Below are 72,089 nucleotides of genomic sequence, written 5' to 3'. Positions count from 1 at the left end.
CAAGTCGTAGGTTACGTTTTGATTTCGTAGGCTACGGTATAAAAGAAAGGGCATCACATCATCTAGAAGCTACGCTGACTATTGAGAGGATATTATTGGAAGCAAAGTCAAAAACAAGAGGGGAACAATATCATCATTAGCAGCCGACATCTTGGGGGGCGATATTTTGGTGGATACAAGTTTGTTTATGGTGGCACCAAAAGTCATCACCATCACGCGACTTTGGTTTTGTTTAGAAATCAAATCAAATCATCATCATAATTCACGCAGACTACACATGGCAAGGAAATCAATTTCACAATCACTTTTCATCATGATTATCTACAAATATAGGGGAAGGCACGTGCACAAGGAGCCAAGCATTAAAAAAAACCCACGCTGACTTTTGAGGGGTAGACTTTGGACTTCTCTTGTTGGGCCGCCATATTCAGCCGATAGAGGAGACATTTGGTCTTTGTTTTTTTGGATTGGGCCTGCCACACGAAAGAGTGGACTTCATCAATCTGGACGGCACATGTGAAGAACTGGAGTTGTGGACTTTTTCAACAACATAATCATCATCTCGATGGCAGCTAAGGGAGGCCCAAAAAGTCAAGTTACAATAACATCATCATTTTTCTTGGAGTGTCACGTGGAGGGCACGAGGGGACTTTAATTATCACACGTGGACTAGGGTTGGATATTAAAAAGAAGAATCATCAATCTTGGCAAAGGAGGTGAACAGCCGTCGCATAGTCGGCCACTTCTCAAGCACGCGAAGATCATCCTATCAACATGAGCGGCTAGTTGTTTTATGGTTTCCTCCGGATGGAGGGTTTTGTAAGTTGAATAATTTTATGTGTTAGTGACAATCGTATAACTCGGTGATCTAAGCATTCGATGCTTTTCACCTTGATTTGATTTATTGGTTGTAAACAATTGCATTTATTTAAACCTTAATTTCTAAGCATTCAGTTCCCGAGAGTTCTAGTAATTGGGATATATTTGACATGGGGTTAGGGTTTGTAATTGTAATTGATAATCATTTGATAACCTCCCATTATGTATTGACCGGAGTACTTAGTTGTTGGTTATCACAATTGATGAATTAAGTTAAACACTTATGTCTATGTGAGTCTTTCGATTAAACACAGAATTGAATCTAGCTGTAAAACCTGAAACCTGGAGGAACCATCGTTCTTCCTATTGATTTAAATCACATTTTTTTACTCGTTAATTTAGTTATTTCACATAATCAAACAACCCGATTTCTCAATTCAGTAACAGTTAATCAATACTTAACATAAAAACGCTTTCCACAGTCCTCCCTTGGTTCGATACCCTGCTTATTCTATACTAATAGTTTAAATAGGTTTTTGCATGTCCATAACGACAGACATCAATCAATAGATATTGAATCTTTTGGTTACGCGTGTTCTTCTTTTACACTTTGTTTGGTTTGCACCGTCACGGGGATTCCGCACCCGTTATCGTGTTTGTGATAAACAAGGTTAGGTTTACGTTATCCATCCACCGGAAAAACGGGACCTACAATTGGTTGTTTGCTTAAGAGTTTTAAAATCAAACATAGTTCGGTTGTTTTATCAAGTGTTTGTGTGTTTCTCAGAAAATTGTTCTTAAAACTCATATTTTCCAGAAAAGTTCTTCAAAACTCTGTTGAAATATGGTTGTTTGCTAAAGAGTTTTATCAAAAACCCCGTTAGATTGTTTGTTTGTGTGATAAACCGGGTTTTTAGTGAAAGTCTTGTGCATTTTAGTGTTTCGGAACATTTATTGGTGACCGGAAAGTCTAAAGTTTCTGGGTTTATTCTTCTTTTGTTTAAAGTTTCTGGGTTTTGTTCTTCTTTTATTCAAAGAATATTCAAGTTGTTCTTGAATATTCAATGGATATAGAATTAAGTTTTAAAACTAAAAGGATTAATCTATTGTGCACCATACCTTGGTTGGTAATCGGAGCATGGGGTGAAGTGAGAAAGCTGGTGTGAGTTGACAGTTTAAGGATAAGATTTGACCTACCTTACCAACTTTCTGGTTACTTTTTCAACGAAACAGACCCTCGACGAAACGGACAATCGACGAAACTGAATTGTGACGAATCAAAAAGTGTTTCGCCAAAGGTCCCTTCGACGAATCAAAAAGTGTTTCGCCAAAGGTCCCTTCGACGAATCAAAAAGTGTTTCGCCATAATACTTCGACGAAACACACTCTGTTTCGTCATAAGTGAGTTCGACGAATCAAATTTGTTTCGTGGAAAAGTGTTTCGTCGTGTGCGGTACCACTTTTATACAGAAGGTTTGCAAAACTATCTTAACATTGTGTTTTCAAGTATTTGATCAGGTATTCCTCTTGTATACATTGAAGATGAGTTGTACAAGCCCGTGGGACTGGAGTACGGACCCACGACCAGTTCAAATCAAACATCTATGGCTTCATAGTTAGCAAACTCCATACCTCAACAACAACCTTCCATAAGTGCAAGCCAATGGGCCTTGGTTTCAAATCAAAACCAAAGCATTCAAAATCTCTTGCTAAGCGAAAGTGAGATGGGTAGCAACAATCGCCCGCCCAAGTTAAATCAGATGAATGATTATCCATCATGGAAGGGACGTTTCCATACTTATATTCAAGGGCAAAGCACCAAACTTTGGACGTGTTTCATTAATGCAGTCAACCCTGCCCTCGAATTAGCAGCATCAACTTCAGTAGGTTATGCTAATATGTTTGAAGATGATAAGAAAGCCTATGACTTGGAGAAAAAGGCATTTGCTATTCTTACACAAGCGCTTCACAAAGAAACCTACCATCAATTTGGATATTGTAAGACCACGAAAAGCCTATGGGATGCATTGGTGGCGAGAGGAGAAGGGAATGCAGCTTCTAGGAAGACTCGCCATGATTTGTTAAAGAAAGAATTTGAATCATTTCAGTTCTTGGAAAATGAAACACAAATGATATGACTTCTCGTTTCTATCATTTGATTAGTGAAATGAGTTCTTACAATGTTAATGCTACCCATCAAGAAATGATTGCTCGGTTTGCTGATGCTCTACCTCCTAAGTGGAGTCCATTCATTGAGCTTCTGAAACATACGGGTGCACTGGATGCAGCCAATGCCAGTCTCTATGAATTCATTCAGAAGTTGGAGCACAAGAATGAAGAAGAAATTAGGAAGGCTAAAAGAATTGCAGCTGCACCTCCTCAAAATACAGAAATGTATTTGCCTGGTTTTGGTCCTTCAGCTAGTTCTAGTTCCGTTCAGCAACCAAAGCTTCAAACGGCGTTTGTATCCAATACAAACTCTTCTCCGTTTTCACAGTTCAATCAAGCACAACCACAGTGGGATCAAAGTGCTTATCTTTCACAATCCATTCCTACACCTCAAGTTACCACTGCGCAACCACAATTTGATCAAAGTGCCTATCTTTCACAATCAATACCCACACCTCAAGCACAACCACAACAACAAGCTCATTATGCCAACAATCCACCACCCCTAAACCTTAACACGGTCAGAGTTGATACTTCAAACCTCTCACAAGTTAGTATTGAAATAGCAAAGGAGCATATGGAACTCATTAATACAATGGTTAGTGCTTACTGCGGGTTGGTAGTAGGTCAAATTGGAAACATCAATATGACCAATGAAGATTATCAACAGTTCGACAGGGATTAAATGGAGTTAATGGATATTAAATGGGCTTTTGCTAGTGCAGTTAGAAGGGCAAAAGACTTCATGGCTCGAACTAGAAGAACTTCGTTGGAAGGCAAAAAGGATACGAAGTACGGGTTTGATATAAATGCTGTCACATGTTTCAATTGTGGCGAGAAGGGGCATTTCAAATGTGAGTGCACCCGACCAACCAAACAAGGCAATCATAACCCATTCAGAAACCAGACGAGTACTTCAAATGTCAATGCCCAGCAAGAGAATCGTGAAAGGAGGATTGTAGCAGTGAATAACAATCAGAACCAGTCTGGACCATCAAATCCCAATCGAGCATTGACAGTTCACGCTGACGAAGGGTGTGACTGGTCTGTACAGTTTGGGGAAGGTGATCAAGGAGGAGGAACAGCTTGTTATGCAAAGATCATCAATCACATCAAGCACGTTCATAAGGAGGAATTTTCTGAAAGTGACGACAGTTCGGGTTATACCGGGAGTTCTGATGAAGAAAGTTCTATTTCGGGAGATGATCATTCTGATTCTGATGTGAAGGAAGAAGCAAGTTCTGATGTTGAAGACTTGTTAAATGAAGCTGAGGAGTTAAAATCTCAGAAATCAGTTCTGATCAAGAAGGCTGCTGTTGCATCTAAGGAAATGGAGAAGTTCTTCTTTGAAGACGAATCTTTTTCTTTTCATACTGCCTTTATGGCAAATGTCTCAGCCTCTACGAGTCAGGTAAATTCTGAAACTCCTGCTCCTAGTGTTTGTAAATCTTGTGCGGATATGAAGCTTGAATCAGAAAAGCTTCATAGTCATAGTCAAAGTTTGGTTATTGAACTATCTAAGTGCAAAGAGGCGAATATGGCTTTAGTTCGAAACGAAAAAGAATTTAAATATGTAATTGAAACCCTAAAGAAAAGCGTTTCCGAAGTTAACAAAGTGGTTTATCATAAACAAGTTAGCATAAACGATTACATAAACATTGTTGAGGAAACCAAAAAGGAACTAGCCATAGCCAAATGCGAGCATGACGCTATCAAGCAAAAGTTGGAAAGTTATTCTAACTCCCGATTTGTGCTTGATCACATCATTGATGTTCAACAACTGAAGGGAAACAAGAAAGGCGTAGGGTATGAGAAATATCCGCCCCCTTGAGACATAACTATACCAAAATGCCTGATGAAGAGGATATGCCACGGTATGAACCCAGTGTGCCTCTTGATTATGAGGAATTTTCTACTCGCCTAGGATTCAAACCGGACAGTTTTTCAAACACATCATCTGAGCAACCAGAAACCTCAACATGTATGAAACAAAGTCCTCCAATCATTGAGGACTATGAGTCGTCAGATGATGAATCAGAATCAGATATTAGTGATCAGGATAAATCACTTAACAAGATGAAAGGAGTAGAAATTCCACTTGAAAATCATATTCTTTGTAATCCTGATACTCCTGTGGTCAAACAAGTGATAGATCCTGTCAAGAATGACAAGACATCTGTGTCATCCATTAAGAGCAGTAATGTGTTATACACTTTGGTTGGTGATTCCAGAATCTATTCAGATCATGATTTTCCAATTAAAAAAGTCAATCCATCTTCGATTGATAAAGTTTTTGAAGATAACACAAACAAGTTTTTGGGAAAAACACTTCCAGGAGTCGTTGTAACTCAATGTGATCCAGTTCCTAAGGCTGAGATTAGAAAACAATTTGGAAATAAAAAACCACCAACAAAACAACAACCTATTGCTTCTAAGGGTAAACAACCAGAAAGGCGAGCTCAAAAGCCTAATGTTTCTCAATCAAAATCTGAAACAAAAGGGGCTCGTTATCACAAGAAAGCAAAAGATGTCAAATTCGTAGCATCAAAGGGTACGGATAAAATTGAGACTTTTGAAAACAAATCAAATACCGATTTTGTACAACAAGTCACGATTTTAAAACGTAACAGTGAAAACAATTACACTCAACATACAAATGGGTGTGATGAAAAGGCAAGTACCTCAGGCTCTACGGGTTCGACATCTGTTGGTCAATCAAATTCTCCTAAGTTTGTGGAAAGGAGAACATGTTTTAAATGCGGGGAGTTTGGGCATATCATTAAGAATTGCACAAACACTCCAAAAGATAAATTTGTTGAGAAAGCACCACCTGAAAAGGTTCACCCTCAACGTCGTCCAGTTTCACCAAAACATGATAAACGAACTGTTAAAGAACAAGAAACGAAACAACGACGTAAGAACATCAAAGCTGTTGAAAAGGCTTTAAAATCTGAAGTCAAAACAGTAAAAAGGGAACCAAGTGTTTCACAACCTTTAAAACCAGAAGCTTCAAAATCTGTTTACAACACTCAATCTGGTAAACAAAAACAAACTTGGAAACCTAAGACGGGTGATAGTTCAGGGGGAGCTACTATTTTTGAGAATCATCAAGAAATTGAGATCACTTTTCGTGATGCTCAGGGACGACCCAAGACCACTAAGGCTTGGGTCCCCATCCTCAACTGATCCTTCAATGATATGTGCAGGATGTTCCAGGAGGAACTATTAGTAGTCATTGGATTGTTGATAGTGGAGCATCCAGGCACATGACAGGCGACTTATGACTTCTATATGATGTGAGAAATATTAGAGGAGGCTATGTCACATTTGCGGGAGACAAAGGCGGATACATTACTGGAGAGGGAAGTATCTTCTCAGTGTGTCGCAAATCTGCGATAAAAAGTTCACCGTGCATTTTGATGATGCCGGTTGTTATGTGCTTAAACCTGGTTTCAAGATTCCTAAAGAATGGATTCTCTTATCGGCTCCAAGAGTTAATGATCTCTATATTCTTGATATGAGCCAAGCGATTACAACATCTGCACAAGTCACTTGCTTTGTCTCAAAAGCCATAGAAAAGGAGTCTATATCTTGGCACAGAAGAATGGGGCACATTCACTTGAGGAAGATGAACCATTTGGTGAAAAACAATCTTGTGAATGGTGTGCCTGTGAGAAGTTTTCATTTACAAGATATCTGTGTTTCGTGCCAGAAAGGGAAGCAAACAAAGAAGTCTCACCCTTTGAAGAAAATCAATACTATTGGCATGCCTCTAGAACGTCTTCATATGGACTTGTTTGGACCTATGAAGCACAAGACAACTTTCGGGGATGCTTACTGTCTGGTGGTCACTGACGATTACTCTAGATTTTCTTGGGTATCTTTTATGGCACACAAGAGTGATACTCCTGGCATCCTCAAAGATCTTCTTACGATGTTGGAGAATCTCTACACATTGAAAGTTAAGAGGATCAGAAGCGACAATGGAACGGAGTTCAAGAATCATGTGATGGATGAGTTCTGTACTTCAAAGGGCATTCTGCATGAATACAGTTCTCGTTACACTCCACAACAAAACGGCGTCGCTGAGAGGAAGAATCGGACGATAATTGAAACTGCAAGAACAATGCTGGTAGAGTCGGAACTCCCTGTTCAATTCTGGGGGGAGGCTGTGTCGACTGCGTGCTACACATTAAACCGAGTTCTTACAGTTAAGAGACATGGCAAAACTTGTTTCGAACTTCTACAGAAAAGGAAACCGGATCTTTCTTACTTAGAACTGTTTGGCGCTCCATATACTATGATTGAGCCGGATGGAAAGTTTGGCGCGAAAGCTATCGATGTTTTCTTCCTTGGATATGCAACTCCAAATTTTCGTGTATGGAATCTGGTAACCAAAAAGATTGAACTATGGAGTGAAGTAAGGGTTCAAAGGTACACAAGTCCTGTTAGGGCTCCGGGTGATCCTTGGATGTTCGATTACGATGGACTGTTTGACTCCTTTAATCTGCCAACCTTTGACGAAGAATCAGCAACTGCTAGAATGTTATTTGACAGTGACAACGCTGCTGACTCGCCATTGGTTAGACCTGTTATCGTTAACCCTCAGGGCTCTTCTTCGGTTAACAATACGATACAAAATGAGGTATTTGAAGATGCTACTGATTACAATGAGTCATCGGAAGATGATGAATATCATGATGCAGCAGAAGGATCTTCAGCTCTAGTTGCTCCTGTTCAAGGTGCTTCTTTGGAAACTCTTCTTGTGCAGAATGTAGATACTGCTGAAGGAAATGCATCCACTTCTACACACATTCCAGGTGTGGAATTGGTTGTTGATCTTAATCTTAACAATATGGGTATCAATGCTCGTGTTCCTGAAAATCCTGAAATGAGGATTCATGATACCCATCCCCAGCGGAATATTATCAGAGATGTCCATCGCGGTGTGCAGATGCGTAATCAGCTGAGAAACAACCAGAATGCTGGTTTATATTCAGCCATCAGAGAATCTGGTCTTCATAATGATTGGTCCTTCGCGTGTTATGTTTCACAGGAAGAACCGAAATCTTGGAAAGAAGCCTTAAAAAATAATGCTTGGGTTGAAGCCATGCAGGACGAACTGCAGCAATTTCAAAAGCTTGGTGTTTGGAAGCTTGTTGAAAGGCCGGAGAATTACAAGAAAATTGGCACTCGCTGGGTTTTTAAATGCAAGAAGGACGATCGTGGAGTAGTTATTCGTAACAAGGCGAGACTGGTTGTACAAGGTTTTCGCCAGATTGAGGGGATTGACTACAATGAAGTTTATGCACCAGTTGCACGTCTGGAAGCAATTCGGATCTTTCTTGCTTATGCTTCTTTTAAAGGATTCAAAGTCTACCAGATGGATGTCAAAAGTGCTTTTCTTCATGGGATAGTTCAAGAAGAGGTGTATGTCGAATAGCCTCCAGGCTTTGAAGATCCAATTCACCCCGATCGGGTCTGGTTGCTCAACAAAGCTCTTTATGGTTTACATCAAGCACCTAGAGCTTGGTACGCAACCTTATCCAACTATCTTCTGGAGAATGGATTTCGACGAGGTCTTATCGATTGCACTCTCTTTATCAAGGAACAAGATGGAGATCTTCTGTTGGTACAAGTATACGTTGATGATATCATATTTGGTTCTACTAATGATTCTTTGTGCAGGCAATTCGAACGTATTATGCAGGAAAAGTTCGAGATGAGCGCTATGGGGGAGATGACTTTCTTTTTGGGCCTACAAGTTCAACAAACCGAGTCTGGGATATTCATCCATCAGACTAAATATGTTGGTGACATCTTGAGCCGGTTCCAGATGTCAGATGCAACGCCCATTGGTACCCCACTTCCGCAGAATCACGGGATTACTCCGGATTTGAAGGGTGAAAGCATCAACTCTTCATACTATCGCGCCATGATCGGATCTCTCATGTATCTCACTGCTTTGAGGCCTGACATTATGTATCCAACGTGCCTGCTTGCAAGATATCAAGCCAATCCGAAGGCCTCTCATCTGTCAGCTGTTAAAAGGATTTTTTGCTATTTGAAGGGATGCCCAGATACCGGTCTTTGGTACCCTAGGGATGATAGCTTTGACTTGACTGCATACAGTGATTCTGATTTCGGTGGTTGCAAAATGGATGGCAAATCAACAACAGTAGGATGTCAATTCTTAGGAAATCGCCTAGTTACGTGGCAGTGCAAGAAGCAAACGTGTGTTGCTACATCAACTTGTGAAGCAAAATACATTGCTGCCTCCAATTGTTGCTCCCAAGTCTTGTGGATACAACAACAAATGCGCGACTACGGTTTTGAATTCCTATCTACTCCTATTTTTGTTGATAACATTGCTGCCTTACAGATCACTAGAAATCCTGTGCAGCATTCCAAGACCAAACACATCGAAATTAAATATCACTTCATACGTGATTGTTTTGACAAAAAAGATTAATCGATGTCGTTCATATCCCCACCGATCATCAACGTGCCGACCTGTTTACAAAAGCATTTGATAAATCACGGTTTGATTATCTACTTTTGGTCAATGGCATTAAGGTGATACCCGAGTAAACTTCTTTGGCTAATCATTTTTGTAAATATTTTCTTTCAAAATTCTAAAAATACAAAAAGATTTTCACTTTCGTAACCTTTTAGCATTTTAGGGGGAGAAAATTTCAAGAAAATACAAAAACATTTTAAAAATTCAAAAATCCAAAAAGATGTCTTTATGTTCTGTCTTTTCGTTTGAAAAATTCAAAAATTAAAAAAATCTAAAAAATTCAAAAATTCAAAAAAAAATGAAAAACCCAAAATGAGTTTCTTGGAAAAAGGAAGATGATGATATTCACTGGCGGGGTCGGTCAACATGGTAAAAAAAATGTTAAACAAATGATAAGTATCTCTAATAACGATGTATCGGTAGGCTCACAATCAAACTAAAATGTGTAGGATGATACAAACCTAACAGACTTCAAGTCAGGTGGGAACCATTCATTGGCATATGGTCTTGGTACCAAAATTTCGTTTGATAGATTGCCGAGGTTCTGAGATATTCGGTCTTTATGCTGCTTATCATCTGGGTATCATGGTTGTATCTTTTACCGAAAAATAACGGGGACGCAAGTCTAGATCTTCCATGATACCATACATACGTGTACATATTGCATTCGACCTCAATAAGTGATAAACAATCACATGTCCAAACAAATAAGTGATAAAATATCACATTTATCCGGGAGTCAAGTTCGTCTCTCTGCTGTACGAAAGTACTGACCTGTTCACGGACTTGCTCCTGTGCCCTCATGCATCGAAAATCAAGTTCCTCATCAATAAGTGATTCTATCACATATAAGCTTTTTTTCAAAACAAGTAATTGAGTATCTCACATCTTTATACGGTCAAACAGATGATAATCGGTATACTCACCGGTAAGATGAATCCTCGTGCATACCTTGATACAGGAATGTGTCGTGAGTGGATTCACATCGACTTGTAAGTATAATCCTTACCGTAAATCGTATCTCCTAATTGTGATTACGTTTGATTAGCTTGAGTTTATGTGGACAACAATACCGATAATCGAGGTAGTATACTTATCAAGAACTTTAAACAGAAATCAAAAACATGTTGACCAAGACCGTAAGCTGGTATGATTCCTTATCCTTGAAACTCGCAAAAAGTTACACTTGTACAGTTGTTTGTCTCTTTCAATTGCTGTTGGTTTAGTTTTCCGTGCTTTAATTTTTTTTTTGTGTAGTGTGTAAGTTCGTTTTTGATTAAGCCAAAGTTGTTGCTTAGTGTTTGTGCCGGAAGCCTGAAACCTACTTCATAAAACATTCTTGCATTTGAAAACTCAAACAAAGTGGCAAAATGGTAAATTGTTCAAAACCTGTTCATTGTACAAAATTGTCATGCCTTGGTACTTTTGAAAATGATGTCAACGAATCAAAGCATGGTCGACGAAACAGATCCTTATCGACGAAACAAAGAATGGTCAAAGTCAAAGTGTCAACATTTGGTCAAACCAGTTTGGTTTTCGACGAAACAGGCCGTTTCATCGAGGTGATGACGAAACGGAAGTAGCCCAATTTCTGTTTCGTCATGGGCTAAGCTTACAGGCCCAAGTCCAGCCCAGGTTTCTGTTTTGTCGAAGCCCCCAATCAGTTTCGTCGAGATGTCTGTTTTGCCGAAGGTGAGTCGGTGTATAAAGGGTCCCAGTGGTCAGAAGGTGGTTACATTTTTCAAACCACAACTGTTCATCTTCTCCAAACACACCCAAACACCCATACCTTCGGTCACCCACTAAATCACTCAAATCATCCATTTTACCTTCAAAACTCACAAAATTCAAAGGTAAGAAATTATCATGTTCATGCTTCGATCATTATGAACCGTATGTTTTTGTTTGAAACATCCGAAACCCTTGTTTTTCTTGATGATTTCTTGTATTAAGCTTGTTTTTAGTATGGAATCGTATGAAATCAGATAGATTTAGGGTTCTTGTATGTTTGTTTGATTTGATTCGGGTTTGGGTTTATGTAACAAAAACAGGGGATTGATGTTTGTGGTGGGTTTACCGTCCTAAACGGATTTTTGACCGGAAATCTCATCCCCATTGGATTTTGGGTATGCTTCCAACTTGGGTTGGGTTAAACAAGTAACAGTTTGTAAGTTGTGATGATCTGTTCTTCGTTTAAACCTCATACGGTGAAACGCCCAATTTCCAAAACCCTAACTCCGGCGAATTAGACAGTCGGCAAAACAGAAAAGTCAACGAAACAAATCCGTTTCGTCGTGTAACTGGTCAACGAAACAAAGTGAGTCCGTTTTGTCGAAGACTTGATCGCTGAAACGCAATGGTCAATGAAACAGATTTGGTCAACTGGCAAATTCTGTTTCGTTGAACCTAAGTCTGTTTCGTCAAAGTGTTTCTGTTTCGTCGTCCATGCCTTAGTAAAATTTTGTGTGTGGTGCTTGTTCACAGAAAGTGTATAAGTATGTGATTAATGTTCATTTGATGTTCAAACATGATTGTGTATGACTCTAATACACTTATTATGACATAGTGACTTATTGTGGACGTTTCACATATACAGATGGCACCGAAAGATAGCACACGGAAACGCGCAACAAAGAAGGAGAACAAAACGGAAGAGGAAATTATGTCTGAAAAGTGCCATAATCAGATCGCCTATTTGGATCCGGAAGAAAAACTTGCTGAGCTGAAAGATATCACGAGGTGGATCAGGGAGTCACGGATAAACTATGCTGTCACTTTTTCGACGCCGGTTTACAAGTCACTTATCAAGGCTTTCTGGGATTCCGCAAACGTTGTGCAAGTGGATGGAAAGGATGTTATCAGAGGCCGTGTGAACAACTTGGATGTGATTGTATCTCCGGATATTCTGAACAAAATGCTACAACTACAAGACCATCCGGACGCTCCAGATTCTATTCCAATTATGTGTACGTGAGGTTGCTTATTACGGATGAAGTGTACCGGAGACATCTTCAGCACTCAAATCAACAAGGGTGATCTGCCGTTACGTTACAAGTTCTTGCTACACGTTCTCATTCAGTGCCTTAGCAATAGACGTGCCGGATATGACATGGCTGGCAACGCTCTAGTTGGATTTATGGTGGCGTTGGTGCTAAACAAACCATTTAGCATCTCAAGGTACATCTTCGGAAACATGAAAGAGAACATGACGAGAACTGGGAGTAGAACAACCGGGAACAAGTTTTGGATGTATCCGCGGTTTCTTCAAATGATTATGAATATTCAACATCCTGGTCTTCCTAAAGCCGACAACAATGTTCTGAAGATCAAGGCGATGAACTTCAACTCTTTAAGGATTATCAAGAATCTTGCGCACAAAAGATACAAAGAAAGTGATCCTCCAAGAAAGATGTTCGGTGCGCTAGGAAACACTGCCTACGTTGCTCCTGAAGAAAACAAATGGCGTCACAATGATATTGAATCAGATGATGAAGAACCGGAGTTGAAAAGGAGAATGAGTGAAAAGTTTGGTCCAGATCCGATTGATTTGGATAGTTCGGGGAGTGATAGTGATGATGAAGGTGGTGATGGTGGCGATACTGGTGCCGTTAGTGCATCTAGTGTTGGAACTACTGGTGGTACATCGGCTGGTGGTACATCAGCGGGTGGTACATCAGCAGGTGGAGTGTCAGCGGGTGATACGTCAGCCGGTGGTGATGACGAGGCTGATTCAGATTCTGATGATGATCATTTGATCAAACCTGGATACGAGATGTATCTCGACAAACACGGTGTAAAGAGATTCAGGAGGATTCGACAAGAAGATGATCCAGAATACGTTCCTTCTGATTCTGAAGCGGAACGTCTAAGGAAAAGGAAAGCAGAAAAATCTGCAGAACATCAGAAAAAGAAGAAAGCTCGCAGATACTTGAGTACCTCTACTAGAGAATCTGTCCCTCATGCACCAGTTCAAGAACCACCGGTAGTCTCTTCAGCTCCTGAAACTCAAACTGTATCTCCTCAGGCTATTCCTCAAAGATCCATGGCTGAAGCAATTAGAGCAACAACTTCTCAGCCGAGTGGTGAACGTCAGAGGATCTTCTTGGGAATGACTCAAGAGGAGAAGAATAACTTTCTATTCTCTCATCTTGAAGCAGTGGCGGATCGTATCCAAAGGCAATCAGACTTCATCAGGATCACGAAAAACGATCAAATCACTCATCAGTTGGACATTGAGAGGTTGAAGTCCACGGTTGGCGAACAACAAGCTGTAATACAACGCCAACAAGCTGAGATTGATCAACTTAAAGCCGAAAATGTCCGTTTAAGAGCTGCAGACGAGGAAAGACAAAGAAGTAGTTCTGTACTTCAAAAGCTGGCGGAAGATCTGAGAAGTAGATGCGATGTCATGAAAGAGTGGTACGACTCGAGAAATACCACAATACTTGAAGGGGCTAAGAAGTTAAACGCTGGCTACGAGTTTCTATGATCTCGGGTTGCTACACTGTGGGAGGATAGATGTAAGCAGCAAGAAATACTGAAGAAAAGTGATGATGATCCCAAGGATCAAGGGAATCCAGATCCCTCTGCTACCTCACAGCAACCGACAGCAGCTACATCTTCCGCAATTATTGTTGCTCAACCACAAACAGTTGAATCTACACAAGGAACTTCTTCTGGAGCAGCTGAAGAAGTACAACAAATTGAAGGTACATCTCATATTCCTAGCAGTGCTGATCTCGCATTGCAGGTTATTCATCCATTCACCGGTGAATTGCTAGAAGAAGGGGAAATTGTTGAAGATCTCTCAAAACAACAACTGATTACCCTAAATGCAATGAGAGATATAGATGATGATGAGAATGAAAAGATGCCTAGTGAGCCGGAATCTTCAAATGCTGAAAACATCGAAGAGATTATCTTCAAGGGAAATATGAAGAAGTCTTCGTATGTTAGACAAGATGGAACTGAGTTTGCCCCATTTGATGAAGACTGGTTAAAAGACAATGTAGAAGACATTGACGAGCATCTAAAGAACCGTGATTCATCAGAAAATGCCACCGATGCGTTCTCCGCGTGGCGTCAACGGTTCTTGTCAAAGGCTTCCAAACACGTGCCTGACGCTGCTCAAGTTGACTACTTACGGTTTGAGAAAGTGAAGCCTAGCGGGAGAATTCTATGTTGGATGTTTGTGAAGGAGATACATTGTGTTGCAATTAAGCGGGAGTTTGGGATCCAATACTTTCGATCTTTACTGAGCATTCTATCTTTGCCATTTTATGATGTGGCCGCATTGACAAAGATAGATCTCATAAATCGTTCAAAATATGATGGTGCGACATTATTCGAGCGATTGATTAGAAAGAACAAGAAGTCTGGGTGGAAGGACAAGTCTTACAAACCTCAGTTCCCCATCTGCCAACAAATCAAGTTTACGCTTGATCCGGCAACCAACACTGGCAGATACAAACTTATTTACGAGCTAGCGAAAGTGGTAGACAAGATTCCCTTGATTCCAATGAGGCAAGACTTTCTGGGTGAAATGCTTTTATGGTGTTATGATTCCGACACACATGAGGCGGTGATCGTTTTCAATAGCGATCAAGAGAATTTTATGTAACATTTGTACTTGTAATCATTGTGAACAGTTCAATTATCAATAAAACAATGTTATTTGATCCCAATGTTTGTTTGGTTGTGTTTTACATTTTTCATGTTTTGACTTTTGTTCAATTTCAAACTCTACATCGCTTTCTGGAGAATTATACGCAAACTGGTGCGTAAACGTACTCAGTTTAATGCGACAAATACTCCGGAAAATCAACATATACTCAACATACCTTAAATAACCTTTACATAACTTAGAAACAAGTTTCGAAGGCTTTGGTATGGCAAAAACAAGTTAATTCGCTTAAAGGGACTAAACTTGACAAACTGCGAAAGTATGCCAATTTGAACTGTAACAAACATTCCGGAACATTTCCATAAGTTAAACATACCTTAAATATCCTTTACATTGCTTAGAAATAGGCTTTGAGGGGTTTGGTATGCTAAAACAAACTTTTGGATCATTCAGGGACTAAAAGTGTCAAAATGTGCACAAGTTTGCACTTTCGCGCATAACTTACGTTCTGAATACATCCGGACATCCAAAAATCTATGTAAGCATCCTAATATTATGCCTTAGTGTTTGGCATGAGAAAAATCCATTCGTCGCGTCATTTGGATCATTTTTCGCGCTTATGCGCATTCCGTCATAATTAACCGAACATCGCGATTGTACGGCCAAACGAACCAACATCCGACATATTTCTGAGCATGTTTCATGTCCACAATGTTTAGGAATCATTTTCGGGCCCTAAAGTTGGCTTTACGGGCCTTAGAAGTGTCGGAAATGGCTTAAATACATAACAGGGACTAAAACTGTAATTGCTGAAAGTTTGGGCGGATCAGACAGGGCCAGGCGGCCCGCCTGAGCCTTGTGTGAATCCTGACGCGGGCCGCGTGGGACATGCAGATCAGATAAGATCGATTAGTCAGCAAATCTCAGCTGATTAAACCACAACCACATGATTTCACTTGCCCTTTCAGCTCACTAAGGGTCATTTTCAGTAACCACAACTTTTTGACAAGTGTACGCACGAGATTCGATCACGTTTTTCAAGAAACGATCCTAACGGTTCGGGAAATACTATAAATACCCCACCCCCATTCTTGTAAAAACTCACAAAAATCTGATCTAAACTCTAAGTTGGAACCTTTGTTTCATACCTGAGCTATTTTGATCTAGATTAGCATTCGGGGACCCTCCGTAAGTATTCTTTCGTTCTTTTATTCGCTTTTCGAGTCCGAAAGTCAACGTTTTGTTGACCTTCTGCATTGACCAGCCTATGGTCAACACGAAGTTCATGGAACTTCATAACGTGAGCGTGATCACGATGGTTATAGTCCGTAGTGACTATACCTACTGATTACCACGTTATCTAGGCTCAGTGACGAGTCGTAGTTTCGGCCAAAATGCGCATTCTTGCGTATTTTGTAACCAAACTACTCATGAGCATCAAAGCCGTTTGTTTTGATGCCAAACCTGTTTTCTAAACTTAGTTAAGTATGTTCTAACATGCTTAGCTCGTCACTTTTAGTATAGTGCTTATGTAGGGTCGTAAGGTAAGCGATCTAAACCATCGCTTATACTTTCGAACCCGACCCATTTGGTCGATCCTTAGGATCCGACCAAACACATTAGGTGACCATAGCTGTAACCTTCCGAGGTTATACCTTGTGGTCACGATGTTAGGCGTTCCAAACACGTTCTACGCGAACGACGCGTTAAAGTAGCATAAGCTACCTAAACGGGTCGTAATGGATCGTAAGCACTTAGGTTAGGTTTCATTTTAGTATGTAGGCTTTCTTAAACCATATTTCACGAGTCTCCATACTCGTTTGGTTTACGAACCCGCATACTATCCGATCCTTCCGATTTTGGTCCGGTATATTAATATAGCTACCTATTAGGTGCCGTTTGATATCCCGTGATCTCTAACATTGTGTGATTATTGCACAAGGAAATTCAAAGCAATCTCAGGTGAGTACATAGAACCCCATCTTTTACTGTTTTCCAAACTGTTTTGGGGTGAAACACATGTGCCTACTTGTTACTTTCATGCTTTCCATGTTTTCACAACAAATACCTGCTATGTTCGTTAGTACATTATAGTACATGATTTCATTACATTTCATGCTATGTATGCCCATTGTGTGCGTACTTAGTACATTGCTTTACATTACATTTCATGCTATGTATGCCCATTGTGTGCGTACTTAGTACATTGTTTTACATTACATTACATGCTATGTATGCCCATTGTGTGCTTGTTTTACATTACATTACATGCTATGTATGCCCATTGTGTGCGTACTTAGTACATTGGTTCACATTACATTACATGCTATGTATGCCCATTGTGTGCGTACTTAGTACATTGGTTCACATTACATTTCATGCTATTTATGCCCATTGTGTGCATACTTAGTACAATTGTTTACATCACATGCCTTCATTTTTGGTATAACATTTGGTTTGTTTAACATGGAACAATACATTTATTAACATTGATCACGCCATTCGTTAGTAGGTAGTGGTACCATAGGAATTGACAACTCCCGTTCCGGAAATCCTGGGTTTGTTTGGATTGGATGGAATGACCGAATTCGATATACATAACTTAGATAAACCATTAATTTGCTTAAGGGTTTATCGCCACAGTCTCAAGGCTTGAATGTATGCATTTTCACAATACCGCATAGATGTTTATATCAGTAGAGCATGCATTGTTCCACAAAACATAACGTTGATTTAAACCATGTTTTACTTCAACACCTTGTTTTGTGCATTTTACATATGGTTGAGTTGATACATCTCGTTTACCATACAAGATATATTTTGGGTACACATTACATTACCTACATTAAACATAAACATTTTGACATTGATATACATACTTGGTGGTTTACATTGAACATAGACATTTCGACATGGTTTACACAATAACACTTGACAACTGATTTATACATGAACAATTTACATGGTGGTTGGTTTGGGTAAATGGTTGGAGTAACGTGGCGTATGTAATATGATACAAACATGGTGGATACGCCGCTAGTACTTCCTATATATAAATGTTTGTATAATATTATATATCGTAGCGTTATCTAAGTCATTTCAGTTTAGACACATTACATTTTACACAAATAACATACTCTTCACAAGACATTATTTTTACAAACAACTTATCTTATTCAACTCACTTTACTTGGTTACACGTTTAACCTTACACTTATCTATACATATCATCTGATATTATCGTTTTTCAAATGGTTTACAAGGCAAGATAAATTACAAGGTTCATGACTGACTGTTATTAAACATTTCTTTAAACTCAAGTCATGAACATTTTCACAAAACCTATGTATCTCACAGGCATTTTTATGCTGACGTACCTACTTTCATATGTGTTTTCAGGAGCTATCGTATAGGATGATGATCATGACACTAGGGCGGACCTGTGCCTTAGAGAGTAAAAACGAAGATAGACTAGTTTAATTATGTTATGAACCCTTTGTTTCCTGTTTAAGACAATGTAACACTTCTGTTTGATAAATAAAAATGTAACTTTAATTTCCATGGTTATGAAACAATTAATTCTGTCCACAACACTCCCCGGCGTTTCCGCCGCGGTTGCACGTTACACGCGGCCGGGGTGTGACAGAAGAGTTGGTATGAGAGCCATTGGTTATAGGGAATTAGGTTATTAGTAATGCTTTGACCTAGACTATAACTTTCTAGGACCCTAACACAAGTTATCTTGTGTTTAGATTTTAAAACATGCACATCACCTATCCTTAGGTGATAACCACAACGAGAATTTCGATTCCGAATCCGCTTTGAAAATTAATCATCTGTTCTAGGATGATTGATTACTAGGTTTTGAACCCTCTGTTATAAGGTTTTGAACCCCTTTGAATTTTCAAAAGTCTCGTCAAGGTTTTTTGGGTTTTAATAGTGTGAACACGTGCGAACTGGAAGAGTGAATGCCTTTACCCTGAGTTTTCTGTCTAAGGCTAGAGTGTTCGTACACACCCACATAATCGGACCAGTCACTCTTACCTGGGAACTCTTGGGGTGAGTGTTCACTTATAGGCGAACATGTCTTCGCGATACATTATTTTGACCCACTTACTTTGACTAGACATTTCGTGTCGCTTGTTTGCTTTGCGATGCGTAACCACCATCTTTGCTTTTGTTGATTCTGTTTCATCTCATTCTCTTCATCCAATCATCTCACTCGTTTCCTTTCATGTTTTCCTCTTTTAGAATGCCTCCTCGACACAAACACCAGATAGCAACTGCCGAGCTGGCAGAAATTATTGCGCAGCAGATGGCTGCTCAATTCCCAAATCTCTTTGCTCAATGGAACTAGGCCAACAACAACAACAATGGTACATGCAATTTCAAGAACTTTAACTCGGCTAAACCACTCAAGTTTAGTGGTTCTGAGGGAGCAACTGGGCTTCTTCAATGGTTCGAGAGCATCGAGAATACTTTTCGCCACGTGCAGTGTCCGGATAATCGCAAGGTCGAGTTCTCTTCGAGCGTGTTTCAAAAGAGAGCTCTTACATGGTGGAATGGGGTAATGAGAGACCGTGGTGCAGACGTTGCTCTAGCACAGACGTGGGCTGAACTCAGAGCTCTTATGATGAGGGAATTTTGTCCTCGTCATGAGCAACGAGCGTTGGAGAAAGAGTTTGATGATTTGAAGCAAGATAGTGGCGAACACAGGGCATATACTGATAGGTTTGAGGAGTTGAGTCTACTTTGCCCGACTATGGTCGCCCCACTCGACAAGGCTATCGAAAGGTACATCGACGGCCTGCCTGACTCGGTACAAGACATTATTACTGGTAGCAACCCTACCACACTCCGTCAGGTAATCGAGTTATCAGCGACACTAACTGAGTCGCAGATTCGAAAGAATAAATTACATAGGAAGGGTGACAAGGGCAAGAAACAGTCGTCTGACAAGGAAGATAGCAAGAAAGGTCAAAACAAGAATGGAAAGGAGTCTGGTTCATCAAAAAGGGCAAGGAAGCGTAAGGCTTCCCAAAATTTTGCTGTCACTGCCCAAGCTAACCAGGCAGCTCCCAACCAAGCCGCACAGCCTCCAGCAAAGAAGCCCTATTCAGGAAGTGCACCTTTGTGCAATCGTTGCAACAGTCACCATCAGCCGCAACATCAGTGCCGTTTCTGTACTAACTATGGGAAGTCAGGTCATCTTGCCGATGTTTGTCGGTTTGCTCAAAATCGCGCAGTTCAGAACCCTGCTCAACAAATTGCTCAGCCTCCTGCTCAGCAACAGGGTCAGGCTGCACGACCAAACTACCTACCAGGTGCTTGTTATAACTGTGGGGATCTGACCCACTACAGAAACCGGTGCCCAAGGCTAGCAAACCGAAACCAGAATCAGAATCAGGCTCAGGCTCGAGGGCGAGTCTTCAACATGAATGCTCAAGAGGCACAAGCAGACAATGAAGTGGTGAACGGTACGTTCTTTATTAATAATCAGCCTGCATCTGTTCTTTTTTATTCGGGTGCCGACAAGAGTTTTGTGTCATTATCTTTTGAGCCAATGCTTCACATGTCTAGAACGAAACTAGGAAAACCATTGACAGTAGAGGTTGCCAGTGGTGAACCCATTGTTCTTGATTCTGTTCTACGCAACTGCCAGTTGAACCTTAACGACCATATTTTTCCTATTGACCTCACGCCAATGCAACTTGGAAGCTTCGACGTTATAGTGGGTGTGGATTGGTTATCTAAGCATCGCGCAGAGATAGTTTGTTCTGAGAAGATTGTTCGTGTGCCGCTGTCGACAGGCGAGATCCTACAGGTTCGTGGTGAGAAGCCTGCCGGTGGTCTCAAACTCATGTCTTGTTTTAAAGCACGGAAGTATCTACGGAAGAAATATGTGGCTTTCTTAGCACATGTTACAGCAGATAAAGGCAAGGGTAAGTCTATTTCAGATATTCCTGTCGTTCGGGATTATTCTGAAGTTTTTCCTAAAGAGTTACCTGGTCTACCCCCAGCACGCCAAGTCAAGTTCCGTATTGATCTCGTACCTGGTGCAAATCCCATTGCCAGAGCTCAATACCGTCTTGCACCGTCTGAGATGCAAGAATTATCTAAACAGCTTCAGGAGCTCTCTGACAAAGGTTTTATCCGTCCTAGCTTTTTACCTTGGGGTGCTCCCGTTCTTTTTGTCAAGAAGAAAGATGGATCTTTTAGGATGTGTATCGATTATCGTGAGCTTAACAAGCTTACCATCAAAAATCGATATCCCTACCTCGCATTGATGATCTCTTTGATCAATTGCAAGGCGCTTCTTATTTTTCAAAGATTGATCTACGATCTGGATATCATTAGCTTCGGGTGCATGAGGAAGACATTCCCAAGACAGCGTTCCGTACTCGTTATGGACATTATGAGTTCACAGTCATGCCATTCAGTTTGACTAATGCTCCTGCTGTTTTCATGGACTTGATGAATAGGGTCTGCAAGCCTTATTTGGATAAGTTCATCATCGTTTTCATTGATGACATCTTGATATATTCTAAGACGCGAGCCGACCATCAGCAACATCTTCGTCTTACTTTGGAACTCCTAAAGAAAGAACAACTTTTCGCCAAGTTCTCCAAGTGTGAATTCTGGCTTAAAGAAGTTCAATTCTTAGGACACATTGTCAACGAACAAGGTATTCATGTAGATCCCTCCAAGATCAGTGCGATTAAGGATTGGGATACGCCTACTACTCCCACTGAAGTTCGTTCTTTTCTTGGTCTTGCGGGTTATTATCGCCGCTTCATAGAGAATTTCTCGAAGATTGCAGTTCCTCTAACTGCTCTAACTCAGAAGAACAAGCCATTTGATTGGGGATTTAAACAAGAGGAAGCTTTTCAACACTTGAAGCAGAAACTTTGTGACGCGCCTGTCGTAACTTTGCCCGAGGGCAATGATGATTTCGTCGTTTATTGCGACGCATCTAAATTAGGTCTTGGCTGCGTCCTGATGCAAAGAAACAAAGTCATAGCATACGCATCGAGGCAGTTGAAGATTCATGAGAAGAACTACACCACTCATGATCTTGAGTTAGGTGCAGTTGTCTTCGCTCATAAGATTTGGAGACACTATTTGTACGGTACAAAATGTGTGGTTTTCACAGACCACAAAAGTCTTCAACATATCTTCAATCAAAAAGAGCTCAACATGAGGCAACGACGTTGGGTTGAACTTCTAAATGACTATGACTACGAAATTCGCCACCATCCTGGTAAGGCGAATGTCGTAGCCAATGCTTTGAGTCGCAAGTAACGTACTAAGCTTCATTGTGTTCGTGTCCAATCTGTTATTCAAGCTCAATCTGATATACAAGCCCGAATTTCTCAGGCTCAACAATCTTGTGTTTCACAAGGTTTGATGGATAAGGAATTTCCCTATCACATCACACCTGCTCTTGAACTGAAGGACAATGGATTGTATTACTTCATGGACCGTTTGTGGGTCCCGAGCCAGGATAATCTTCGTACCTTGCTTATGGATGAAGCCCATAAGTCTCGTTATTCAATTCATCCTGGCTCAGATAAGATGTATAAGGATCTTCGTATTCAGTATTGGTGACCTGGTATGAAGAAAGACATTGCCTTATACGTATCCAAATGCCTTACTTGTCTTAAAGTTAAGGCTGAACATCAGCGTCCTTCCGGATTATTGGAGCAACTGGAGATCCCAGTTTGGAAATGGGAAAACATTACTATGGATCTCATTACTAAACTCCCGCGCACAAAGAAAGGTCACGATGCCATCTGGGTAGTTGTTGATCGTCTTACTAAACCAGCGCATTTCTTGCCAATCCGTGAGGATTTTTCGGCTGACAAACTTGCTCAAATATATGTAGATGAAATTGTAGCTCGACATGGTGTTCCTTTGAACATCATTTCTGACAGAGATGCTCGTTTCACTTCTCATTTTTGGAGAACCATGCAATCTGCTATGGGGTCCCAACTTAATCTGAGCACAGCTTATCATCCGCAAACGGATGGTCAATCTGAAAGAACAATCCAGACACTGGAGGATATGCTTAGAGCTTGTGTGATCGATTTTGGTGGTAGTTGGGATTCACATCTTCCATTGATTGAATTCTCCTACAACAACAGTTATCACTCCAGCATCAACATGGCTCCTTTCGAGGCTCTCTATGGTCGAAAATGTCGTTCACCAGTCTGCTGGAATGAGATCGGTGAGGCTCAGCTTACTGGACCTGCCCTCATTTTAGAGACAACAGATAAGGTTAAGAAAGTTCGTGATAACCTTCAGACAGCTAGAAGCCGTCAAAAGAGTTACGCGGACCTAAAACGCAAGCCCTTGGATTTTCAATTCGGTGATCGTGTATTACTTAAGGTCTCACCTTGGAAAGGTGTGATCAGATTTGGAAAGAAAGGAAAACTTGCACCTAGATACGTTGGACCATTCAAGATCGTCGAAAGAATCGGTAAGGTAGCCTACAGACTTGAGTTACCTCCTGAACTTGGAAATGTTCATCCAACCTTTCACGTGTCCAATCTCAAGAGGTGTTTAGCCGATGAGAACCTCCACATACTGCTTGACGAACTTCGTGTTGACAAAACACTAAAATTTGTTGAGAAACCGGTGGAAATCATGGAACGTGAAGTCAAGTGGCTTAAACGCAAGCGCATTCCTTTGGTCAATGTTCGCTGGGAATCTAAACGTGGACCCGAGTTTACTTGGGAACGTGAAGATCAAATGAAGGCGAAATATCCGCATCTTTTTCCACGAGTTTCCTCTAAATAAATTTCGGGACGAAATTTCCACAAGTAGGGGAGACTGTAACATTTGTGCTTGTAATCATTGTGAACAGTTCAATTATCAATAAAACAATGTTATTTGATCCCAATGTTTGTTTGGTTGTGTTTTACATTTTTCATGTTTTGACTTTTGTTCAATTTCAAACTCTACATCGCTTTCTTGAGAATTATACGCAAACTGGTGCGTAAACGTACTCAGTTTAATGCAACAAATACTCCAGAACATCAACATATACTCAACATACCTTAAATAACCTTTACATAACTTAGAAATAAGTTTCGAAGGCTTTGGTATGGCAAAAACAAGTTAATTCGCTTACAGGGACTAAACTTGACAAACTGCGAAAGTATGCCAATTTGAACTGTAACAAACATTCCGGAACATGTCCATAAGTTAAACATACCATAAATATCCTTTACATAGCTTAGAAATAGGCTTTGAGGGGTTTGGTATGCTAAAACAAACTTTTGGATCATTCAGGGACTAAAAGTGTCAAAAAGTGCACAAGTTTGCACTTTCGCGCATAACTTACGTTCTGAATATATCCGGACATCCAAAAATTTACGTAAGCATCCTAATATTATGCCTTAGTGTTTGGCATGAGAAAAATCCATTCGTCGCGTCATTTGGATCATTTTTCGCGCTTATGCGCATTCCGTCGTAATTAACTGAACATCGCGATCGTACGGCCAAAGGAACCAACATCTGACATATTTCTGAGCATGTTTCATGTCCACAATGTTTAGGCATCATTTTAGGGCCCTAAAGTTGGCTTTACGGGCCTTAGAAGAGTCGGAAATGGCTTAAATACATAATAGGGACTAAAACTGTAATTGCTGAAAGTTTGGGCGGATCAGATAGGGCCAGGCGGCCCGCCTGAGCCTTGTGTGAATCCTGGGCGCACATCAGGCGTTAAAATTTCAGCGCGTCGCTTGCTTCTGTTACTACAGGGGAATACATTCGGGCAGTTCGTGGTCCGAACGACACTAAAGAAGGAAGATATAAAGACCGAAGACCAGTAACAGACAACGGGGAGTTTGTTGATGCATTTTTGTGTCTGTCACTAGTCTTGTACTTTATGATGTATTTTGTGCGGTCTTTTATAGTTTATCGAGTCTGTATTCACAGTCAACCAAGTCGGATATCCTCCTATCCGCTTGTGTACGACTTATTCGTCTCGTTGGTTATGTAATAGTCTTTGAACAATGCATGTTGCATGTTAAGGGTATTTCTGTCATTTGTTTATGCTTATAGGTGCCTGCTGTTTGCAGCAAACAGATTACAATTTGCAGCCTTTGACGAAACAGAAGTGTTTCGTCGTCAGCAACAAAACAGATGTGTTTCGTCGTCTGATGGGCTTAGGGTTGGGCCCAGTTCCGTTTCGTCGGCCCAATCTTTGTTTCGTCGAACTCTAATGGCCCAGCTGCTATATAAAGGCACAGATTATCTCAGTTACAACTTAGAGATGAGAGTATACCCTGAAGGTCACTTTGTCTAGACTGTGTTTGTATCAGTTGCTTTCTCATCCAGTTTAATCAAACAATTGTGTTTCTTTGGTTAAACCACTGTTCTTACTTTGTTCTATGTTTGTTAGTTAAGTGGATTCCGCACACTTAACTTTGTTTGTTATAAACAAGGGTTTGATTGTGTAAATCGATCCTCCGATTTCGGGACCTACAAAACCGGTTTGGAACCGATTCTCGTAGTTTTTTTTTTAATTATTTTTATACTTTATAAGTTAAACCTACTTAATTAGTGTTTATTGTAAAATTTTTTAGGAACCAAATAATAACTTGTAATATACTCAAACACAGATGTGCATCAACAACAGTGATATTGATCATGCATTTTAGCAAATCCAAATCCGATCTGCCATAATATATACACCGTTTGATGCATGTTGAATTACTATTAATTATTAATCTATTTATCGAAGTCATAAAGCATGTTTTAGCGTGTTCCATTTGGTGCCCCCCATGTATATTAATTATATTATAAGGTTTTTGTAGGTCCCTTTCACGGAGGATGACAAACCTAAACCTTGTTATACAAACCCACTAGCGAGTGCGGAATCCAAGCTAGTAAGCAAACCGGGATGAAGCAAGTAGAAAGACAAACACACAAGGGTTCACCGATTAACACCACTGTATTAATACGTATGAAGGTTTCGGTTACAAGCACAATGTTTACAAATCTAACTTGCAAACTCTCACTATGTGTGTGTGTGTTTCGGACAGAATGCTCTCAAAGAAACTCTCTATCTTTCTGTGTGCATCTATCTTCTCACATACACTGCATGGGTATATATATACCCAGCCCAGGTTGACATGTCCGAAGGATTTGATAGATGGTCGAAGAATCGTCTATCGATTACAAACCTGTCGAAGGATCAGCATTCATCTCGAAGGATGATCTGTCGAACATCCATTGAAGGTTCATCTTTCGAGGAGATCGAAGGATCCACATCATCCTTCGATCTCTTATCCTTCGAGACAGACAACCAGTTTACTAACTGTTGGCCAAGTCAAGCCAGGAGGACGGTTGACTTGGTCAACTTACAGGACTGACAAGGACATCGTTTACATATAGACCGAATACAGACAAAGTACAGACACAAGTGCACCAACAAACTCCCCCTTGGCTGTAGCTTTGTCTCGAACTTCGATGGTCTTTGGTCTTTGAGTTCTCAAAACTCTGATGTCCTTTCAGGTCTTCAATGTCGGAGGATCTTCAAAGTCTTCACGTCTTGAAAGCAGAGAGTGTATCTACAAACTACCCGTATCATGTAGGAAGTGTGTTGACAAACTCCCCCTTAACATAAGCTCCCCCTTGAGTTATGCTCGTGAATGACTTGATCTTTATGAAGTGAGATCCTTGTGGTGTTGATGATGGCCAGCGGCAACTCGATCATCTTCATATTTTGAGCGCCTTCTCGTCGTGTCTTCATTCCAAAGCTTGTCATCGACCATGTTCTCCTAGCCTTTAGAATCTGCACATGCAAGAAATCTAAACGCGTAATGAGAACAACTGCTTGGAATAGTTAGTATAACCAAGTGACACACGAATGACCATGTCATAATCAAACACCGTCCGACAGTTTGAAAGTTTAATAAATTTCTCAATTTTAGACTTAACTTTCAAAACTTGCAAATTTCGACCGTTTATGAAGATTTAGTCAATTCGGTTTTCGTTCAGGTTTCAGGTAACGAAGACTCGAGCTCCAACATCGTACGATCGAAAATAAAGTGGAAGAAAAATATTTTTGGTTTTTATAAAGTTTATATTAAAACTTAGATTTTAGGTGAGTTTTTGAAATTAAAAGACAACAATTTTAATATCCTTTGAGTGTTATCAAACGACATCACCGCTAATGTCGTGCTGATATGCACCAAACGACGAAACTTTTTAAAAATAAGGCAATAAAAGTTAAGCAGTAAATAAATATATACAGACATTCTTTTTGCGAGTTTCGAGGGTAAGAGAATCATATCAGTGTACGGTCATGCCAAAACACTCTTGTTGTTCAGTTAGTTAACATTAAGATAAGCATCCTATAACAATTATCGGTATTGTTATCCACTTAAGCTCAACTTATCAGATGTAATCATGGCGAGGGGATACGTTAAGGTATGATTTATACTTACCGACCGGTGTTCATCCACATCACGACACATTCCCGTATCAAGGTATGCACGAGAATTCATCTTACCGGTGAGTATACTGATTATCATCTGATTGACCGTATAAAATGTGAGATACTCACTTATTTTGATTTGAAAACAAGCCCTATGTGATATAATCACTTATTTATGAGGAACTTGATTTTCATATGCATGAGGGCACAGGTGCAAGTCCGTGAACAGGTCAGTACTTCCGTACAGCAGAGAGACGAACTTGACACCCGGATAAATGTGATATTTTATCACTTATTTGTTTGGACATGTGATTGTTTATCACTTATTGAGGTCGAATGCAGTATGTAATATGTACACGTATGTATAGTATCATGGAAGATCTAGACTTGCGTCCCCGTTATTTTCCGGTAAAAGATACAACCATGATACCCAGATGATAAGCAGCATAAAGACCGAATATCTCAGAACCTCGGCAATCTATCAAACGAAATTTCGGTACTAAGACCATATGCCAATGAATGGTTCCCACCTGATCTTCAGTCGATTTAAGATTTATATCACCCTGCACACTTTAAAATGATTGTGAGCCTACCGATACATCTTATATAGAGCTGCTTATCGTTTTTCATTTAAGGTTTAAAGAGGTTTGGATAGACCACTGATGTACTATCATTTTCTCTTTTGCTCGCCAGGAAACTCATTTTTGTTTTTCTATTGTTTTTGTGTTTTTGAAATTTTTCGATGTTTTTGGATTTTCCGATATTTAGATTTACTCCCCCTAAAATCAATAAACTAAGACAAATTTAAAACACACAAAGATATTTACAAAAATGATTTTCCGATGTTGGTTTACTCTTGCTTGACCTTAATGCCGTTTACCAATAATAAGAAGTCAAATCTAGATTTGTCAAAAGCTTTGGTAAATAAGTCGGCACGTTGGTCATCGGTGTGGACCTTAACAACATCGATTAGCCTTTTCTCAAAGCAATCACGTATGAAGTGATATTTGATTTCGATGTGTTTGGTCTTTGAATGCTGCACAGGATTTTTAGTGATATCTAAAGCAGCAGAATTATCAACGTAAATAGGAGTAGTTAGGAATTCAAAACCGTAGTCCCGCAATTGTTGTTGAATCCAAAGAACTTGGGAGCAACAACTTGAGGCAGCAATGTATTCAGCTTCGCATGTTGATGTAGTGACGCATGTCTGCTTCTTGCACTGCCATGTGACTAGGCGATTTCCTAAAAACTGACATCCAGCCGTTGTGGATTTGCCGTCGATTTTGCATCCGCCAAAATCAGAATCACTGAAAGCTACCAATTCAAAGTTATTATCCCTAGGGTACCACAGACCGGTGTCAGGGTACGCCTTCAAATAACGAAAAATCCTTTTGACAGCTGCAAGATGTGAGGCCTTCGGGTTAACTTGATATCTGGCAAGCAGGCACGTTGGGTACATTATATCTGGCCTTGATGCTGTGAGGTACATAAGGGATCCGATCATTGCGCGGTAGTATGAAGGACTAACAGCTTCACCCTTCAAGTCAGGAGTAATTCCGTGATTAGTTGGCAGTGGGGTACCAATGGGCGTTGCATCAGACATCTGGAACCGACTCAAGATGTCACCAACATATTTAGTCTGATGGATGAATATCCCAGACTCAGTTTGTTGCACTTGTAGGCCCAAGAAGAAAGTCATTTCCCCCATAGCACTCATCTCGAATTTATCCTGCATAATGCGCTCGAAATTCCTACACAAGACATCATTAGTAGAACCAAAAATAATATCATCAACGTATACCTGAACCAGAAGAAGATCTCCATCTTGTTCTTTGATGAAGAGAGTACAATCGATAAGACCTCTTCGAAAACCATTCTCCAGCAGATAGGTAGATAAGGTTGCATACCAAGCTCGTGGCGCTTGATGAAGACCATAGAGAGCTTTGTTGAGCAACCAAACCCGATCGGGATGGACAGGATCTTCAAAACCTGGAGGCTGTTCGACATATACCTCTTCCTCAACCACACCATGTAAAAATGCACTTTTGACGTCCATCTGGTAAACCTTGAATCCTTTGAATGAGGCATAAGCCAGAAAGATCCGAATAGCTTCCAGACGTGCAACTGGTGCATAGACTTCGTTGTAGTCGATCCCTTCAATCTGACGAAAACCTTGAACGACTAAACGAGCTTTGTTCCTAATAACCACTCCACGGTCGTCTTTCTTGCATTTGAAGACCCATCGAGTGCCAATCTTCTTGTAGTTCTCAGGTTTTTCAACAAGCTTCCAAACACCAAGCTTTTGAAATTGCTGTAATTCTTCCTGCATGGCTTCAACCCAAGCACTGTCTTTCAATGCTTCTTTCCACGATTTTGGTTCTTCTTGTGACACGTAACACGCGAAGGACCAGTCATTTTGTTGACCAGATTCTCTTATAGCTGAATACAAACCAGCATTCCGGTTGTTTCTCAGCTGATTACGCGTCTGCACACCGCGATGGACATCTCCTATAATATTCTGCTGGAGGTGGGTATCATGAATCCGCATTTCAGGATTTTCTGGCACACGTGCATTGATACCCAAATTGGTAAGATTAAGATCAACAACCAACTCCACACCAGGAATGTGGGTAGAGGTGGATGCATTCCCTTCAGCAGTGTCTACATTCTGCGTATGAGGTGTATCACCAGAGGCACCTTGAACAGGAGCAGCTGGAGCCGAAGATCCTTCAGCTGCATCATGATATTCATCATCTTCAGAAGAGTCATTATAATCAGCAGCATCTTCATAAACCTCATTTTGAACCATATTGTTGACAGACGAAGAAGCTTGAGGGTCAACAACAATAGGTCTAACCAAAGGCGAGACAGCAGCGTTGTCACTTTCCAACAACATCCTAGCCGCTGCTGATTCTTCGTCAAAGGTTGGCAGATTGAAGGAGTCAAATAGCCCATCATAATCGAACATCCACGGATCACCCGGAGCCCTAACATGACTCGTGTACCTTTGAACCCTAACTTCACTCCATAGCTCAATCTTTTTGGTAGCTAGATTCCAAACACGAAAATTCGGAGTAGCATATCCAAGGAAGAAACCCTCGATAGCTCTTGCACCAAACTTTCCATCCGGCTCAATCATAGTACATGGAGCACCAAACGGTTCAAGGTAAGAAAGATCCGGTTTCCTTTTCCGAAGGAGTTCGAAGCAAGTCTTGCCATGTCTCTTTACTGTAAGAACTCTGTTTAACGTGTAGCATGCAGCCGATACAGCTTCCCCCCAGAATTGAATAGGGAGTTCCGACTCTACTAACATTGTTCTTGCAGTTTCTATTATCGTTCGATTCTTCCTCTCCGCGACACCATTTTGTTGTGGAGTATAACGAGAACTGTACTCATGAAGAATTCCTTTAGAAGTACAATACTCATCCATAACTTGATTCTTGAATTCGGTTCCATTGTCGCTTCGGATCCTCTTCACTTTCAATGAATAGAGATTCTCCAACATTGTAAGAAGATCCTTGAGGATGCCAGGAGTTGCACTCTTGTGTGCCATGAAGGATACCCAAGAAAATCTAGAATAATCATCAGTAACAACTAGACAATAAGCATCACCGAACGTTGTCTTGTGCTTCATAGGTCCAAAAAGATCCATATAAAGACGTTCGAGAGGCATGCTGACAGTGTTGATTTTCTTCAGAGGGTGAGACTTCTTTGTTTGCTTCCCTTTTTGGCACGAGACACAGATATCTTGCAAATGAAAACTTCTCACAGGCACACCATTCACAAGATTATTTTTCACCAAATGGTTCATCTTCCTCAAGTGAATGTGTCCCATTCTTCTGTGCCAAGATATAGACTCCTTTTCCGTGGCTTTTGAGACAAAGCACGTGACTTGTGCAGATGTTGTAATCGCTTGGCTCATGTCGAGAATATAAAGATCATTAACTCTCGGAGCCGATAAGAGAATCCATTCTTGTGGAATTTTGAATCCAGGTTTCAGCACATAGCAGCCGGCATCATCAAAATGCACGGTGAATTTCTTATCGCAGATTTGCGACACACTGAGAAGATTATGATCAATTTGCTTAACATAATTGATCTTATCGAAGCACACGATGCCGTTGGAGATACTTCCCTCTCCAGTGATAAATCCGCCTTTGTCACCCGCAAAAGCAACATACCCTCCTCTAATGTTTCTCACGTCGTATAGGAGCCGTAAGTCGCCGGTCATGTGCCTGGATGCTCCACTATCAACAATCCAATGACTATTAATAGTTCCTCCTAGAACATCCTGCACATGTCATGTAAAAACATCAGTTGAGAATTGGGACCCAAGCCTTAGTGGTCTTGGGTCGTCCCTTAGCATCACAAAACGTGAGCTCGATCTGTTGATGGTTTTCAAACACATTAACTCCCCCTGAACTATCACTCCTTTTAGATCTCCAAGTTTGTCTTTGTTTACCAGATTGTGTATTATGTACAGTTTCTGACTTTAATGGTTGTGACAAACTAGGTTTTCTTTTAACCGTTTTGACTTCAGATTTTAAAGCCTTTTCAACATCTTTGATGTTATGACGTCGTTGTTTCGTTTCTTGTTCCTTAACAGTTCTTTTATCATGTTTTGGAGAAACAGGACGACGTTGTGAGTGACCTTGTTCAGAAGGGGTTCTTTCAACAAAATTTGGTTTAGGCAAGTTTGTGCAGTCTTTAATGATGTGCCCAAACTTCCCACATTTGAAACAAGTTCTCCTTTCAACAAACTTAGGAGAGCTTGATCGACTAGCAGATGTCGAACCTGTAGAACCTGAGGTACTTGCTCTTTCATCACACCCGTTTGTGTGTTGGGTGTAATTGTTATCGCTGTTACGTTTCAAAATCTTGACTTGTTGTACAAAATCAGTGTTTGATTTGTTTTCAAAAGTCTCAATTTTATCCGTACCTTTTGATGCTACAAATTTAACATCTTTTTCTTTCTTCTTGTAACGAGCTCCTTTTGATTCAACCTTAGCCTTTGGCTTTGGAGCTCGTTGTTGTTGTTTACCCTTAACGGCAATTGGTTGTTGCTTTGTCGGTGACTTTTGGTTTCCAAATTGTTTTCTAATTTCTGATTTTGGAACAGGATCACATTGTGTTACCACAACTCCTGGAATGGTCTTTCCCAAAAATTTATTCGTAGTATCTTCAAACACTTTGTCAATTAAAGATTGATTGACATTTTTGATTGGAAAAACTTTGTTTGAATAAATTTTACTATCACCGACCAAAGTATACAACAGATTATCACCTTTAACAGCAGACATACTTTCCTTGTCATTCCTGACATCTTTAACAGCTTTGACAGGATCTATCACTTGCTTGACAAAAGATTGCACGACAGGAGTAGGAGGATCACAAAGAATATGATTCTCAATTGGAATTTCTACTCCTTTTGTTTCATCAAGTGATTCATCCTTGTCATTCACATCTGATTCATCATCTGAAGAATCATAGTCCTCAATGATTGGAGGACTTTGCTTCACGGATGATGACGTTTCTGGTTGCTTAGAGAATGAATTTTCCGGTTTGAACCCTAGGCCAGTAGCAAATTCCTCAACATCTAGAGGCACACTGGGTTCATACCGAGGCATTTCCTCCTCATCAGGCATCTTGGTATAATTGTTCATCAAAGGGGGCGGACATTTCTTGTACCCTATGCCTTTCTGATTTCCCTTCGGTTGTTGAACATCGATGATGTGATCAAGCACAAATTGGGAGTTAGAATAACTATCCAATTTCTGTTTGATCGCATCATGCTCACACTGGGCAATGGCTAATTGCTTTTTAGTTTCTTCCACAATGTTAATATATTCATTTATACTTACTTGCTTGTGGTAAACTACTTTGTTAACCTCGGACACATTTTTCTTTAATGTTTCTATTACAGATTTAAATTCTTTTTCATTCCGAGTTAAAGCCATGTTCGCCTCTTTGCATTTCGACAGTTCAATAACCAAATTCTGATTATGACTATGAAGCTTTTCTGATTCAAGCTTCATATCAGCACATGATTTACAAACACTAGGAGCAGGAGGTTCAGAATATACCTGACTAGAAGAGGCTGAACCGTTTGCCATAAAGGCAGTTTGAAAAGAAAAAGCTCCATCGTCAGAAAATAACTTCTCCAATTCCTTTGATGCAGTAGCCGCCTTCCTAATCAGAATTGATTTCTGACATTTAAGCTCATCAGCTTCATTCAGTAGATCCTGAATATCATCATCTCCTTCCTCCTTCACATCAGGCTCTGAGTGATTATCCCCAGAAACAGAGCCTTCTTCATCAGAACTTCCAGAATATCCAGAACTGTCATCACTTCCAGAAGACTCTTCTTTATGAGCATGTTCGATGATCTTTGCATAACAAGCTGTTCCACTTCTCTGATCATCATCACCAAACTGTACAGACCAGTCACATCCCTCATCTGCTTGAACAGCCAGAGCCCGATTGGGATTTGAAGTTCCAGGCTGGCCCTGATTATTATTAACTGCCACCATCCTCCTCTCACGGTTCTCTTGTTGGGCATTCACATTTGTATTACTCGTCTGGCTTCTGAAAGGGTTGTGATTGCCATGTTTTGTTGGTAGAGTGCACTCACGTTTGAAGTGCCCTTTGTTACCACAGTTGAAGCATGTCACGGCGTTGATATCAAACCCATACTTCGTATCTTTCTTTCCTTCCAACGAAGTTCTACCAGTACGAGCCATGAAGTCCTTGGCCCTTCTAACCGCACTTGCAAAAGCCCACTTAATATCCATCAACTCCATTTCTTCCTTGTCGATCTGTTGATAATCCTCATTGGTCATGTTGATGTTTCCAAGCTGACCTGCTACCAAACCACAGTAAGCACTGACCATGGTGTTGATAATTTCCATATGCTCCTTAGCAACTTCAATGCTAAGGTGTGAAAGATTTGAATTGTCGACTCGGATTGTGTGAGGATTTTGAGGTTGTGTATTGTTTGTATAATGAGCCTGCTGTTGTTGTTGTGGAGGTTGGACTTGTGGCTGTGTTGGAACAGGAATGTAAGACCTCGGATCGAATTGAGGTTGTGGTGGAGCAGCTGTTGACTGAGGAAACGGAAAGGAACTTGTGTTGGACACAAAAGCAGTTTGCAGTTTAGGTTGCTGTTGCTGAGCTGCAGCGGATCTTGCCAAAGCATCGAAGCCTGGAAGGTACATTTCTGTATTCTGAGGAGCTGGAGCACGCCTTGCTTTCCTGATTTCTTCATCATTTTTATGTTCCAGCTTCTGAATGAACTCGTAGATGTTAACCGTGTCTAGAGTTCCAGTGTGCTTCAACAACTCAATAAATGAACTCCATTTTGGAGGCAAAGCGTCAGCAAACCTATTCACCATGTCTTGTTGAGTAGAAACAACCCCATAAGCACACATTTCACTGATCAGATGATAGAAACGGGTTGTCATATCATTTAGAGTTTCGTTTTCCAAAAACTGAAACGATTCAAACTCTTTCTTCAACAAATCATGACGAGACTTTCGAGCAGCTGCATTGCCTTCTCCTCTAGCTACTAAGGCATCCCACAACGTTTTCGTGGTCTTGCAGTAGGAGAACTGATGATAGATATCTTTGTTGAGTGCTTGTGTAAGTGTAGCAAAGGCCTTTTTCTCCAATTCATAAGCCTTCTTGTCATTTTCCAGCATGTTGGCATAACCTTCTGAAGTGGATGCAGCAGTTTCAAGATTAGTATTAAACACATTGATGAAACACGTCCAAAGATCGGTGCTTTGCCCTTGAACATACGTGTGAAAACGGATTTTCCATGATGGAAAATCGTTCATATGGTTCAACTTTGGTGGACGATTGTTGCTTCCTGTTTCGCTTTCACTAATCAAAAGGTTTTGAATGCTTTGACTTTGATTGGATACCAAAGCCCATTGACTTGGACTGATTGATGGCGGTGGAAACATACTTTTTGCCCAAGCATCAGCAGAAGTTAGTTCTTGACTAGATTGTGAGTTCAAACTCCAATCCCAAGGACTTGTACAACTCATTTTGATCAAATATTAATAGATAACCTACACAAACACAAACTGTTAAATGCAAACAGACCCGAAATGAAAGATACAACCTGGTTCGAAAGATCAATACTTGTTCGAATGATCAACAGTGTTCGAACGATCACTGTTGAGTTTCGAACAATGACTTCGAAAGATTGACTTTGAAAGACTGACCACACGAAGGATTCTTATCTTTCGAAAGATGATTTCGAAAGATTCTCCTTATATTTCGAACACAGATCTCGAAAGATTCACCAACACGAAGGATCCTTATCTTTCGATGAGTAATAGTAGCTCGAAAGATGTAACCTTCGAAAAGATTCCTTGGCTCGAAAGATAGAACACAGGCTTCGAAGGATATTCGAAGGATGGGTATCTGTCGAGCCTCCTTGATCGAAAGATTATCTTTCGATGTCGAAGGATGTCTTTCGAAGAGCTCTGACACAACTGAAAAGATGACAGGTTGGTGAAAAAGGTGACAGGTTGGTGTACCAACTTTCGGCAGAAGGGATGTTCTGCACACGATTTTTCACCAACTTTTTGACTTTCAAACAAGATTTCCCAAAAAGGCAAATCTTATCCAACAAGTCCAGTCACCGGAGATAACCGGAATCTTGGCCGGAAAATTCAAAGTCACTTAAAAACAAGTTTTCAAGTTACCCAACCCAAACTAGAACACTCCCGAAGGCTTAGAACTCGTTTTTCAGTTTTAAGATACAAGAAAAACCACCAAAACGGGTGCTAAACCTAGTGTCCAAACACACCAAGAACTTGAACAAACCAGGTTTTAAACAAGGTAAAGAGCCAAAGCTCTGATACCACTTGTAGGTCCCTTTCACGGAGGATGACGAACCTAAACCTTGTTATACAAACCCACTAGCGAGTGCGGAATCCAAGCTAGTAAGCAAACCGGGATGAAGCAAGTAGAAAGACAAACACACAAGGGTTCACCGATTAACACCACTGTATTAATACGTATGAAGGTTTCGGTTACAAGCACAATGTTTACAAATCTAACTTGCAAACTCTCACTATGTGTGTGTGTGTTTCGGACAGAATGCTCTCAAAGAAACTCTCTATCTTTCTGTGTGCATCTATCTTCTCACATACACTGCATGGGTATATATATACCCAGCCCAGGTTGACATGTCCAAAGGATTCGATAGATGGTCGAAGAATCGTCTATCGATTACAAACCTGTCGAAGGATCAGCATTCATCTCGAAGGATGATCTGTCGAACATCCATTGAAGGTTCATCTTTCGAGGAGATCGAAGGATCCACATCATCCTTCGATCTCTTATCCTTCGAGACAGACAACCAGTTTACTAACTGTTGGCCAAGTCAAGCCAGGAGGACGGTTGACTTGGTCAACTTACAGGACTGACAAGGACATCGTTTACATATAGACCGAATACAGACAAAGTACAGACACAAGTGCACCAACAGTTTTGAATTCAGATTTGTAGTAACACGTTATATATAAAAAGGTAATGGCATTGAACATGTGAGCTAAAAGACCTTTTTTAATTAAAAGCAGACAAGGGGGGAGTAAGTAATACATCCTCTGTGAATAATTTACTAGATGGTAGGTACCAGTGTTTGCATATAAATGCACGGGACCTTATGCCTTCTTCCACATCAAGACACAGATCAAAAGAAGGGCTAAAAAGGTATGACTAATTAGCCAAATTCATGTTATATTTATGTTAAGTTCTGAATCTCTCTCTCTCTCTCTCTCTCTCTCTCTCTCTCTCTTTGATACAATATAGTATGGCAGGAGTACTAAACATCAAGAAAAGAGCGGGATTTATTCCAGTAGGACGAGGAAATAGTTGGAATTAAAGGAAGCGTTGGTACTAAAGCTCCTTATACAATAATTTCTTCACTCTCTTTTGTAACGAACAAGACCACCCATGGACCTTTTGGTGGAGCAACCAGTTCTGAGTTCTCCTTACCTTGGGAGAATGGCTCGTTAGTCGGGTTTTACGGCCTTGCTGGCTATTATATTGATGGCATTGGTGTCTATTTGAGACAAATTTTGAAGATCGGAACATGGGGAAAAACTCTTCCTGCAGGTCCGCAAAATAATTGGTCTTTCAAACTTGAGCCAACTTATCACTTGACGAAGATAACCATTGATCATGGCGATCTCATATACTCTCTGATGTTCACCGCACAATACGGAGACTTAACATACACTTCTGAAAAGATGGGTGGTTGGAATTGTGGAGAAAATGTTTCTGAGGTAAAAAGTTGCCGACTTAAACAAGTTAACACAAATGATGCATGCATCATAATGTTTTTAAATCTAATCTTTCATAATTGATCAGATTACATTCGAAGGGGACGAAGAAATTAATGGCATTAGTGGCACAGTTGCATTGTCAAGGGGAACTTATGCGGGTCTCACAGTAGTTTCGTCAATATCATTCATGACCAATAAAAAAACCCATGGGCCATTTGGTGACGTAAGAGGGACGCCTTTTACAGTACCATGGAATGCGGGTTCATTCGCTGGATTTTACGGCCTTGCGGGTTTTTATATTGATATCATTGGTGTTTATTTGAAGGCTACAAACTACTGATGAAGCAGGTGGCGGTTAGTAGACGTTTGAAGAAGCTAGCTGGTTCAAGTTGTGCTGAGTAATCTGGGATTGCAACTCTTTAGCCATTTGTTCAGAAAATAAATGAAGTTTGTTATGTCTTTTCTATTTACCAATATGTTTCCCTTTATCGTTTTGTGTTTAACTTGTATTCTGTTTAACTTGTGATGAATAAAAGAAAGACTTGTTCCAGCATTTGGCAAGTGTATCTTTTCGTAAACCCTGATATTCCAAAACAAACAACTATGATAGGAACCCTGGATCTCTCGTCTCATTTTTTTTCTTAATATTAACTTGTGTCTCAAAATGTGATGAACGTAGGCGATCGGTTAAATTGTATCTCATTTTTTTTTATTAAAGATCTTTTAATTATATGAACTATAAACGTATACACATAGAATTTTCTTTTTTACACAAATGCATCCTTACTTAAAAAAATATAAAGCATCCAGACACTTGTAATAATGTGATGAACGTAGGCGATCGGTTTTTGTTCTACATAGCTATTAAAATTATTAGAGTACAAAATGTGAATTTAGGTGACAACATATTTTGTTTGTTTGATAATTGAGTTTTGTGATTAAATGGATTGAGTATGCAACACAATTAAGAATCGCTATTGAAATTACATGTACTTATTTATAAATTCTACTCATATATACATTTATTTAAAAATTCAACTCATATAGTACCCAAGCCGTCTATAACACACCATTTACAACATTTGATCTTTATCTCTTCTCTTTATATTGGTTGGTTGTTTTCTATCCTTTTTTAAAACATAGAATATACAATTTTAAATACTTAAACTTCTCTATTTATTGAAAAGATTTTTTTTTAATTTATTTATAGTGTTAGAAAATTCTTGAATCAAACTAATTCTTGTTTATAACAATCAAATATAAATTTTATTGTTCTAAAATAAACGTTTAACATTGATATCATTAAGAAATGTGATATCATTAAGTTGAGTCTGGTTGATGGTTGGTGGTTGTTAGCGGTAGTTAAGGGTGGTTTGCTTTCGAGTAGTACACTGCGGAGTTTGAGGTATAATCGGGTGGAGGCGGAGAAGGAGACGGAGACGGGTAAAGCAACGGGTCAACCGAGGTCAATGGTTCGGATTCGGGCGACATGACGAAGGACTCGAACAATAGAACTAATAAAATAGTTAAATATTTGTTATTTTGTTAGTTACCGAATAAATTGTTTGCGTACCATGCGCGGTATTGATGAACTTAAATATATCTAGGGACGTATTAAGATAATAGTGATGTCTAGAAATTCACACCTGACATTTTAATACGAATACAACTATGATAGGAACCTTGATCTCTCGTCTTGTTTTTTTTTTTTTTTTTTTAATATTAACTTATGTCTCAAACTAAGTTCAGATAACTCCTTATATCGCATGGTTTATTAGTTTTTCACGTTTTGATTCCAGTCACCTACCTGAAAGTACGTATAATTCTACTTGTTTTATAAAAAGTTTTGCATTCGGATATCTAGTAAATCACATTTGTTGATACGTTATCAACTTGTTTTACGAGTTAAAATGTGTCGTCGAAAATAAATATTCACATATATTTATTTTTATAAAAGTCGCTTGAATCCGATTGGTTTTGTTTTTACAATAAAGCATGTTTGGTTTTTACGGATTTTTACAAAAAACGAGCAAAGTTTCCTCTGTTTTTGGACGATCCCGACAACACAAGTTGTCCATATAATTTTCAAAACGCAACAATATATATGTCTATATATATACGAGTTATATAAACTTGATTAATATATGATTTCATCATTCGGTTCGGTTTAAGCTCGTTTTCAAGGGAATAATAACAATTATATAAACAACGTAAATTAATAATCGGGTTAAACTTTTACCATTCTTCGTGCTGTCTCACTGACTGGTTTGACTGAGTTGACCGAGTTGACTCATGTTGACTGAGGTGACCGGGTTTGGCCCGGGTTGACCGAGTTGACTCGGTTTGACCCGAAACCAAATCTGACCGTATTGAACTGTGTTGTCCCAAACCACCACTGAGCTTACCGAACCCAAAACTACCCCAAATCTGACCCGTTACAAGACCTGATCCAAACCCAAGATGCTGACTTTTGACCGAGTTTGACCGAACCGAACGAAACTCCTACCTTTTGCTCGTAAACTAAACCCAAAACCACCTAGCACCAACACTGTTGACCCGACCGGAGCTCCGGCGGCCCCCACCGCCGTCGGGTGGTCACCACCGCCACTACCATCTTTCACAATCAACAACAACAACATCATCATCTGTTCAGATGCGAAGACGAAGAAAAAAAAACGAGCACGCGCCGCTACAGCCGGGCGCGGCGTTTCTTTCTGATGGAAAAAGGAGTTCCCCCGTAGACGACGGCGCCGCTGTCGTTGTCGCTCCCTCTTCTCCAATTTCCCTATCTCCAGTCACTTCTCTCTGTCTCCCAAGAGGTGGTTGTGGTGAGTTAATATGAAAAGGGGGTTTGGGGGTGTTGTAGGTAACCCGCCGGAGAAACAGCCGACCAGCAGCCGGCCGGAGGTACTCTGGTCGCCGGTGTATGAAGAACGAGAGGGAGAGAAAAAGAAATGGGGGGGGGGAATGGTTGTGGATGTATATGTGTTTTAGAGATAGGGTTTAAAAAAAAAAAGAAATGATGAAGACAGAAAGAGAGCAGTGTGTGCGTGAGTCTGGATGGGATTAAAATGAAGGTGACAGGGTTTACAAGGCTTTAAATACTTAGGGTACTTAGGGTTTCCTTTGTGGGCTTGGGCCCAAGGCCCACAAGCCCACTTCATGTGTTTTAAGTGGTCCGTCTGCACCTACCAACCCGTTTTCAAACCCAAACTCCTTGGAACAACGAGAAACATTATTTTAGGGTCAATAGTATTTAAATTAGTGTCATTAAAACACGTTTGACTCGTTCGTTCGTCGGTTACGTTAAATTCGCGTAAAATACGTCATTTGTCGTTTCAATCCGTTTTTCGATCTAGTTTTGACTGCGGTTATTAAATTCGATTACGGAGCTGAATAGGTATTACATGTTTCCGATGCTTTAGTTTCGTTGCCAGTGCGTTCCTTCAGTCGCGTTTTTCGTTCACGTTTGCGTTTTGTGACGTTTAAAAGCACGATAAATTCGCAAAACCAAATTCTTGTGTTAAAATTATACGTATAAAATTTGTGATTATCGGCATTGTCAGTATATCGTATCGTTCGGTGTTAGTTCGTTATCGTTTAACGTTTTGCAAATTTCATGCAAATCACCATTCGCGCACTATAAAGTCGGATGAACGTTCCTTGGCACTCCAGAAGCCTAATTTAGTTAATTCACAAGTTAAAACACTACTAATTATTGTCTTAATGCTCGCATTGCGCGTAATAATAAACCGAAAATTGTCGGTTGTCACAAAATGAATCTTCACGTCTTTGTTTGCACGGTTCCAATCTCACTCTCATTTGCTATATCGAAATCTTCACGAATAATCACCAACTTGAAGTAACACAATGTGACTTCTCCGTTTCAACTTTAACCACATCCGCGTTCGGTTTTAGCGCATTTTTCTGCTTGATCCTCTGATCTTCAAAAACCCAACCGACAATTGATAGAAACTTCGAATCACCATATCGGTAAACTTCAAGTCTATGAATACCCACGAAAATCTGAAATCCCGTTTTTCGTAACCACCTTGAAGCACACTCTTGAATAATTGATCAGCGTAAACGGTAATGTCCACAATCAACAAATTTTCATCAGATAACAAATCATTTGCTTATGCATTTAGATCTCAGAAACATTCTTCCACGATCAGATTCACATTCTTCCTATTCAGTCACGATATAGTTGTATAGTCTTCTTCGTTAGTTCCCACAGCAACTTAATCAACAAAGATCATCATTCCCCGACGGTTAGCCCGAAAAACAATTCCTCTGCTCGAAGATTAACCATTCTGAAACTTTAGACTATCACAAAGCTGTGATATCTTATAAGTATCCACACAATACTGATACATCTCTTGACGCTAATCCTGCTGACCGGCTTGATGAAGACCTGAGACATAAACCCTAAGACATCAATCTGACCCTGATCTGTAGAATCTGAACATCCTATGATCACGAACTAACGAATCCAGATCTTATGCATCCCCAGATAATTTGAAGTCGGAACCACCCGAATACTGTTAAATGTCACGAATTTCAAAAATTCTAGAATTTCAATATACTATGAAATTTTTATTCCCCCTCATTTTTGCAAATTCTGACTACTCTAATCTCATCACTGAATTTCCCCCTCAAACTTGGCAAATTCAGTCCACGATTTTCACACTGAAAAACTCCACTTTGCAGAAAAATTAGTCATTTTGATCTACAAAAGTGGGTTTTTCATCATTGTGGATTTTTCGATTTACCCCGTAAATAGTCAGATAACCCTGATGATAAACAGTCTGCATAGGTATCAATAATACCCCATTATCTTTAACAATCGGTGATCGCAACATCAAATCTATTCTCTAAAGTCCCTGACGGTGTCCCCGAATAACCCGTATTTGTCGGTAAAATCTCGAAAAATTTTCAATCACCAATTTTTTTCTGGACTCTTGTCTCGTCGCCGCGATAAAAAAAGCGCCCTTTTAGGCATTTGGCTCATTCGTGCGAATGAAGTAGGTCCATTGATGTGAATGAGATGATTTTTTGAACGAATAAGTGTCTTCGTGCAAAAGGAATTTCAAATGATTGAAAATTCCCCTTCGTGCAAATGGGATGCCTTTCGTGCGAATGGGAACGTCGCTTCGTGCGAATGGAATGCCTTTCACGTGAATGGTTCTGTTGTTCGGAACCACCCGAATACTGTTGCATGTCACGAATTAAAGAAAAACGAACTTTTCTAACTCTCATCTATACAATATTCAACACATGCTGTATCTAACCTATTTGCACAGTGACAGACACACAAAATATGCACTAAGAAGACCACCACTTGATCACGACTGAGCACTGTTTGACCGACGTCCAAAGAGGGTCTCTTCTACAGGCCACTATTACCACAACTTTACCATTATCTATTAATTAATATATTAAATAAAAATAACATAAATAATTGACTTTTTAAGCTTGCGAGCTCGATAAATGAAGCTCGGGCTGGGGCTCGTTTATTAAATAAGCTTAATTTTAGGTTCGAGATCGGCTTGTAAACAAGTTTAAATAAACTCGGCTCGACTCGGCTCATATACACTAAGGCTTGCTAAGGCTCGACGAGCCTAACAAGCTTCATATGTGAGGCTCGAGCTAGGGCTCGATAAACAAACGAGCTTTATTTTAGATAATGGTAAAGTTGCTAAGGCTCGACGAGCCTAACAAGCTTTATTTACGTAAAATGTTTTACGGTTGTAAAAAAAAAACATTTTTTACAAAAAAAACATCCAATCCCCAAACAACCCCTCTTTGGTTTCGGCGGAACTACACTCAACATTAACAAAATAAACAAAATTCACATACCATATCCATAATTTTCAACACAGTACACACTACAGAGACAATTATTGGTCATTATAACTAAAAATTAATACTACGTATGTATTAAAATCTAAATCTAATGATTTTTAATAAAAGAATTATTCAAACAAATGTTTCTCCATCTCTTAATCCATTGCATAAATCTAGATCTAACCTCTAGATTCAATATGCATATAAAAAACAATTTCAGAGGTTATCCAAAAAGGAGCCTGTAATATTCAACAAAATCACAAAATTGAAACTTACTAGTAGGTTCTTCCACCTCTCGACTGCCAAAAATCCTATGAGATGTTAGATATCTTTTATTCTGTCAAAATGGTATAAAAAAATACAACACAAACACAGAAATAACAAAGAACACAGAGGAAGCGACAAAACATGACGTTTAACTCTTATTAGTTAACCCAAACCAAAAACACCCCCAAAACCCTAGATCTCACATCAACAGTAGCAAAATCTCTCACAATTAGAGAGAAACACAAGACGATCTTTCACATCAGATCAACACAATACAAACCATAGAAAACAGAAACAATAAATAACACTGAACCACACTAGTTGCTGGAGAAACAGAACTCTTTTAATCACTGGACATCAATCGCCGGAGACTCACAGTTTCTCTAATCGCCGAAGAACTGAGTAAACTGAGAATGAAGAACTGTATTCATAACTATTAATGGTAGAGTGAAATATTGGGGGAATATCCATAACCGAATGAGAGAGAGTGTCCTTTTATAAAGCTGCACATATAATCTTTACACAAAAGCCCACAAGATTTGAAGATGACAATCGCAGCCCTTGAAATTTCACTTTACACCCTCCAAAATATCCAGCTCAACTAATCTGTTGCAACAACTTAACAACCCAACAATCAGTAACAAGAGATGACCCAGCATAACGAGCCCATAAGAGTGACAGGCCCAAATACCAACAAAACAGCCTATACAACCAGCCCAATAGATAAGTTCAGCCACGTTGAATAACATGTCCACTTGACATGTTTGTGTTTTGATCACTATTATTTTTAACACCCCCCCTCCCCTTGATTTAAACAGCAAACATGTCAACTAGATCTAACTCAAAACACAACAGATTATGCTGAACACAACTCAACCTTTTGTAATCAAGTCTACCAACAGATCTTCAGCGGCAATTTTCCAAGATCCATACCAACTGATATGACAGTTACTAGCTTTAACAGGTGAACTGTAGTAACACCATATATTTATACGACGTAAAATATAACTAGAATCACATGCAATAGAGCCTTATACACAACTCCTCAAAAAAACAAATCAAAAGTAAGATTTCTATAATATAACCCTAACACAGACAAACAAGAATTCAGACAATGAATTCAGACAAGTTACAAGACGAGACAAAACATGAGATTCTTTGAAGAAAACACAAATACCAACAAGTCAACAACAATCAAAGAACCCTCAACAACAGACAGTCAACAAAACAGATAAACTGTTATGACTAAGAATACCAGACAACGATGATAGCCAATACAGACTCTGGCAAAATATACAACCAGAAACACATCTCTTGCAAAAGAGATAAAATACAAGGCTAACATCACAACAGGCACGAATCAAGACTATAAGACACAGCCAAACAGATCCTGATTAAACACAAAATTACACAATTTGTAACCAGAACAAAATATCTCACACGAGACAATATACAAGGCTGTCACACATATACAAAATAGTCTTGACAAAAACATTGGTTAAAGATGAACCACTCAGCTCAACTAACATACAAACAAGACTATAGACAATAAGACATACGGACAACGCCGAGGAGACATTTCGACAGTCAAAAAACAGAATTGAATCACATGATCCAAGATAAAGATTCACACTACAAATCAACAACATTTACATGTCTAAACTTAACAAAAGCACCAGACCAAACAACCTCACAAATAGAATGAGAAACAAACAGTTAATCATGATTGAAAAATACAGAATCATGCAATGAACATACAAGATTCTATTACCAAGACATATATACATGAGATTCAATAAACCAAGAAATCTTGTACAAATTTATCTAACAATCTAAAAAAACTTGACGCTTGAACCGCACCACACACATAACATTCCTCATACTAACAAGGAAACCATTATTCGAGTTTAAGAAACTTGATAACAAGACAAACTGAGAACGATATGAACTCTAATTATCAAAATTCTACACTCATATGGATGAACAACATACAAACAACAGACAAATATCCCAACTTTCTGTAACGTAAAAATAGCATAAGAAAACTATCAATTCAAACATAAGAACAAATCATAAGAAAAAAATCATATTCAAAATGTGAACATAATCAAACATGAACCAGATCAAATAAGAAATTACAAAACATGAGACTTGTTCAATACGAGAAGCTGATACACACAATCAGATGCACATGAATATAGGATCATACACATTACACAGAGAGTTTTCTACAAAGACGATGGAATACAAAAGCAATCCTCTACACAAAGATGCAAGTAAGATAACAAGACAATACACTTGAAAACCAGAGCTCTTTCAGAAACATTTTCGACAAACGAGAGACCCACAAAAGACAACATAGCTCAGAATAAAGAGAATAAAGACTGAAAACAACAAATCACATGATTCATACCTACACAAACAAATGAATACACACTTCTATATCAGACAATACTTTCAACACAATCAGATGATGAACACAAAACATATGATTCAACAATCATAAGACAACTTCCAGTCTGTCTAAACAACATATAACAAAGTTTTCCAGTTAAAACAAAATATAACAAAGTTAGTAATCAACCTTTTTATTTATTTATTTATTTTTTAGATGACTTCCTCTAACATGAGAACCAAGTGCTCAACCATACAACACATAGTAGACACGGTTCTTATAACCCAATTTTAAGATCCTGGATAACAATCTAATTTAAAAAACAACACTCTGTTATAAACTTAATTTTTTAGAAGAAGTTGTATGATAATTCTGAACATAGCACATTCCTTCTCACACATCAATTTGCAAATTATAATAGTCGATCATTATAGAAAAATAGTAAAAAAAACGCAAAGACTCCAAATAACACGAAAAAAAAAACCAAACAATATCTTTCACTCATGGTACAACCTAGTTATAGACTACACATAGAGCAAAACACTTGAACCTTGCAACCAGTACAAGTGAACATGCTTAATTTGCAAATAACGACAGATTTAAAAAAAACTCATAACTGCACAAACATTTCAAATCTCCGTGATTAAGTGTACCAAGATGTCCAATATACATGTCTACAACCATATAATCACACTCAAGAAAGTACCAGAACAGAACAGACTGATATACCATAGAACAATCCAACAAACAAAGCATATAAACAATACAAACAGAGAACAAGCAAGAAAACAATAAGTTATCAACCAGATAACTACTCACTGTAGCAACAGATAACAGTCAATTTAGATGCAAACCAAAAAACCCTAAGGCGAAGCTGTATCAACCAGATAACTACTCGCTAAAAAAAAAAAAAAAAAAAAAAAAAAAAAAAAAAAAACACCTGGTCCACAATTTCAATACAACCCAAGAGAATAATCGACCAGAATCAAAATCCTCAATTTTCTGATCAAAATCCTTTCCAGATCATCAAATCTAATAAAAACAAAAAACTATCCAATCTTGATTCCGAACTATAAACCACCAGATATGTACATGTACACACTACAAGAAACGGATTAAACAAACGAGACAAAGACAAACCAAAAAACGAACTCAACGCACAGCGGAAATCCCATAAATCAGACTCATGAGCTAATAGCTCTGATACCATGTCAAAATGGTATAAAAAAATACAACACAAACACAGAAATAACAAAGAACACAGAGGAAGCGACAAAACATGACGTAAAACTCTTATTAGTTAACCCAAACCAAAAACACCCCCAAAACCCTAGATCTCACATCATGTAAGATCAGAAATCAAGACAAAGTAATTAACAATACCTAGATGATCATCGACAGATGATCATCGACAGATGATCATCAATCAACAGTAGCAAAATCTCTCACAATTAGAGAGAAACACAAGACGATCTTTCACATCAGATCAACACAATACAAACCATAGAAAACAGAAACAATAAATAACACTGAACCACACTAGTTGCTGGAGAAACAGAACTCTTTTAATCACTGGACATCAATCGCCGGAGACTCACAGTTTCTCTAATCGCCGAAGAACTGAGTAAACTGAGAATGAAGAACTGTATTCATAACTATTAATGGTAGAGTGAAATATTGGGGGAATATCCATAACCGAATGAGAGAGAGTGTCCTTTTATAAAGCTGCACATATAATCTTTACACAAAAGCCCACAAGATTTGAAGATGACAATCGCAGCCCTTGAACTTTCACTTTACACCCTCCAAAATATCCAGCTCAACTAATCTGTTGCAACAACTTAACAACCCAACAATCAGTAACAAGAGATGACCCAGCATAACGAGCCCATAAGAGTGACAGGCCCAAATACCAACAAAACAGCCTATACAACCAGCCCAATAGATAAGTTCAGCCACGTTGAATAACATGTCCACTTGACATGTTTGTGTTTTGATCACTATTATTTTTAACAGATTCCCAGCTTGTAACCGGATCTGGTGTCAAAATGTTTTCCAACATCAAACCCCTAAAACTTTGAAGATTTGTTCATCACTTAGCGGGGATCTAAACTGGTCATCACTTCCATCAAGTTTAAACACCCTTGTCATCTAATTAACCCTAGCCGCTGTCACTCGATCTCCCTGCATAGATCCATTTTCCTTCTCGCCCGCACAGAACGAAATCTCTCCATTCTCTCTACAAACTCCCTGAATCTCTCAGTTCTCTAACAATTTCCCTGAATCTTTCCATTATCTCTACAATAAATCGGAGGTGAATCTCTAGCCGTCGCACGAAAACGGAACGCGCCTTAGCCGCCGGTGGTCGGAAAACGGGACGGCCATCTTGCATCCGATGTTTTCTCTCTCTGTTGTGGGGGAGAAAAGGACTTGGGAGAAGATCTGTGTGAATTTGATTTTGAAATGGATGAAGATGGTGGTGAGCTATGGCTTATCTCTGGTTTTGAAAATGAGGAGAGAGAGACAAATGAAAAGGAGACAAAATAAGGAGAAAGAGAGTCTGGTAAATTTAAATGAAGAGAGAGGGTGAGATTTGACATTTGGGGTAAATGATCAAACTATCTCATTTTCTGATTGGTTGAGAATGGTTCTCGCGGTTCTTACAACTGGGGATGGTTTCTATTTTAGCGGCTCCCTATATATATATATAAATTTCGATTTTGAATGTTTTCTAAAAGGTATAATTTTATATATACCGTATATAATATTTGCTTTACTAAAAATTCATACTGATGTAATGTATTTCAAAAAGTATTTTATTTTAAGTGAAAAATTTAGTGGGGAATTACAAGGGAATAAATTTTAGTAGGAGGAAAATTTTAAAAATTGAAATTTGTTTATGGTTGCAATGGAGGGAAACAAATATTTAACTGCATAAGTAAAGATGACAATTTTTTTATGACATAACAAATGTGTGTCATAACATGAAAAATTGTGTGTCATAAATTCTTCAAATTTAAGAAAAGATGACGGTCTTTATGATATACAAAAATGTGTGTCATAAATTCTTCATATTTTACAAATGATGACATTTTTTTTATGACACACATTTTTGCATGTCATAAAATTAGTGTGTGTCGTTGTTCGTGTGTCATTACAAGTCTTTTTTCTAGTAGTGTATAGGAAAACAGAGTTTCCTCGTCTCTCAATACTCATCTCATCGGAGCGAGTTTATACCACCGCCGGTGTTCGCTGCGGTAACCACCATCGCTATTCACCGCTAGAACCACCGTCAAAATTTATAATTTATACCTGATGATGGTATATTCGGAATTTTATATAGCCCTGTATTATATTGCTATAGACGAAAAAGGTAATCTACATCATTTTATAAAGAAACTAAACCCACCGATGCTGATCAGACGGACCAATACATTAAAAAGATTGATAAAAGTTGAAATTTAAATATATTAATAACTTGTTATAATATTAATGATCTATTATAATATTGAAATAATAAAAATATGAAAAAAAAAACTATATGTTATTATAAAAATAAAATTACCACTCATGAACAATTTCTAGATTAGTTTCTGATTATATATAATTATAAATGTTGGCACCTGTACACCTATTTTATTCTCATATGGCCAATTGCACAATATATTTGTATAATTCTTCAACTTGTCACATTATGGCCCAAAGTGATACACGATTGATGCGGATTTAAGTGTTAAAGCAAATTATACATACACGATATGTCACAGATGCCCCAATAGCAAACTACATATACTATATATTATTGCTGCCCCAGTGAGGCTGCGATAGGACAAGATCCGCCTCTTTATACCACTTTGAGATTCTAGAAGTTAAATTCGTTTATGAGAAACCGGTTTGGAACCGATTCTCGTAGTTTTTTTTAATTATTTTTATACTTTATAAGTTAAACCTACTTAATTAGTGTTTATTGTGAAATTTTTCAGGAACTAAATGACAACTTGTAATATACTCAAACACAGATGTGCATCAACAACAGTGATATTGATCATGCATTTTAGCAAATCCAAATCCGATCTGCCATAATATATACACCGTTTGATGCACGTTGAATTACTATTAATTATTATTCTATTTATCGAAGTCATAAAGCATGTTTTAGCGTGTTCCATTTGGTGCCCCCCATGTATATTAATTGTATTATAAGGTTTTGAAATCCGATTTGTAGTAACACGTTATATATAAAAGGGTGTGCCTATTGGCACACTAAAGTGCCTATTGGCACACCAAACCCTAGCAAAATTAGGGTTTATCTACGCAGCGTATTGGTCAATACGCAGCGTATAGGGTTAACCCTCTACACTGCGTATTGACCAATACGCTGCGTAGATAAACCATGGATCTCAGTGCCTGACAACCAATCATTGCAGAGAAAACAAGGGTCATATACGCTGCGTATAGGTCAATACGCAGCGTATATAAACCATTAGATTTTTTGGGTCATTTTGGTAGGTTTGAGGGATATTTTTTCACAAAGTTTAAATACGCTGCGTATTGACCTCTAGGCAGCGTATATAAAGGTCTGAAAATGTCTTTTATACCCTTCTATTGAGGCTATACGAAGCCAAATACAAGGGTAGTTGTGTCATTTTTATCTCATACGCTACGTAGGGACCTCTAAGGAGTGTATATAAAGCTCCATTTTTGTATTTTTTTTATTGTGTATTCCTTTGTGTATTTATAAAAAAAAGAAAATTATTTATTAAAAAACACAATTATTGGTAAATAATACAAATATAAATTATAAAAATAAACAATAATATAAATATTATGAATTATAAAAATTAAAAAAGAAAACTATTTATAAGAAAAACAATATTATTGGTAAATAATACAAATATATTGTTTTGTTATCGTTTAAATTAAATTATCGTATTCCTTTGTTTATTTATAAAAAAAAAAGAAAATTATTTATAAAAAAACAATATTATTCGTAAATAATACAAATATATTATATTGTTATCGTTTAAATTAAATTATCTTATCGCATTGCATCGTATCGTATCGTGTGGTATTGCATATATGGTATCGTATAGTGTATAGTATATAAGTCTCGTATAGAGGCCTATACGGGTGTTATTGTATAGTATAGTATCGTATCGTATAGTGTAGTATAAGTCTCGTATAGGTTTCCTATAGGTCTTGTATATGCATATAGGATTAGACGGAACCAAAACCACACCTATACGATACGATATCACACTTATATGCTTATACGAGGTTAATACATGACCTAAACCACACCTATACGATACCATATCACACTTATAGGCTTATACGAGGTCAATACGTGACCTATACTACGTTATATGAAACGATATCACACTTATAGGCTTATACGAGGTCAATACCTGACCTATACGCCGCTATACGATACGATATCACACTTATAGGCTTATACGAGGTCAATACGTGACCTATACAACGCTATATGATACGATATCACACTTACAGGCTTATACAAGAACAATACGTGACCTATACTACGTTATACGATACGATATCACACTTATAGGCTTATAAGAGGTCAATACGTGACCTATACTACCCCTATACGATACGATATCACACTTATAGGCTTATACGAAGTCAATACGTGACCTATACGACGCTATACGATACGATATCACACTTATAGGCTTATACGAGGTCAATACGTGACCTATACTACGTTATACGATACGATATCACACTTATAGGCTTATACGAGGTCAATACGTGACCTATACGACGCTATACGATACGATATCACACTTATAGGCCTAAACGAAGTCAATACGGGACCTAATATTTGTATTATTTTTAATTCTTATAATTCATAATATTTGTATTATTTTTAATAATATTGTTTTTTTATAAATAAACATGGAAATACCCCAAAATACACACAATTAATTTACTTTTTTTTATAAATAAACAAAGAAATACACAATAAAAAATACAAAAATGGAGCTTTATATACGCTCCTTAGAGGTCCCTACGCAGCGTATGAGACAAAAATGACACAACTACCCTTGTATTTGGCTTCGTATAGCCTCATAATAAGGGTATAAAAGAGATTTTCAGACCTTTATACACGCTCCTTAGAGGTCAATACGCAGCGTATTTAAACAGTAAGGGTTAAAAAGATAATTTAACCACATGTTTGGGGTTAAAAATAAAAACTACCCTTTATATACGCTGCGTATTGACCTATACGCAGCGTATATAAAGGTATTAAAATGTCTTTTATACCCTTGTTTTGAGGCTGTACGAAGCCAAATACAAGGGTAGTTGTGTCATTTTTGTCTCATACACTGCGTAGGGACCTCTAAGGAGCGCATATAAAGCTCCATTTTTTTAGTTTTTTTATTGTGTATTCCTTTGTTTATTTATAAAAAAAAGAAAATTATTTATTAAAAAACACAAATATTGGTAAATAATACAAATATAAATTATAAAAATAAACAATAATATAAATATTATGAATTATAAAAATTAAAAAAGAAAACTATTTATAAGAAAAACAATATTATTGGTAAATAATACAAATATATTGTTTTGTTATCGTTTAAATTAAATTATCGTATTCCTTTGTTTATTTATAAAAAAAAAGAAAATTATTTATAAAAAAAAACAATATTATTCGTAAATAATACAAATATATTATATTGTTTTCGTTTAAATTAAATTATCTTATCGCATTGCATCGTATCGTATCGTGTGGTATTGCATATATGGTATCGTATAGTGTATAGTATATAAGTCTCGTATAGAGGCCTATACGGGTGTTATTGTATAGTATAGTATCGTATCGTATAGTGTAGTATAAGTCTCGTATAGGTTTCCTATAGGTCTTGTATATGCATATAGGATTAGACGGAACCTAAACCACACCTATACGATACGATATCACACTTATAGGCTTATACGAGGTTAATACATGACCTAAACCACATCTATACGATACGATATCACACTTATAGGCTTATACGAGGTCAATACGTGACCTATACTACGTTATATGAAACGATATCACACTTATAGGCTTATACGAGGTCAATACCTGACCTATATGCCGCTATGCGATACGATATCACACTTATAGGCTTATACGAGGTCAATACGTGACCTATACAACGCTATATGGTACGATATCACACTTACAGGCTTATACAAGAACAATACGTGACCTATACTATGTTATACGATACGATATCACACTTATAGGCTTATACGAGGTCAATACGTGACCTATACTACCCCTATACGATACGATATCACACTTATAGGCTTATACGAAGTCAATACGTGACCTATACGACGCTATACGATACGATATCACACTTATAGGCTTATACGAGGTCAATACGTGACCTATACTACGTTATACGATACGATATCACACTTATAGGCTTATACGAGGTCAATACGTGACCTATACTACACCTATACGATACGATATCACACTTAAAGGCTTATACGAGGTCAATACGTGACCTATACGACGCTATACGATACGATATCACACTTATAGGATTATACGAGGTCAATACGTGACCTATACTACGTTATATGAAACGATGTCACACTTATAGGCTTATACGAGGTCAATACCTGACCTATACGCTGCTATACGATACGATATCACACTTATAGGCTTATACGAGGTCAATACGTGACCTATACAACGCTATATGATACGATATCACACTTATAGGCTTATACAAGAACAATACGTGACCTATACTACGTTATACGATACGATATCACACTTATAGGCTTATACGGGGTCAATACGTGACCTATACTACCCCTATACGATACGATATCACACTTATAGGCTTATACGAAGTCAATACATGACCTATACGACGCTATACGATACGATATCACACTTATAGGCTTATACGAGGTCAATACGTGACCTATACTACGTTATACGATACGATATCACACTTATAGGCTTATACGAGGTCAATACGTGACCTATACTACCCCTATACGATACGATATCACACTTATAGGCTTATACGAGGTCAATACGTGACCTATACGACGTTATACGATACGATATCACACTTATAGGCTTATACGAAGTCAATACGGGACCTAATATTTGTATTATTTTTAATTCTTATAATTCATAATATTTGTATTATTTTTAATAATATTGTTTTTTTTATAAATAAACATGGAAATACCCCAAAATACACACAATTAATTTACTTTTTTTATAAATAAACAAAGAAATACACAATAAAAAATACAAAAATGGAGCTTTATATACGCTCCTTAGAGGTCCCTACGCAGCGTATGAGACAAAAATGACACAACTACCCTTGTATTTGGCTTCGTATAGCCTCAAAATAAGGGTATAAAAGACATTTTGAGACCTTTATATACGCTCCTTAGAGGTCAATACACAGCGTATTTAAACAGTAAGGGTTAAAAAGATAATTTAACCACATGTTTGGGGTTGAAAATAAAAACTACCCTTTATATACGCTGCGTATTGACCGATACGCAGCGTATATAAAGGTATGAAAATGTCTTTTATACCCTTGTTTTGAGGCTATACGAAGCCAAATACAAGGGTAGTTGTGTCATTTTTGTCTCATACGCTTCGTAGGGACCTCTAAGGAGCGTATATAAAGCTCCATTTTTGTATTTTTTTTTATTGTGTATTCCTTTGTTTATTTATAAAAAAAGAAAATTGTTTATAATAAAACACAATTATTGGTAAATAATACAAATATAAATTATAAAAATAAACAATAATATAAATATTATGAATTATAAAAATTAAAAAAGAAAACTATTTATAAAAAAACAATATTATTGGTAAATAATACAAATATATTGTTTTGTTATCGTTTAAATTAAATCATCGTATTCCTTTATTTATAAAAAAAAAGAAAATTATTTATAAAAAAACAATATTATTCGTAAATAATACAAATATATTATATTGTTATCGTTTAAATTAAATTATCTTATCGCATTGCATCGTATCGTATGGTGTGGTATTGCATATATGGTATCGTATAGTGTATAGTATATAAGTCTCGTATAGAGGCCTATACGGGTGTTATTGTATAGTATAGTATCGTATCGTATAGTGTAGTATAAGTCTCGTATAGGTTTCCTATAGGTCTTGTATATGCATATAGGATTAGACGGAACCTAAACCACACCTATACGATACGATATCACACTTATAGGCATATACGAGGTTAATACATGACCTAAACCACACCTATACGATACGATATCACACTTATAGGCTTATACGAAGTCAATACGTGACCTAAACCACACCTATTCGATACGATATCACACTTATAGGCTTATACGAGGTCAATACGTGACCTATACTACGTTATATGAAACGATATCACACTTATAGGCTTATACGAGGTTAATACCTGACCTATACGCCGCTATACGATACCATATCACACTTATAGGCTTATACGAGGTCAATACGTGACCTATACAACGCTATATGATACGATATCACACTTATAGGCTTATACAAGAACAATACGTGACCTATACTACGTTATACAATACGATATCACACTTATAGGCTTATACGAGGTCAATACGTGACCTATACTACCCCTATACGATACGATATCACACTTATAGGCTTATACCAAGTCAATACGTGACCTATATGACGCTATACGATACGATATCACACTTATAGGCTTATACGAGGTCAATACGTGACCTATACTACGTTATACGATACGATATCACACTTATAGGCTTATACGAGGTCAATACGTGACCTATACTACACCTATACGATACGATATCACACTTATAGGCTTATACGAGGTCAATACGTGACCTATACGATGCTATACGATACGATATCACACTTATAGGCTTATTCGAGGTCAATACGTGACCTATACTACGTTATATGAAACGATATCACACTTATAGGCTTATACGAGGTCAATACCTGACCTATACGCCGCTATATGATACGATATCACACTTATAGGCTTATACGAGGTCAATACGTGACCTATACAACGCTATATGATACGATATCACACTTATAGGCTTATACAAGAACAATACGTGACCTATACTACGTTATACGATACGATATCACACTTATAGGCTTATACGGGGTCAATACGTGACCTATACTACCCCTATACGATACGATATCACACTTATAGGCTTATACGAAGTCAATACGTGACCTATACGACGCTATACGATACGATATCACACTTATAGGCTTATACGAGGTCAATACGTGACCTATACTACGTTATACGATACGATATCACACTTATAGGCTTATACGAGGTCAATACGTGACCTATACTACACCTATACGATACGATATCACACTTATAGGCTTATACGAGGTCAATACGTGACCTATACGACGTTATACGATACGATATCACACTTATAGGCTTATACGAAGTCAATACGGGACCTAATATTTGTATTATTTTTAATTCTTATAATTCATAATATTTGTATTATTTTTAATAATATTGTTTTTTTTTATAAATAAACATGGAAATACCCCAAAATACACACAATTAATTTACTTTTTTTTTATAAATAAACAAAGAAATACACAATAAAAAATACAAAAATGGAGCTTTATATACGCTCCTTAGAGGTCCCTACGCAGCGTATGAGACAAAAATGACACAACTACCCTTGTATTTGGCTTCGTATAGCCTCAAAATAAGGGTATAAAAGACATTTTTAGACCTTTATATACGCTCCTTAGAGGTCAATACGCAGCGTATTTAAACAGTAAGGGTTAAAAAGATAATTTAACCACATGTTTGGGGTTAAAAATAAAAACTACCCTTTATATACGCTGCGTATTGACCTATACGCAGCGTATATAAAGGTATGAAAATGTCTTTTATACCCTTGTTTTGAGGCTATACGAAGCCAAATACAAGGGTAGTTGTGTCATTTTTGTCTCATATGCTGCGTAGGGACCTCTAAGGAGCGTATATAAAGCTCCATTTTTGTATTTTTTATTGTGTATTCCTTTGTTTATTTATAAAAAAAAGAAAATTATTTATAAAAAAACACAATTATTGGTAAATAATACAAATATAAATTATAAAAATAAACAATAATATAAATATTATGAATTATAAAAATTAAAAAAGTAAACTATTTATAAAAAAAACAATATTATTGGTAAATAATACAAATATATGTTTTGTTATCGTTTAAATTAAATTATCGTATTCCTTTATTTATAAAAAAAAGAAAATTATTTATAAAAAAACAATATTATTCGTAAATAATACAAATATATTATTATGTTATCGTTTAAATTAAATTATTTTATCGCATTGCATCGTATCGTATCGTGTGGTATTGCATATATGGTATCGTATAGTGTATAGTATATAAGTCTCGTATAGAGGCCTATACGGGTGTTATTGTATAGTATAGTATCGTATCGTATAGTGTAGTATAAGTCTCGTATAGGTTTCCTATAGGTCTTGTATATGCGTATAGGATTAGACGGAACCTAAACCACACCTATACGATACGATATCACACTTATAGGCTTATACGAGGTTAATACATGACCTAAACCACACCTATACGATACGATATCACACTTATAGGCTTATACGAAGTCAATACGTGACCTAAACCACACCTATTCGATACGATATCACACTTATAGGCTTATACGAGGTCAATACGTGACCTATACTACGTTATATGAAACGATATCACACTTATAGCCTTATACGAGGTCAATACCTGACCTATACGCCGCTATACGATACGATATCACACTTATAGGCTTATACGAGGTCAATACGTGACCAATACAACGCTATATGATACGATATCACACTTATAGGCTTATACAAGAACAATACGTGACCTATACTACGTTATACGATACGATATCACACTTATAGGCTTATACGAGGTCAATACGTGACCTATACTACCCCTATACGATACGATATCACACTTATAGGCTTATACGAAGTCAATACGTGACCTATACGACGCTATACGATACGATATCACACTTATAGGCTTATACGAGGTCAATACGTGACCTATACTACGTTATACGATACGATATCACACTAATAGGCTTATACGAGGTCAATACGTGACCTATACTACACCTATACGATACGATATCACACTTTTAGGCTTATACGAGTTCAATACGTGACCTATACGACGCTATACGACACGATATCACACTTATAGGCTTATACGAAGTCAATACGGGACCTAATATTTGTATTATTTTTAATTCTTATAATTCATAATATTTGTATTATTTTTAATAATATTGTTTTTTTATAAATAAACATGGAAATACCCCAAAATACACACAATTAATTTACTTTTTTTTTATATATAAACAAAGAAATACATAATAAAAAATACAAAAATGGAGCTTTATATACGCTCCTTAGAGGTCCCTACGCAGCGTATGAGACAAAAATGACACAACTACCCTTGTATTTGGCTTCGTATAGCCTCAAAATAAGGGTATAAAAGACATTTTCAGACCTTTATATACGCTCCTTAGAGGTCAATACGCAGCGTATTTAAAATTTGTGAAAAAATGATCCCTCAAATCTACCAAAATGACCCAAAAAAATCCAATGGTTTATATACGCTGCGTATAGACCTATACGCAGCGTATATAAACCTTGTTTTCTGTGCAATGATTGCTGATAAGGCTCTGAAATCCATGGTTTATATACGCTTAGTATAGCTCTATACGCAGCGTATTGAGGTAACCCTATACGCTGCGTATTGACCAATACGCAGCGTATTGAGGTAACCCTATACGCTGCGTATTGACCAATACGCAGCGTATGTAAACCCTAAGTGTGCAGATAGGCAAACTGGGTGTGCAGATAGTTAGGGCCATATAAAAAGGTAATGGCATTGAACATGTGAGCTAAAAGACCTTTTTTTAATTAAAAGCAGACAAGGGGGGAGTAAGTAATACATCCTCTGTGAATAATTTACTAGATGGTAGGTACCAGTGTTTGCATATAAATGCACGGGACCTTATGCCAGCTTCTTCCACATCAAGACACAGATCAAAAGAAGGGCTAAAAAGGTATGACTAATTAGCCAAATACATGTTATATTTATGTTAAGTTCTGAATCTCTCTCTCTCTCTCTCTCTCTTTGATACAATACAGTATGGCAGGAGTACTAAACATCAAGAAAAGAGCGGGATTTATTCCAGTAGGACTTTGGGGAAGACAAAGCAGAGATCCTCAGAATGAGTGGTCTTTTGAACTTGATCAAGGCCAGAGGCTGAAAAAGATAACCATTGATCATGGTGATGATGTGATATACTCTCTCATGTTCACCACTGAAGCTGCTGGAGGTGTAGTGAACACTTCTAACAAATTTGGTGGTTGGAATGGTGGACAAACAGTTTCGGAGGTGAACGCATATATCTTAACTTAATCAACGCGCACACACACCACTTTAAGAAACGTAATAATATACCTTCTTGTTGGCACAGGTGACACTTGACTCGGACGAGGAAATAGTTGGAATTAAAGGAAGCGTTGGTACTAAAGCTCCTTATACAATAATTTCTTCACTCTCTTTTGTAACGAACAAGACCACCCATGGACCTTTTGGTGGAGCAACCAGTTCTGAGTTCTCCTTACCTTGGGAGAATGGCTCGTTAGTCGGGTTTTACGGCCTTGCTGGCTATTATATTGATGGCATTGGTGTCTATTTGAGACAAATCTTGAAGATCGGAACATGGGGAAAAACTCTTCCTGCAGGTCCGCAAAATAATTGGTCTTTCAAACTTGAGCCAACTTATCACTTGACGAAGATAACCATTGATCATGGCGATCTCATATACTCTCTGATGTTCACCGCACAATACGGAGACTTAACATACACTTCTGAAAAGATGGGTGGTTGGAATGGTGGAGAAAATGTTTATGAAGTAAAAACTTAAACAAGTTAACACAAACGATGCATGCATCATAATGTTTTTAAATCTAATCTTTCATAATTGATCAGATTACATTCGAAGGGGACGAAGAAATTAATGGCATTAGTGGGACAATTGCATTGTCAAGGGGAACTTATGCGGGTCTCACAGTAGTTTCGTCAATATCATTCACGACCAATAAAAAAACCCATGGGCCATTTGGTGACGTAAGAGGGACGCCTTTTACAGTACCATGGAATGCGGGTTCATTCGCTGGATTTTACGGCCTTGCGGGTTATTATATTGATAGCATTGGTGTTTATTTGAAGGCTACAAACTACTGATGAAGCAGGTGGCGGTTAGTAGACGTTTGAAGAAGCTAGCTGGTTCAAGTTGTGCTGAGTAATCTGGGATTGCAACTCTTTAGCCATTTGTTCAGAAAATAAATGAAGTTTGTTATGTCTTTTCTATTTACCAATATGTTTCCCTTTATGGTTTTGTGTTTAACTTGTTTTCTGTTTAACTTGTGATGAATAAAAGTGAGACTTGTTCCAGCATTTGGCAAGTGTATCTGTTCGTAAACCCTGATATTCCAAAACAAAGAACTATGATAGGAACCCTGGATCTCTCGTCTCGTTTTTTTTTCTTAATATTAACTTGTGACTCAAAATGTGATGAACGTAGGCGATCAGTTAACTTGTGTCTCATTTTTTTATTAAAGATCTTTTAATTATAAGAACCATAAACATATACACATAGAATTTTCTTTTTTACACAAATGCATCCTTACTTAAAAAAATATAAAGCGTCCAGACACTTGTAATAATGTGATGAACGTAGGGAATCGGTTTTTGTTCTACATAGCGATTAAAATTATTAGAGTACAAAATGTGAATTTAGGTGGTACCATATTGTGTTTGTTTGTTTGTAAATTGAGTTTTGTGACTAAATGGATTGAATATGCAACACAATTAAGGATCGCTATTGAAATTACATATACTTATTTACAAATTCTACTCATATATACATTTATTTACAAATTCTACTCATATAGTACCCATGCCGTCTATAACACACCATTTACAACATTTGATCTATCTCTATTCTCTTTATATTGGTTGGTTGTTTTCTATCCTTTTTTAAAACATAGATTATACAATTTTAAATACTTAAACTTCTCTATTTATTGAAAAATTTGTTTTTTTTAATTTATTTATAGAGAGTTACAAAAATCTTGAATCAAACTAATTCTTGTTAATAACAATCAAATATAAATTTTATTGTTCTAAAATAAACGTTTAACATTGATATCATTAAGAAATGTGATGTTGACGGTTTCCGACCGCTGGAAAATGGTGTGTGGTTAATAAATGTGATGGTTGTTGAAGATGCTTTGAGTAAACAATGGAGTGGTGTTTTTTGACCACGGTTAAAATGGTGAATGACGACGGTGACAGTAAAAGGTGCCGACGGTGGTGGTAACTTTGAGGTGATTCGAAACTGCTATGGAGATGATTGTGATAGTAGTTGGGTCTGGTTGATGGTTGGTGGTTGTTAGCTGTAGTTAAGGGTGGTTTGGTTTCGAGTAGTACACTGCGGAGTTTGAGGTATACTCGGGTGGAGGCGGAGAAGGAGACGGGTAAAGCAACGGGTCAACCGAGGTCAGTGGGTCAGATTCGGGCGACATGACGGAGGACTCGAACAATAGAACTAACTAAATAGTTAAATATTTATTATTTTGTTAGTTACCGAATATATTGTTTGTGTACCACGCACGGGATTGATGAACTTCACTAAAGAACCGATACAATATATATCTAGGGATGTATTAAGATAATGGTGATGTTTAGAAATTGACACTTGACATTTTAATACGAATACAACTACGATAGGGACCATGATCTCTCGTCTCATTTTTTTCTTAATATTAACTTATGTCTCAAATTAAGTTTAGATAACTCCTTATATCGCATGGTTTATTGGTTTTTCACATTTTGATTCCAGTCAGCTGAAAGGAGGTATAATTCTACTTGTTTTATAAAAAGTTTCGTGTTCGGATATCTAGTAAATCACGTTTTTTGAAACGTTATCAATTTGTTTTACGAGTTACAATGTGTCGTCGAAAGTAAATATACACTTATATTTATTTTTATAAAAGTCCCTTGAATCCGATTGGTTTTGTTTTTACAATAAAACATGTTTGGTTTTTACGGATTTTTACGAAAAATGGGTAAAGTTTCCTCTGTTTTTTGGACGATTCCGACGACAACACAGGTTGTCGATATAATTTTCAAAACGCAACAATAATTGAAACAATATATATGTCTATCTATATACGAGTTATATAAACATGATTAATATATGATTTCATAATTTGGTTCTGTTTAAGCTCGTTTTCACGGGAATAATAACAATTATATAAACAACGTAAATTAATAATCTTGTCGTTAAACTTTTACCAATCTTCGTGCCGTCCCACTGACTGGTTTGACTGAGTTTACCGGTTGACCGAGTTGACTCATGTTGACTGAGTTGACCGGGTATGACCTGGGTTAACCAAGTTGACTCGGTTTGACCCGAAACCAAATCTGACCCGTATTGAACCGTGTTGTCCCGAACCACCCCTGAGCTAACCGAACCCAAAACTATCGCAAATTTGACCTGTTATAGGACCCGATCCAAACTGAAGATGCGGACTTTTGACCGAGTTTGACTGAACCGAACGAAACTCCTTCCCTTTGCTCGTAAACTAAACCCAAAACCACCTAGCACCACCACTGTTTGACCCGACCGGAGCTCCGGCGACCACCACCGTCGTCGGGTGGTCACCACCACCACTACCATCTTTCACAATCAACAACAACATCGTCATCATCATCTGTTCAGATGCGAAGACGAAGAAAGAAAAAAAAAAAGAGCACACGCCACTTCCGCCGAGGGCGGCGTTCCTTTCCAGTGGAAAAAGGAGTTGCCACCATAGACGACGGCGAAACAGGCCGAATGGCAGCCGGCTGGAGGTACTCCGGTCACCGGTGTATCAAGAACGAGAACGAGAGAAGAAGAAATGGGCGGGGGGGGAGGGGGTAAATGGTTGTGGATGTATGTTTGTTTTAGAGATAGGGTTTAAAAAAAAGAAATGATGAAGATAGAAAGAGAGCAGTGTGTGCGTGAGTCTGGTTGGGAATAAAATGAAGGTAACAGGGTTTACAAGGCTTTAAATACTTAGGGTTTCCTTTGTGGACTTGTGCCCAAGGCCCGCAAGCCCTTTTCATGTGTTTTAAGTGGCCCGTCTGCACCTACGAACCCGTTTTCAAACCCGAACTTCATAGAACAACGAGAAACATTATTTTAGGGTCAATAGTATTTAAATTAGTGTCATTAAAACACGTTTGACGCGTTCGTCCGTCGGTTACGTTAAAATCGCGTAAAATGCGTCGTTTGTCGTTTTAATCCGTTTTCTGATCCAGTTTTGACTGCGGTTAATAAAATTCGATTACGGAGCTGAATTACTATTATATTTCAGTTTTTAAGGTATTACATGTTTCCGATGCTTTCGTTTGGTTGCCGGTGCGTTCCTTCAGTCCCGTTTTTCGTTTACGTTTGCGTTTTGTGACGTTTAAAAGCGCGATAAATTCGCAAAACCAAATTCATGTGTTAAAATTATACGTATAAAATTTGTGTTTGACGGCGTTGTTAGTATTTCGATCGATGTTAGTTGTTATTGTTTAACGTTTAGCAGATTTCACGCAAATCACCATTCGCGCACTATAAAGCCGGATGAACGTTCCTAGGCACTCAAGAAGCCTAGTTAAGTTAATTTACTAGTTAAAACACTACTAATTATTGTCTTAATGTGTAGGTCCCGATACGGATTGTCGGACAACTACGAGAACTTGTTTCGAATACCGTAACGAGTGCGGAATCCACGTTACGATACAAACCGAGCGAGAGATAAACATAACACAAAGATTCAACATTTAAATGGTTGTGTATTGATTCAACAGAGTTTATTATACAAGATGATACAAGAAATAAACACAATAATCTCTATCAAATACTCCTGTTCTCTCTCTTCTAAACTATTAATATATCATTCAATATATACTGACCCTCGACGAACCATCTATATGACGAAGATTATATGTGACGTAGATAGAATCTTCGTCACACACAAACAATTACGAAGGATAGGGTTCGCTGTCACACCCCGACCACGTTAAAAAAATAAACTGTGGCGGAAACGTCGAAGAGTGTCGTAACAGAATCATTGTTTCACAACACATGGATTGAAGTTTTGTTTTATTGAATTAAGTTTGTTACATTGTCTTGAATGTTAAAAACTAAACATGAACATTTTGTCCTTCATTGTTATTAAGTCACTAATGCCTCGTCCATTCCTATGTGAGCATGCATCAATATCATCATCAAACATCATCAACTAAGGTACCTGAAACATATGTGAAAATACGTCAGCATAAAAATGTCGGCGAGTACATAGGTTTTGTGTGAGTTTCAGATTCATGGCTCGTTTACATGTTGAAATAACTCGAACAACTTCGTTAATCGATATTAGGAAACCTAGTTTCGTAAAAACTTTGGATTGTAAATTTAATAACCAAGTTAAACAGATTATTTATAGTTTATAAAACATCGATGCCATGAATCTTAACTCAAAACATTTGTTTATGTAAACCCAAATCGTAAATCGTTTTCGTAATAAAACTCGAATGGTTTATATTGTTAGAAAAACCTTGTAATGTAACTTTGTTTTGAAAACATTTGCCTAAGTGATCTAGATAACGCAAGGATATGTAATGTGTTAAAAGCACTTATATATAGAAACTACCAGCGGCGTATCTACCATGCTTTTATCACATTACACTCACCCCGTTACCTAATCACTTACCATAACCCAATCGTTTAATACTTCAAATAGTTCACATAGATCAAATAGTTCCAATGGTTCAAATAGTTCAAATACACTACAACAAAAATGGCTTTTTAGGACCTTTTCTGTGGGACGCTTGTAAAAGAGGGTCCTAAAAAACTATTTAATAGGACTAGTGAACTTTTGGGGTCCTTTTATAATATACTCTACTAAACCGGTATTCTAAAAAACTATTTAATAGGATGGATGATTTTTTTGGGTCCTATTATCATATAATTTATTAGGACACTTAAAATGTAGATCCTAATAAAGTACTTTATAAGACATTTAATTGTTAGTGTCCCATTATGTGGTACTGTATTAGGACACTTGATCATCTGGGGTCCTATTATAACATAACTTAATAGGACACGTTGTAGTTAAGTTATAAATGTTCAGTGTTATAGGACCCTTTCTAGTCGAAGTCATATTAGAACTTAACTTAATAGGACACTTGACACTTGGGTCTTATAACTTTAAACTTTATAGGACGCTTAATCATTGTGGTGTTATTATAATACACCTTAATAGGACACTTGATATTTGAGTCATAAAACATTAGTTTTATTGGACGCTTATTCGCTAAAGTTTTGTTATAATATAACTTAAAAAGACACCTGACACTTGGGTTTTGTAAATTTAACCTTTATAGGATGCTTAATCATTGTGGTGTTATTATACTACATTGTAATAAGACACCTGATATTTGAGTCATAAAACATCAGTTTTATAACATCAGTTTTATAGTTTTATAGGACGCTTATTCGCTAAAGTTCTATTATAACATAACTTAATAGGACACTTGACATTAGGGTCTTATAACTTTAACCTTTATAAGAAGCTTAATCATTATGGTATTATTATAATACACCATATTAGGACACTTGATATTTGAGTCGTAAAACATAAGTTTTATAGGACGTTTATGTAAACGGTCGTATTTTTTGATATAAAATGTCCTAAATTTGGATCACAATAGAATTTTTTTCCCTCCTAATTTCTACTAAAAAAATTAGAAACTTCCTCCCATTTTCATTCTTTGAATTCCCATCATAATAGGATCTCAAACTATTCAATGCTTCATTCAATCGATGACCACTACGTGAAAAAAGGGCTATAGCCACACTTTTGGCAAAACCGTCCTGCCACACATTTGAAAAAAATGTGTGGCTAAAGGTCATTCATCACATTTTAAAACACCTTTAGCCACACATTTTATTATTAATATGACCATTTATACATGTTCAGAACCTTTAGTTACACTTTTAGAAAATTATTAGCCACAACTCGAAATGTGTAGCCAAATGTGATTTATGGCCACATATTTTTGTTTCATGTGACCAAAAACATATTTATTTGACACCTTTTGCCACACTTTAAAAAAAACTGTGGCTAACAGTAGCAAAGTGTGGCCAATTGTTATCTATGATCACAGTATTTGTATTCATGTAACCATATAACATATGAATTCAAAATTTTTAGCCACACTTTAAGAAAAAAGGTGTGACATTTATTAGCCACACTAAAAAAGTGTGTCAAATGTGAGCTACGGCTACAATATATTGTTTCATGTGACTAAAAACATAAGTATTCGAAACCTTTAGCCACACGTTAAGAAAAAACAGCCACACTATAAAAGTCTTGCCAAATATGATCTACGATCACAATATATATTTACTAACGTGACTAAAATTTAATACATATGGTTATGTATATTATTTTCTGTGACCAAAGGTTATACAAAACCTACACTTAAAATTTAAAAAAAAAAAATCACGGGCTTTTACATAATATTCATCACATCATTGTCACTTTGTTTATTTTCGTGTGACGAAATATTATCAAATGTCATGAAAAAATGTGTGACTAAATGTTAAACTTACAATATATTAAAAAATTTCCCAAAATTATTTCATTCTAAAACTTCCCACAAAAATATTTATCCTAGAATTTAAATTTTCCCTCAAAATATTTAATCCTAAAACTTCCCATCAATATATTTCATCCTAAACCTTCCCAACAAAATATTTCATCCTAAAAGTTAAACTTACCCCCAAAATAACTTCCCCCCAAAATATTTCATTCTAAAACTTCCCACCAAAATATTTCATTCAAAACTCCTCTCTTAATTAAGATTCTCATTTGAAAAATTATATTAGTTAATATTATAAAACAAAAAAAAAAATCTTACTATATATTTAAAAATTTATCCTATTATTAATGTTCTATATTCTAACCGTATTTGTTTTCTTCTAAATAATATGTAAGAGTATGCCTATTAGTTATGTTTATATACATTTTAAATGTAGGCAAAATTAGTACTAGTGCCAAATTTACCGTACCGAATTATTTTCGGTACCCACTTTTTGGCGTTTTCGGTACGATACCAATATTACACCGAGTTTAATTTTCAAATACCGGTAACATAGAGTATCGTACCGAACATTTTCAGTACCGGTGCCTGTACCTAGGGCTGTAAACGAACCAAACGTTCGGCGAACAGTTCGTGAACCGTTCGGCGGGAAGTTCGTTTGTTTTCGTTCGTGTATTAAACAAACGAACACGAACAAGAAATTTCGTTTTTTAGTTAAATGAAGAAACATGAACAGAGATCGCGTTCGTTCGTTTATGTTCGTGAACGTTCGGTAACGAGTTCGTTTATGTTCGATAGTTCATTTGTGTTTTTAGTTTTTATATTTATTTAAATACTTCAAAATTCCGACAAATTAAATATCTAATATGTGTCAGTGTATTATATATTCTGTTCATGAACGATTGTCTGTGTTCACTTGTTTTCATTTTGTTCATGAACATTAGTTTGTGTTCATTTGTGTTCATCAACGTTCGTTTTTGTACCCATAGTTGACGATTTTCAGTAGCGGTATTTTTGTACCGATACTGAGCTCATCCCTAATCATATATGTATTAATAGACCATATTGGGCCTTAATGGATCACAATGGCCAATAGTGGGTCATATATATGTGTTAATGGACCATATTTGACCTTAATGGATCATAATGGAGAATAGTAGTCAAACATGTCTTAATGGACCATGTTGGGCCTAAATAGATCAGAATGGCCAATAGTGGATCATACATGTCTTAATGGACCATATTGGACCTTAGTGGATCACAAGGACCGTTGTGGATCATACATGTCTTAATGGACCGTATTGGGACTAAATGGATCACAAAGACAAATAATGGATCCTATATGTGTTAATCGACCATTGTGACAACCCGTACTCTCGATCCATATCATCGAGAGAAGGGGTATTTTAGTATTATTATTATTGTTGTTGTTGTTGTTGTTGTTGTTGTTGTTGTTGTTGTTGTCGTTGTTGTTGTTGTTGTTGTTGTTATCTATTAACTAATAACAACATGCGACAAGAGAAATGGACCACTTAACGGATAACCTGAACCGAGCTCGCGCACTTAGGCCAAACTCAACCCAACTCACCTAAACTTAAACCACACTCATATATAAAACACCTTAGAGCATTCAAATCCATTCCACCATATTTTCACCCTAAATTACACTAAAAAAACACTACATTTTCTCTTTTTTTTAATTAAATAATATTTTTAATACCTTTATTATTACCTTTTTTCTCTCTCCTTCACTCACAACCACTATCAAAATATATTAAAAAATTATAGGGGGTGAACAGTGTCCCCTCAAATATACAGATGAACAGTAACATTTTTAATATTAAAAAAAACAGTAACATTTTCTCTTTTCTTCACTCACAACCAACTTTTATACTCTTTATATAATAAAAACTCCACACCGATAATTTAATGGAATCGATGTGAATGCTTTTATAACCTCACCTCCCATCCAAATTTTCGGCGACCAGTATCTCCGGCCGGCACCCAGACATCCTCTTCCGGCAGGCACCGTTCCCTCACTGGCCACCTCTCATCTCGTTTCCTCATGTACCCTTTTCCTGTACACGATCTAACCTCCAACCTCCTCTCTAATCTCATCAAATCTGGTACATACGGTGGCGTGATATAGGCGAGAGAGAAGGAGAGTGATGACGATGAAAGCTGATGACGATGTTGAAAGACGATGGGATCACGACGGGGCCGACAGTGTCCGGCGACATCGACTGACTGAGAGGTGACAAAAAATGACGACCCTACCGTCTTTCCGGTGACCCAAGAAGCCTCCCACGATGACAACAGTAGAAGATGGAGGACGATGGTGGCTCTGTTTGGGATGTGGCAGTGGCTGAAGCTGGTGGTGGTTAGTGACGGCAGGTCTGATGGACCGGCACCAGCGACGGGAGCTGTCACGGCGAGGGTCCAAGCAGCAGATCTTTGTATTTCGGAGGTTTTGAGCATAACTGTTAACTATTGTGATAAAGTATGTACTTCAATCCTTGATTTACTACACTTTGTGATTCTTAGCTAGTGTTTGACCATAAATTGCATCAGTTGTGTTGATAGGGCTGTAATAGAATATTAGAATGTGAGCATAAGGTGTTGTGAATAAAGGATAAAATGTGTATTGTGCAGTGAGTTTGCTTTTCAATCAGGTGTGTACGACAGTAGGATTTTTATAAATGATCTCATGTCAATCAGTTATATGTAGTTATATGTTTGATGGACTTATTTAGATTTTAGTTAGGCTATAAGTTGTAACCAATCTGATGGTTTAGTATTAGTCGGTGTTTATTTGTTAACTGTTTTGAGCTCTAGATAATGAAAATTTATAGCTTTCACATGCTTTGCCTAGTAGAACTATAATATTATAGCAGTTAATTTTTTCGTAGATAATTTATATTCCTATAAATTAGTAGGTAATATAAATGATATTAGTAGATAATATAAAATATCACGTAATATCACAAATTTGGGAACCACATAATTTGGGATTGCTTACTATGAAAAGATCCTGTTTTGAGTATATTGAAAAGAGTTCGTTATTGATATGTTTCTTATTAAATCGTGACTGGCGGATTTACTAGTTAGTGTGCAGAGCTAAACCCCGAACCTGTTAAAGGTGGAGTTCCAATAGCCCCTTTAATGTAGTTTTCAAGACATTTTGAACTTTTTGTCGTTTGTTAACTCATTTTTGGTTCTTTTTCAGAGGAAGAAGAGGAGCACAATTGGGTTTTCAGTGCTGATCAGACGGGACTTGAAATGAGTTTGGGTATGAACACACTTATGGGATATGGCTATTCGTTAATTCATCCTGGAGGTGGCAAGTTAGACCTGTCACTTATAAAAATGGCTATTCATTTTTTTAGAATTTATTTATCTCTGAGGGTCAAACGTAGGGGTTCGGCTCGTTTAATTAAGAGAGCTCGAGCCTGGTGTGTGAATAATTTTTCAAGCTCGAGCTTGGTTGAATTATTATTTACTAGTTATTTATTTATATGTGTATACATTCATTTATTTATATATTTACAGTTATAAGTTTATGTATATAATTATTGCTTGTTTTGTCATTTTTATAGACAATACTATCTATTATGCAATCTTATAGTTACCATAGTAATTAGAAGTTATTATATTTTTATAAATAGTTGGCTTGTTTAGGCTCATGAGCCTAGCCAAGTTTGATATATGAGGCTCATGCTTATTTATTAAATGAGCTCCAATCTAGGATCAAGCTCATTTTTTAAGCTTGGTTTGGTTCGAACTTTTAGCAAACTGATCTCGAGTAGCTCACTGGTGTATCGGATCGTTGACACCCCTAGTCAAACAGGTTGAAAGTCATCTAAAGTTTTATTAACGTATAAAACCTCCTAAATGGTTTCAATAAACTATACAATATTATTTTTATAATCATTTTGACATGTTAAGTTTCAAAGTTAATAGACAAAAAGTGACTAGTCAACTCAACATTGAGACTTATTTCAACCTGTACAAAAGGATTGGGTTGACTCGAACATGTTACCCGACCCGGCCCGGCCACGTTGCCACCTCTACTTTATCTCTTCTAGTGTTAAATCTTATCTTATGCAACTTACATTCTTGTTTCAGATGAAGTTGATCCGGAATGGGATTCATCACAAACCACAATTGGTCATGTGGATGGAAATAGTGACCTAGCTCATAGTGTGCTTGAGGTATTTCTTTATTTTATTATTCTCATTCTGCACACATTATTTAACATGATGCTGAGATCAAGCTATTAATCTTTTATGTTAGTATTTCATTATACTTAATCAACAATCCGAATTTCTGAATTGAACTGATTTAGAACGCATTGGTGCATCCATCGCATGGCCCTATCCATTCATCTCGGTATGTATTTGTTAAATTTGTGATACAAATAATTTTAATATCATGGAACTTAATGCTTATACATGGATGGTTTATTTGTAGGTAGTCCATGAGGATTGAGGACGCATGATGACTCAAGATTTTATGCTTCTTATTTCTTTAGTTGCTTTTAATTTCTTTGTTAAATGTTAAGACTTTATGTTAGATAATGTTATAACTTATTTATGATTAGTGTTTTTGTTATGAATATGCTTATTTGAAATATAATGAAATTTTCATTCTTTCATTAGTTGATGTTATACAATAACTATTAGGATGTTATATGTTGATGTTTGTTTATAAAATTGGTTTTATAATCTTATTTGGGATATTAGGACCATTTTCTTGATATTAAAGTAGCTATAACGTTACATCATAAGGGTCCTATAAATTATTTTTTAAGGACGCCTATGTGTGTATCAAAAGACTAAAAGTAGGTAATCACATATTAGAACACTGTAAAAGTGTCTTAATATGTT

General features: G+C 37.6%; 1 protein-coding gene and 1 long non-coding RNA gene across 2 annotated transcripts; one reads left to right on the top strand and one right to left on the bottom strand.

The window, feature by feature from the left end:
- Nucleotides 1-44,124: 44,124 nt before the first annotated feature.
- LOC110908289 lies at nucleotides 44,125-48,923 on the bottom strand. Its single transcript, XR_002574436.2, has 2 exons — nucleotides 44,872-48,923; nucleotides 44,125-44,600 (listed from the first exon to the last, which is right to left on the bottom strand). It is a non-coding gene; the product is annotated as an uncharacterized LOC110908289 (long non-coding RNA).
- A 10,720-nt stretch (nucleotides 48,924-59,643) lies between these two features.
- LOC110906613 (mannose/glucose-specific lectin-like) lies at nucleotides 59,644-60,844 on the top strand. Its single transcript, XM_022151720.2, has 3 exons — nucleotides 59,644-59,892; nucleotides 59,975-60,415; nucleotides 60,493-60,844. The coding sequence occupies exons 1-3, from the start codon at nucleotides 59,644-59,646 to the stop codon at nucleotides 60,745-60,747; spliced, it is 945 nt and encodes a 314-aa protein (XP_022007412.1). The 3' UTR covers nucleotides 60,748-60,844.
- The last annotated feature ends 11,245 nt before the right edge of the window (nucleotides 60,845-72,089 follow it).

This window comes from Helianthus annuus, chromosome 14, assembly GCF_002127325.2.
Source record: "Helianthus annuus cultivar XRQ/B chromosome 14, HanXRQr2.0-SUNRISE, whole genome shotgun sequence".
Lineage (NCBI taxonomy): Eukaryota > Viridiplantae > Streptophyta > Magnoliopsida > Asterales > Asteraceae > Helianthus > Helianthus annuus.
Note: the sequence above shows the minus strand (reverse complement) of the source record. Positions and strands in the feature narration are given on the sequence as shown.

Coding starts and splice junctions, on each gene's coding strand:
- LOC110906613 (XM_022151720.2), top strand. CDS start 59,644: ATGGCAGGAGTACTAAACATCAAGAAAAGAGCGGGATTTATTCCAGTA. Junction 59,893..59,974: donor GTGGACAAACAGTTTCGGAG/GTGAACGCATAT, acceptor TTGTTGGCACAG/GTGACACTTGACTCGGACGA. Junction 60,416..60,492: donor GTGGAGAAAATGTTTATGAA/GTAAAAACTTAA, acceptor ATAATTGATCAG/ATTACATTCGAAGGGGACGA.